Source organism: Pristis pectinata, chromosome 31 (assembly GCF_009764475.1).
Source record: "Pristis pectinata isolate sPriPec2 chromosome 31, sPriPec2.1.pri, whole genome shotgun sequence".
Classification (NCBI taxonomy): Eukaryota; Metazoa; Chordata; class Chondrichthyes; order Rhinopristiformes; family Pristidae; genus Pristis; species Pristis pectinata.
The window spans coordinates 1,943,126-2,015,214 of record NC_067435.1 but is presented as its reverse complement, the minus strand read 5'-3'; the positions used below and the strand labels follow the sequence as shown (position 1 = coordinate 2,015,214).

The following is a 72,089-nucleotide window of genomic DNA, read 5'->3' as shown; positions in this document are numbered from 1 at the left end:
GATATCCCTTCACAAGGTTCAGCATCAGATGCTGGTCCAGGGTAAAGTCACAATGTAAATGTAATCATTTGTGGATGTGTTGCCTCTTGGTCCCAACATGGAGAGGCTACTCAGCCTCTGGATCCCAATTCCTCACTCCACACGGTGCGTCCCAAGACAAGGGTTACAGGAGATACAGGAAATAAAGGAAATACCCTTTATTTCATGTTCTCCCCTTCTTGATCTGAAGGGGAGCTGTGAGCAGCCCAAACAAACCTTACCCTGGGGACCAGCCTTCATGTCTGCCTAAAGAGCAAGGGAAATTCAGGTGGTCTGAATGCAGCTGTTAATGCAGCTAACTCAACATGAGGTGTGATTGGAAGCAAAAACAGAAAATGCAACCTTTGCACCATCCTGCTGTTTTGTGCTCATCACTGTATTGATTGTCATATTCATTATTACCACATACACAATTTACTCTGTGAGCTTCACGCGAGAGAAGAATTTCATTGCATCCTGGTGCATATGACAATAAACTCAACTGAATCTGAAACTCATCAGGTCAGGCAGCATCTGTGGAGAGAGAAAAACAGTCAATATTCTAGTTCAAAGACCCTCTGTCAGAATAGAAGTTAGTCTAAGCGGCAGAGAAAGTGAGGGGTCAATGGGTGGAATAAGGGGGATGTCCGTGAAGTGAAGTGACGTAACCATTAAATGGATCTTTGTCTGTGTAATGTGTTACTGGATGTTGCATAGACTCACCTAGTGGGTGAGCTTGGCCCAGCCATCGGAATCAGTCTAGCCCTGGCTGGTGGGTTCAGTCATTACAGGGGGGGACCCCAACCTGACTAATCCAGTGCATTGCAAAGCAGACAATTAGAAGATGATGGGAAAATAGAATGTGGTGGAGATACTCAGCGGGTCAGGCAGCACCTGCAGAACAAGAAGCAGAGTCACCGTTTCGGGTCAAAGACCCTTCGGCAGAAGTTGGAATGGGAGGAAGCAAGATAACGAGAACACAACGCTGGAGGCGTGGATTCAGGAATGCCTCTTCTCCCCAGCCAGGATCAATGGATTAACCAGCCAATCAGATAGATCAAAATGAATAGAGGATGGCTGTCAACTTACTCTGCCTTATACTATCTGAATAACAGAATACTTATCTCCATTTGATCACCCAGTCTTCAGCAGATTCTGACAAGTAATTAGAAAGGCTACGTAGGTATTGGTATTGGTTTGTTATTGTCACATGTACTGAGATAGAGTGAAAAAGCTCTTGTTTGTGTGTCATCCAGACAGATCATGCCGTATGTAATTACATCGGGTAGTAAAAAGGAAAGCAGAATGCAGAATATGGTGTCACAGTTACAGAGAAGGTGCAGTGCAGGTAGACAATAAGGTGCAAGGGCCACAATGAGGCAGATTGGAGATCAAGAGTTCGAGACATCATCACCTGGAAGTGGATGACTGATGTTAGGAAGCCTTGCTACAACAGTATGGGGCTTTGGAAGGCCCAGGTGCTGCACAAGATCCTGGTTTCCACACTAAGGACATACTCACCCTGATATGGATTCCCTAGCTTGGAGCAGCACAATGATGCGGGTAGGACCCACAGCTCCAGCAACCCAATTTAGTCCTGACCACCAATGCTCCCTGTGTGGAGTTTGCATGCTCTTCCTTTGACTGCGTGGTTGGTCCCGTTTCCTCCATTGTTCCAAGGATGTGCAGATTAGTAGGTTAACTGGCCACTGTAAATTGCTCCTAGTGTGTAGGGGAGTTGTAGAATCTGGGGCAAATTGATGGGAATGTGGGGACAATAAAATGGGATTGGTGCAGGATTAGTGCTAATGGGTGGTTGGTGGTCAGTGCGGATTCAGTGGGCCGAAGGGCCTGTTTCTATGCTGTATGACGATAGATTGATTTGTCAGATGCAGGAGTTAAGAGTCATAGAGCAATACAGCACAGAAACAGGCCCTTCGGCCCAGCTTGTCCATGCTGACCGAGATGCCCGTCTAAGCCAGTCCCAATTGCCCGCATGAGGCTGTGAGGTATTGGATAGATTTGACTCCTGGTCACAGGAGTTTCAAAAAAATCAGTCCCTCCAGCGATGCAGAATTCCCTCAGTTCCGCATGGAACTGGCTTGGTCAGTCCCCAGGAGAGGATTGGGGTCAAAATCCTTTGTATTCAAGAGCAACAAGCAATCTGCTGGAGGAGCTCAGCGGGTCGAGCAGCATCTGTGGAGGGAAAGGAACTGTCGACGTTTTGGGTTGAGACCCTGGAGAAACGAGATGGTGAGTATGAAGGGGAGCAGGGAGGCAGTGAGAAAGGTGTGCTGAGTGGTCGCTTTCTCACCACTCCCCCTCTCCTCTTTATACTGTCCATCTTGCACCCCCACTCTCAGTCTGGATGCAGGGTTTTGACCCGAAATGTTGACAGTTCCTTTCCCCCCACAGATGCTGCCTGACCCGCTGAGTTCCTCCAGCAGTGTGTTTTTTGCTCCAGATTCCAGCATCTGCAGTCTCCTGTGTCTTCCTTTGTTACCGCTAACCCTAGGTCCCCTCGTTCTCCTCGAAGTGAGGAGTAGTCAGACATCCAGTCAGTCTGGAGATGTTAGTCCTGTGTTTGCAGTAAACACTCGGCAGTCAATTCCAGTATTTGGGAGAGGAAGCAATGGGAAAATAATGCTCCTTTGCTTTGTGTGAAGTGTGTGAATCAGCTGACTAATATCTTCCTGAACATGGTCCTCAGAACCAGATCGACCACCGGACGTGCAGGCTTTCCTCCCATTATTATATTTATTTTTTTATTATTATACAGGGAACAGAATCTTTGCGTGCAGCATCTGTGGTCAGCCATAAAAAATGCCGCCGTGTTTGTGATTCCGCTTAGCCTTCTAGGAGCAGGCGAGGCATTGAATTTCTAAGCCCACATTAACCCCTTCCAGCCCCACTAGGCTTCAGGTCATGAGGACACTGGTAAGTGGTCATGCCTGATTGCTGTGGTAGGAGTCTCAATAAGGACTGCTGTGACCATGGGATCCCTACCTCATGTTAAAGTTACAGCCAATAAGCAGGGCACTTAGCCCACGCATTACCCTCCTCGCACTGTACATTAGCCCATCTCGCAAACCAGCCTCCACTTGATGACCCCGACTACACTTCCCTCTGCCTCAGGAAAGCAGCCAACATAATCAAGGACCCCTCCCACCTTGTCATTCTCTCTTCTCCCCCCTTCCATCCAGCAGAAAATACAAAAGCTTGAGAACACATACCACCAGGCTTAAGAGCAGCTTCTATCCTGCTGTTATAAGGCCCTTGAACAGATCTCTTGTACAATAAAGATGAACTCTTGATCTCTCAATCTACCTTGTCATGGCCCTTGCACCTTATTGTCTGCCTGCACTGCACTTTCTCTGTAGCTGTAACACTATATTCTGCATTCTGTTTTCCTTTTTCACTACCTCAATATACTTATGTATGGAATGATCTGTCTGGATGGCACATAAACAAAGGCTTTTCACTGTATCTCAGTACATGTGATAATAATAAACCAATTAAACTTCCATTCTTTTCTCCCCCATGTACATATTTTCTCCAGCTGCTTCTTCATTCAGTGGAATGTAACACACCACCCTGGCTTGGAAATATATCACTATTCCTTCATCACTGGGTCTAAATGCTGGAAACTCCGGACCCAACAGCACTGTGGAGCACCTCCAACAGAAAATAACTGATCAATAGATATCAGATATTTAAATATTTACTTATTAGCCACATGTACATCGAAACAGAGGTAAGCTTTCTACACAGAGAGTGGTAGGTGCGTGGAACGCTCTGCCAGCAGAGGTTGTGGGGACAGATACGTTCGGGACATTTAAGAGACTCTTAGATAGCCACATGAATGATAGAGAAATGGGAGGGAAGGGTTAACATGTGGGAGGGAAGGGCTAGACATTAGAGCAGGATAAAATGTTGGCACAACACTGTGGGCCAAAGGGCTGGTACTGTGCTGTAGTATTCTATGTTCTATGAAACACACAGTGAAATGCATCTTTTTGCGTTACTGAGAAGGTGCTGGGGGCAGCCCGCAAGTGTCGCCACTCTTCCGGCGCCAACATTGCATGCCCACAACTTCCTAACCTGTACGTCATTGGAATGCAGGAGTAGTAGCCATTGAGCCCCTCATTACTGATCTGCCACTCAGTAGGATAATGGCTAATCTTATACCTCAGTGCCACATACCCCTTGATTTACTTACAACGTAAAAATTTCTCCAACTCTGCCTGAAATAAATTCAGTGACTTAGCCTACACATCCCTTTTGGATGGAAATCGTCTAAAGAGGGTTCCCTCTGGAAACTTCTTTATTCCAAGGAGAACAACCCCAGCTTCTCCAAGTTAACTCTGAAATCCCTCTTCTGGCAAACCACTCGAGGAAATCCTTTCCTGTACTCTCTCCAGGACCTTCACATCCTTCCTAAAGTGTAATGGTCAGGGTCAAACGACCTCACCAAAGTTTTATATAAACTCATCGTAACCTCCTGTTGTTGTGTGCACAGCGCCTGTTCATGAATCTGTGGGTCCATGTGCCCGACATCTGTTCAGGAGGACTCTTGACCTCACAATCTACCTCGTTATGACCTTGCACCTTATTGTCTACCTGCCCTGCACTTTCTATGTAGATGTGACACTTTGTACTACCTTTGTTTTACCCTCAATACACTGTGTAATGAATTGATCTGTACGAACGGTATGCAAGACAAGTTTTTTCACTCTACCTCAGTACAAGTGACAATAATAAACCAATTACAATTCCAAATCCCTCAGGCTGGAGGACAACTTGTTTCCTGTCTGGTTCTGAAGAATGAGTGTTGCATGAATACAGTGCATGAATTCTTTGAACATTGCACATCTAGCTACCACATCGGCTTGGAGGAGTAAACTCTTGGTCAAAAAGGAAGGAAGCCCAAAATGACTAAAGACCAAATTTGCTGCACAGTCTTACTGCGCACACAGGCACACGCACACGCGCGCACACACACACACACATACACACACTGACACACAGACACACACACACACAAGCACATGCACACACAAGCACACACACACACATGGACACACACACTCACACATACACACACACACGCAGACACACACTGACACACACTGACACACACAGACACACAAACACAGATACACACACACAAATACACACAGATACACAGACACACACACACAAACACACGCACAGACACACACACACACACATACAGACACACAAACACAGATACACACACACAAACACACACAGATACACAGACACACAAGCACACACACACACAAACACACGCACAGACACACGCACACACATAGACACAGAAACACACACACACACACACACACACACACACACACACAGGCACACACAAATACACAAACACAAACACAATCTTGTCCGCACCCTTTTCCTCAGTCTGTTTCCTTCCCACAATCCACCATCTTTCAATCCTCCCCCTGTCCCCCTTCCCCTCACGGCCTCCCTTGATCTCACCCCTCTTTCTCAGCCCACCCCCTCCATCACTCACATTCCCTCTTCCTCTCATCCTCGAACCCCCCAGTCTACACCCATCCCCACTCCAAACCCACCTTCCTCTCTCGAACTCACCACCTGCCAACTGTTCCGTGTCTCCAAGATTAAGGCCACTCAACTGTTCCTCCCCTCCACCCACCCTAGTCCACTCCAGCCCCAGCCATGAGCTGCAGCCAGCAGCCCAGCCCCGAACCTCCAGACCAACCCAGAAAACCCTGGGCAATCTTCAGCAAATTGTGCCCGTTAATTCCAGAAGAACGCAGAAGACCTAGCCCCAGGTTCATTGTTATTGTATATGATTGGAATTGGTTTATTATTGTCAGATGTACTGAAGTACAGTGAAAAACTTGTCTTGCATACTGTTTATACAGATCAATTCATTCCACAGTACATTGAGGTAGTACGAAGGAAAACAATAGAGAATGCAGAGTAAAATGTCACAGTTACAGAGAAAGTGCAGTGCAGGCAGACAATAAGGTGCAAGGTCATAACGAGGTAGATTGTGAGGTCAAGAGTCCATCTTATTGTACTAGGGAACGTCTTATAACAGCAGGATAGAAGCTGTCCTTGAGCCTGGTGGTACGTGCTTTCAGGTTTTTGTATCTTCTGCCCGATGGGAGAGGGGAGAAGAGAGAGTGTCCAGGGTGGGTGGGGTCTTTGATTATGTTGGCTGCTTTACCGAGGCAGTGGGAAGTGTAGACAGAGTCCATGGAGGGGACCCTGGTTTCCGTGAGCTGTGTCCACAATTCTCTGCCGTTTCTTTCAAACCATGATCCACCTCCACCAGGAACAGTGACACTGGGGATTAGGGAAGGAAGCTGTAGATAGAAGAGGAAAGGAGTCTTCACCTACCAGAAGGCAAACTAAAGAAAGTAAAAGAAAAAAATTATCTTGCCAACTCCCCAGCATTTTGGCTGCCATTTTGAAATTGGGTTACTAAGCAACTGGGACCTTCCATCATGTGTTTCATGCACTGACCTGTATTGTTAAAGAAAAGATAAATCATTGATTTGAAAGGTTGCTGAAATAAATGGCTCTTTTAAAGATAAAAGTACCAATTAATGTTCTGAGATATAAACATGGAATGTAAGAAACAGTAGCCGAAGGAGATCTTTCCACCCATTGTGTTTGCTTCTCCATTCAGTAATTGATCTTTTACCTTAATGCCATTGTCCTGCACTATCCCCATGAGAGTCAGGGGCTTTAAGTTCCTGGGTGTTAACATATCAGGTGACCTGTCCTGGACCCAGCACATAGATGCAAGCATAACAAAGACGCACTGGCATCCCTACTTTCTTAGAAGGTTAAGGAGGTTCGGCTTGTCACTGAACACTCTAACTTTTGAAAGGATCCCGACTGGTTGCATCGTGATCTGGTACAGCAATTTGAATGTGCAGGAACATAAGAAGCTGCAGAGAGTCATGGACTCAGCCCAATACATCACGGGCACATCCCTCCCCACCATCGGGAGTATCTACAGGAGGCACTGCCTCGAGAAGGCAACGTCCATCATCAAAGATCCCCACTATCCATCTTCTCACAGCTCCCATCGGGCAGGAGGTACAGAAGCCTGAAGTCCCACACCACCAGGTTCAAGAACAGCTACTTCCCTTCAACTGTTCGGTTCTTGAACCAACCGGCACAGCCCTAATCACTACAGTTTAGCAACACTATGACCACTTTGATCACTTTGCACTAAAATAGACTTCCTTTTTTTTGTTCTAATTATGTTCTTTCTTGTAAAAGTTGTGCATAATTTACATTTTCCTTGTGAATGCTGCTTATCTGATGCTATGCGCTTGTGATGCTGCTACAGGTAAGATTTTCATTGCACCTGTGCACACACGTAGTTGTGCATGTGACAATAAACCCGACTTTGACTTCATCTATCAATTCACAATATTTAAATGTAAGGAATTTTGTGTTGAATATACTGAGTGACTGAGCTCCAAAAGCCTCTTGGAAAAAGAATTCCAATCATTCACTATACTCGGGGTGAAGAACTCTCTTCTCATCTCAGTCCTGATTTACCAACTTCGTATTTCGGATTGTGAACTTCAGGTCGGGATCCCAGCCAGGGGATCTCTGCATCTATCCTGTCAATCTCTGTAAAAGCTTTTTCTGTTTCCATGAGGGTCTTAGGTTGTACTTAGCAGTTTTTAAATAGCAAGTATTTGATATAAAAGCACAGTCAGATTTAAAGCCTTTCAAGCCCCAGTTGAATTGACAGTGACGTAATTGAGATTTGAAACAAGCCTGTGAACAATGCCCTTGGTTATCAACACAGAACACAGTCAGTATTACTATATCACACCATTGGACAGTTTAAAAAAAAACATTAAAACATAAAATCACCATAAATAGATTTAAAGGTCAGGAAACATAATCTTTGAGGATTTTATTAATTCACTCACGGAATGTGCCATGACTGCAAATCCAGAATTTATAGCCTGTCTTTAACTGCCCTTCAGATGGTCGTGTTGGAAATCACCTTGTTGGATTGTGTACCTAGTTTTGTACCAGGATGCTGCCTAGATTAGAGGGCATGTGCTATGAGGAGAGGTTAGGTAAATTATGGTTGTTTTCTCTGGAGAAACAGAGGCTGAGGGGAGACCTGATAGAAGCTTATATGATTATGAAAGGCATAGGTAGAGTAGACAGCCTGTATCTTTTTCCCAGGGTCAAAATGTTTAATACTAATGGGCATATATTTAAGGTGAAAGGGGGTAAATTCAAAGGAGATGTGCGGGGCAGGTTTTTTTACACAGGGAGTGGTGGGTGCCTGGAATGCGCTGCCAGGGGTGGGGGTGGAGGCAGATATGACTGAGGTGCTTAAGAGGCTCTTAAACAGGCACATGGACTTTGTGTAGGCAGAAGGGATTAGGTTAATTAGGCATTTAATTACTAATTTAATTAGTTTAGCACAACATCATGGGCCGAAGGGCCTGTTTCTGTGTTGTGCTGTTCTAAATTCTATGTTTAAAAGCCAACCACATTGTTGTGGGACATGAAGTACATAAGCCAGGCCAGGTAACTGGTTTCATTTTCCAAAGGACATTAGCGAGCCAAAATACTTTTATAAGAACTTTGTCATCTCATGGTTACCATTTATGATTCTGATTTTCTGCCCTAATTAATTGTCTTTAAAATGCCTGGCAGTGGATTTGAACTCATGCCTCCAGATTACTAATCCAAAAGCAAAATACTTGAGAGGCTGGAAATCAGAAAAGAACCAGAAAATGTTGGGAATATTCAAGAGGTCAAGAAACATCCATAGTGAGGGAAAAGCATCAGGGCTGGGAAAAGTTAAAACGTGTCTTAAAACCCAGAGAAAGGAGAGAGGGGCAGAGAGATTGAAGGTCTGTGATATGATGGAGAGATTGAGTGATACTAGTGGTGGTGTTGCTGGCTGAGGGAGGATGGTCAAGGATGGGCCTGGGGCAGGTGTAAACAGAATGGTACCTGATTGCTGGAGTGTGGGACACAAGTATGGAACAACTTATTGTGTGAACCTGTTGAGCTCAAATCTGAAACTGTAATGTCCTGAAGGCTGCAATACATAGAGACAGAAGGAGAGTTTGGGCTTTATCAGAACAGTGTAAGTGACCAAAGGCAGAGAGGTCAGAGGGAGAGTGGGGGTGGAGAATTAAAGTCACAGGTCTGCAGACTGAATGGAGCTGTTTAGCAAAGAGTTGCCTGATCTTCATCTGGATTTTCCAGTGTCGAGCACTAAAGCCAGTAAAGTAAGTTGGGAGGAGAATTCATGAATCATTGCTTCACCCAGAAGGAATGTGTGGGTCCCTGCATGGCAGGAAGGAGCAGATGTTGCACTTGCTGCGGTTGTGTGGGAAGGTGGCATGAGAAGGGGAGTGGGGAGTGTGTCCAGGGAAGGCTAAGGAGGAGAAGTCAAATAAATTTGTGAAATAACCGGCAGAGAAGTAAGTTTGCAGGGGACATGAAAATTTGTGTCGTGGATAGTGAGGAGGGTAGTCTCGGGCTATCGAATGATGTTGATCAGCTGGTTTCGTTAGCCAGGGTATAGAGTATAAGTGCAGGGAAGTCTTGGTGCAACTTTATAAACTTTGATCAGCCGACAGCTGGAATATTGTGCGCAGTTCTAGTAGTGACACTGTAGGAGGGATGTGATTGCACTGGAGAGGGTACAGAGGAGATTCCCCAGGATGTTGCCTGGGATGGAGGGCTTCAGTTATGAGGAGAGACTTGAGAGGCTGAATTTGTTTTCATCGGAGCAGACGCGGCAGGGAGAGCTGATACAGGTATACAAAATTATGAGAGGCATAGATCGGCTAGATATTAGGAAATGTTTCCCCAAGACAGAGGTATCTAAGACCAGAGGGCATAGGTTTAAGGTGAGGAAAAAATAAATTTAGAGGGAATATGAGGAATAAGAAATTCACCCAGAGGGTGGTTGGAATCTGGAACTCACTACCTAAGAGGATGATTGAGGGAGAGACTTAAAACATTTAAGAAGCATCTGGATGAGCACTTGAATTGCGGGGCATGGTGAGATATGGACCAAGTGTTGGTCAGTGGGATGAGTGTCAATAGGTACTTGATGGTTGGCATAGACAAAGTGGGCGTAAGGGGCTGTTTCTGTGCTGGAGGAATCTACGACTATGACCATCCATTCAACGTCAGCAAGACCAAGGAATTGATTGCAGACTTCAGGAAGGGGAAGTCGGGAGAACACACACCAGTCCTCACTGAGAGGTCAGCGGTGGAAAGGGTGAGCAGCTTCAAGTTCCTGGGTGTCAACATCTCAAAGGATCTATCCTGGGCCCAATATATTGATGCAGTCATGAAGAAGGCACACCAGTGGTTCTACTTCATTAGGAGTCTGAGGAGATTTGGTATTTCACCAAAGACTCTTATAAATTTCTATGTACGGTGGAGAGCATTCTGACTGGTTGCATCACTGCCTGGTACAGAGGCTCCAATGCAAAGGATTGCAAGAGGCTGCAGAGGGTTGTAGACTCAGCCAGCTCCATCAGGGGCACACCATCGAGAATATCTTCAAGAGGCAGTGTCTCAAAAAGACAGTATCCATCACTAAGGACTCTCACCATCTGGGACAAGCCCTCTTTTCATTACTACCATCAAGGAGGAGGTACAGGAGCCTGAAGACCCACACTCAATGTTTCAGGAACAGCTTCTTTCCCTCCATCATCAGATTTCTGAACGGTCCATGAAGCCATGGACACTACCTCATTATTCCTTTTTTTTTGCAGTACTTATTTATTTTTGCAACTTATGGTCATTTTATGTCTTTGCACTGTGCTGCTGCCGCAAAACAACAAAGTCAGTGATAATAAGCCTGATTCTGATTCTGATTCTGATTCTGATTCTGATCCTGATTTGGAAATATACAGCCAGCCCTTCATTGTTGCTGGGTCTAAGTCCTGGAACTCTCTCCCCAGTGGCTCTGTGGGAGCACCTTCACCTTGTGGATGAACTGTTAGTGGTTCAAGAAGGTGAAGTCAGGATGGCAATAAATGCTGGCCTTGCCAATGACACCCGGATCCTGAAAAATGAATAAATAATAAGGAAACTATCGGTATCACCATTTTGCAGAGCTGTGAATCAAGTACTGACCTCAGTGGTCGGTGGTGGAAGGGAAGATACTTGAATGTTGGTGCCACATTCAACAAGTAATAAAGGACTGTGAAACTATAAGAACTGTGAGCAGTTTCTCCTTGCTTGTACATGGGTTCGTTCCTCACCAGTGGCCTTGGTTTCCGACCCAGCTGAGCTTTTCCATGGTGCACTGGTCATTCCTCATGAGGCCAAGACAAACCGTTTCCTTTAACCGGCTCCTTGCACACTCTCAGGAGCCTGCATCCATCTGTTGTACTGTGGACACAGCTGAACCCTTTTGAATGACAGATGCTTAACTGAAACACTGGTTACTGAAAGGGGAAGGTCCCAGCACTTGTACCATGGATACCCTGACTCACACCAGATCACTGGGCAGAGTGTAAATGATTCCTCTAGACTCAGCCTGTTGCTGAAGATTATACTGAATCAATCAAAATCAGAATCAGATTTATCATCACTGACATATATGACGTGAAATGTGTTATTTTGCAGAAGCAGTAGTGCAAAGGCATAAAATTACCATAAATTACAAAAAAATAAATAAATACTGCAAAAAAGAAAGAATAATGAGGTAGCGTTCATGGGTTCATGAACTGTTCAGAAATCTGATGGCGGAGGGGAAGAAGCTGTTCCTGAGTGTGGGTCTTAAGGCTCCTGTACCTCCTCCCCAATGGTAGTAACTTGAAGAGGGCATGTCCCGGATGGTGAGGGTCCTCAGTGATGGATGCTACCTTCTTGAGGCACCGCCTCTTGAAGATGTCCTCGTTAGTGGGGAGGGTTGTGCCCGTGATGGCGTTGGCGGAATGATACTGTTTCTGACTTTGTAACATATCCAAAAGCAAGCTCAAATCCGTATCGTACCATTGAAAATTTCAGAGACAGTTTTCATCAAATCCTTAAAACATAATCATGAAGTAGTCAGTTGGTGTAATAATGTGGTCATTGAATATACATTGCATTGGAATTGTTCTCACATAAAGGAGGACTTTCAGCCCATTGAATCAATCCCATTCTCCCCCTCCCTTTCCCCATATCTTTGTGAAATATTGTCTTCTCATTACTTCTTGCCCCCACTCCTTTGTCTTCCTTATTCCTGTGGCTCCCTTCCTCCACCTTGATGACCTGCCCATCTCCTCTCCTCCCCTCCCCCATCCTTTATTCCATGGTCCACTGCCCCCTCCCACCAGATTCCTTCTTCTTCAGCCCTTTGCCCCTTCTATCTATCATCTCTCAGCTTCTTACATCTTCCCCCCTCTCCCCACCCACCGACCCTCCCCCCTCACCTGAACTCACCTGTCCCCTGCCTGCGTGTGTTCCTCCCCCTCCCCCCACCTCCTTATTCTGGCTTCTGCCCTCTTCCTTTCCAGTCCAGATGAAGGGTCTTGGCCGAAACGTCAACTGTTTATTTCCCTCCATAGATGCTGCCTGACCTGCTGAGTTCCTCCAGCACTTTTGTGTATTGCTCCAGATTCCAGCATCTGCAGAATTTTTTTTGTGTCTCCATATTTGAATGTCACAGTTTCGACACTCCCCTCACCTACAGGCAATAAGTTATAGAGTCGTAGAGCAATACAGCACGGATACAGACCCTTTGGCCCAACCAGTCCATGCCGACCATGGTGCCCACCCAGCTAGTCCCAACTTCCTGTGTTCAGCTCATATCCCTCCAAGCCCCTCCCCGCTTATCCAAGTGCTTCTTAAATGATACCTGTCTCAACCACTTCCTCTGGCAGCTTGTTCCATATATTCACCACCCTCTGTGTGAAAAAGTTGTCCCTCAGGTCCCTTTTAAATCTTTCCCCTCTCACCCTAAACCTGTGCCCCCTAGTTTTGGACTCTCCTACCCTGGGGAAAAGACTGTTACCGTCCACCTGATCTATGGCCCTCATAGATAAATTTTAAATACTTCTGTAAGGTCGCCCCTCATTCTCCTATGTTCCAAGGAATAAAGACCTAGCCTGGTAAACCTCTCCCTATAACTCAGGCCCTCGAGTCCTGGCAACATCCTCGTAAATCTTTCCTGCGATCTTTCGAGTTTAAGCATGTCTTTCCTACAACAGTCTTTCCTATAAAGTTCCATAGCTTCACTGTGCAAGAGGGTTTTCCTTCACACCCTCTTATATTATTTGCCTAAAATTGGAAAACTGCTCTCCCCATCCTTGAACCATTCACGAATGGGAACAACTTTCCTCCATCTAAACCAATCATAATCTTGTTATGAACTAAGATTAGATGTCCACTTGTTAGAGTAGATAACTAGTATCTTTCTCCCAGGGTTGAAATGTCTAACACTGGAGGGCATGCATTTAAGATGAGAGGGTGTAAGTTCAAAGGAGATGTGCGGGGCAAGTTTTTTTACACAGAGAGTGGTGGGTGCCTGGAATGGGCTGCCAGGGGTGGTGGTGGAGGCAGATACAGTGAGGTGTTGGATAGGCACATGAGTGTGCAGAGAATGGAGGGATATGGACTCGTCTCAGCAGAAGGGACTAGTTTAGTTAGGTGTTTAATTACTAGTTTCATTAGTTCAGCACAACATTGTGGGTTGAAGGGCCTGTTCCTGTGTTCTGTTCCATGTAACCAATAAGCTGTGCTACTCCTTCATTCCTCTGGCGAATCTGTGATCCTTAAAAAGCGTGAATGCCTTGCCCTGTCTCAAATCCTAATCTTGTCCATTTCCCTCAGGTTTCCTCTCAAGTTTTACTCCAAGGAGAACAACCCCAATATCTCTAATCTAAGCTCTTAGCTGCTCCCCCATCCCTGGGATCCCCCCTCTCCAGGACCCTTATATCGGCCTAAGGAAAGGTGACCAGAATGGGGTGTAAATAGGATCAAGAGTGCTTTTTGTAGAGAAGACCCTTGATTCTTGCCTGGTCCAGGCTACATTTGACTCCACTCACTTCATGGGTCCTGTAAGACCCCTCACCTTGCTAGAAGCCACCTCTGATGGTTTCAGAAGACTTTCTAGAATGGCCCATTAAGTGACAGACCCACCTCTTTCTCCACAGAGATACAAGGAACTGCAGGTACTGGAATGCACACCAAGAAAACAAGCTGCTGGAGGAACTCAGCGTGTCAGGCAGCATCTGTGGAGGGAAACGGGACAGTCGACGTTTGAGTTGAGGCCCTTTATCTGGACTGAAAGATAGAGGGGAGATGGGACAGTATGAGGAGGTGAAGGGGTTGTCAGTTTCTTGCTCTACCCCTTCCCATCCACCTTGTTATACTACCTCTCCCTCTATCTTTCAGTACAAATGAAGGTCTCGACCTGAAACGTCGGACTGTCTATTTCCCCCATAGGCACTTCCTGACCTGCAAAATATTTCCAGAATTCCTTGTCCATATTTCATATCTCTAGTATACGCAGGTATGTTGCTTTCTAAGTATTTATCCAATTCTCTTCTGAAGTTTTGGTTTCAGGAGTTGAAGGGAAAGGAATTGTAGGCTTTCTGGGAGAAGGCAGGGGATGTGGGAATAGCTGCATCTCTGCTGCAGAGAGCTGGAAGGGATTCAAAGGGCTGAATGGTCTCCTGGTCTTCTGCTACCATCCTATGATTTCAAAGATAGCATATCCTAATCATAACAAGCTGCACAAAATTTTACTTCTCATCTCCTCTCTGGTTCCTTTGCCAATTACCTTAAATCTGTGCCCTTGGGACACTTGACCTTCCTGCCAGTGAAAAGGGTTTTCTCTTTATTTTACTTTGCTGAAACACTTCCTGATTTTAAACACCTTTTCAAATCCCTTTATAATCTCTGGAACTCAGCAAAGAATAAACTGAACCTTTCCTGGTCAGTGGACACTGGTTCCATTAGAAAGGTTTCAGGAGAATGATCCCGCATATTGGAGAAGGTTGTCCCACAAGGAAAGGTTAGACAGGTTGGGAATCAGCAATATAAAACTGCAGATGATGAAAATCTGAAATAAAAATGGAATACGCTGGAAACACTCATCAGATTAGGCAGCATCTGCAAAGAGAGAAACAGAGTTAATGTTTGAGAGAAAGAGAGAGAAAAGGAGACAGGCAGATAGACAACTCCATGAAAAATGTAGGGGGTCCATCAGTTCCTATACGTGACCATTTTTGACCTCATCAAAGCCTTTGACTCTATCAATCGAGAAGAACTCTGGAACAGCCTCCTGAAATTCAGCTGCATGCTGAAATTCATCGCCATCTTATGTTTGACATCCACTTGGCAAGTATTAAACAACAGGCCTACAGCAGAGCAATAGACAAAGCACTGAAGGAACTCAGCAGGTCAGGCAGCATCTATGGAGGGAAATAGACAGTCAATGTTTCGGGTCGAGGCCCTTCATGAGTTGCTCCAGATACTAGCATTTGCAGTCTCTTGTGCCTCCAACTCTACAACAGAAAACAAGCGAGCAAAATGTTGGTGAAAGTATTTTAAGTTTCTTACTGGGATAATCACGTCTGAATATTGCTGATATAGTCTGTTTGTACAAATTGTGCCAGACACTTTCTCACTGCTCCAGCATCGGCAGTCTCCTGTGTTACCGCTTTCTCACTGGTGCACTGCACAGCCCATACCTCTGCGTGAGGCTAGGGTACCACGAGATAACCTCCTCTCTCAGTCCTGCAATCTGAAGGCACTGCTGTTTGCAAATTAGAGACCGCGTTTGTTCTATTTTACCCTCAAGTTAAACTTATCTCAAAAACAGGAAGCTGTTTTTGCCCAATTTTAGCAGGCCAGCTGCTCCCGCAGTCCCAGATGGCATCGCCCTGTGAAGGATACCCAAGGGGCAAGATACCCTCCAAGCCTCGGCAGACTCAAACAAGGACAACTTGGGGTCACTTTTCCAACCAGCAGAGGCAGTTGAGGGGCTCTTCTACCAGAGCTGAGAGAAGCTTTTGTAATTATGGAAGGAGAAGTGGTGGGAGGTGGAGGGGGAAGGGAGGTAGGTGTTGATGTCGGTGGTGACAAAACTAGTCATCAAGAGATCTGAGAGGGGATTCAGGATAAATGCCTTTAAGGGTGAGAATGGTGAGCATTTGGAACTCATCCCCATAGCAAGCAGAGGTGGGGTTAAGAAGAAGCTGGACAGAGATAAGGAGGAGGGAGGAACAGAGGGAGTTGGTGATAACATTGGGTTAAGTATTTTTAAGTAGAAGATGGAGGAAAGACTGCAGGAATTCCGAAACCCAAGCAGAGAACGCTGGAAACACTCGGCAGGTCAAACAGCATCTGTGGAGAGAGGAGCCAGCTCAATGTTTCAGGTTAAGGACAAGGTCAGAAAGGTTGACTCTGTTTCTCTCCCCATGGATGGTACTGAGTGATTCCAGCAATTTCTGCTGTGGTTTAGGTGAAGTGTGGCTGGGAGGTTGGTTATAGAACATAGAACATAGAACACTACAGCACTGTGCAGGCTCTTCGGTCCACAATGTTATGCCGACATTTTATCCTGCTCTATCTAACCCTTCCCTCCCACATCTCCCCCAATTTCTCTATCATCCATACGTTATGTGGAGCATAGGGGCTGATGCAGTTCAGCAGGGATGAATATTCAGTTACTCTGCTGTAACTTCTATATGTATCTCTGTCAGCTTTTGTCTCCTTATCTGAAGGGGGGATTCACAGTTGTTGGGGAAAATTCAGAGAAGATTGGCTCGGTTGAATCCTGAGGTGAAGGATTGTACAATTCAACCCTTACCTGTTGGGGTTATAAATAAATGTCAGGTGCTCTTAAAGGAACAAGTAAACCTCAGAGCACTGGCTGGTACTCAGTGCACTTTATAGAACAGTACAGCACAGGAACAGGCCCTTCGGCCCTCGATGTTGTGCCAATCTAATTAAGCTAATGATGCCAAAATTAAACAAATCCCTTCTGCCTGCACAAGGTCCACATCCCTCCATTTTCTGCACATTCATGTGCCTATCTAAGAGCCCCTTAAACACCACTATTGTATCTGCCTCCACCACCACCCCAGGCAGTGCATTCCAGGTAAAAAGACATGGCCCCACACATCTCCTGTGAACTTTCCCCCCTCACCTTAAATGCATGCCTCTGGTATTAGACATTTCAACTCTGGGATAAAGATATCAGCTGTCTACTCTATCTATGCCTCCCATAATTTTATAAACATATCAGGTCTCCCCTCAGCCTCTGCCGCTCCAGTAAAACTCAATCCTAAATCTTCAGATGACATTAGGGGATGTGACTACAGCGCTAGACTGAAGTGACATGCAATGTGATTTTCTCATTAGTTAACCCCTTGTTTGGTTATGAATTGTCTTCAACTCCCCAGACAATACAATAACCGTTCAAACATCATAAATATCTGCAAAGTCATTCCAGACTGAATCCATTCATTTCCTGGAGCAGCTAATATCCTTTTAAACTTTGGCCCCAGAACCGGAATGTCATAACTTTAAACCTGCTGTTGGGTGCTAAGTTAATCAGTGAGGGGACTGCTCAAGGCCATTAATGTTTCCATGTTATTGTTTCAGATTTGAGACCAAGAACAGATCAAAAGAGAAAAATGAGCTGATGGGAGAGAAGAGGAATACTTGGAAGCTTTCAAAAGGAAATGGTCTCTTGTTGTACAGGAGCACATAAGCAATATCCTGATATCAGAGCCAGTCCTAACATGGCTGCTTTATATCTTCCTGCCTGATTCTGTCAGACCTGAGGAAATGAATCTCCTAGAGTGGTGCCAGGATTTGATTTGTAAAATATAGATTGGATATATTATGGAAACGCTCCAAATTATGGACCAATTGTGAGAACATCTATGCCTGTGTAAAAGGAAAGCTATTCAAATGATCTAACAATATCATTATAATTAATACAGAGAGTATTTTCCACTTATATTACTGCATAATACACACATCCAATACTTTATTTAATATACTAACTAATGAAAACATTACATTCACAAGCACATCCTGTTCTTTACTGAATGGGGTCACTGACTGTGAAGATAATTTATTAATTTAATATTTTTGAGGTTTTTAATCAATTACTCACACTAACATTTTTACAAATTAACAGTGTATTTGAAGAACTTTCAAATATCTCCATCAGAGACATTGAAAATATAGTTCAAAGGCCTTTGAGGGGTGAGCTGTCAAAGGCTGCCATGGTGTTCTGAGGGCAAGCCCTCAGGATGCGTCTCCTGAGGACAACTTGCTTCCGATGGGAGGACTCTTGGACACAGAGAGTCAGCTTGGCTGGCCACTGAACATTGTCCATGTAAACACATCTACAACAGTGGCTACCAGCCAAGGTCTCAAATATGGACACTTGACACTCCTCTCATAACCACGGCTTCCTCCCTGTTGAGGCGCTGAAGTGTTGTCACTGGTGGGAGGGTGGAGTGTTGCTTGACATTTACTGAAGGTTAAAAGTAGGATTAGAGAGTCACAGGCAATATAAATGAGCAAACATTGGATAGAATTTAAAATAACTACTGAACTACACAAGTATGGCTTCCTTGCCTTGCTCTGTCCAGGACCACAAGAAACTGCAGAGAGTTGTGGACACAGCCCAGCGCGTCACAGACACCAGTCTCCCCTCTTTGGACTCTGTCTTTACCTTTCGCTGCCTTGGTGAAGCAGCCAGCATAATTAAAGACCCCACCCACCCGGGTCATTCTCTCTTCTCTCCTCTTCCATCAGGTAGAAGATACAGGAGCCTGAGGGCACATACCACCAGGCTTAAGGACAGCTTCTATCCCACTGTGATAAGACTATTGAACAGTTCCCTTATACAATGAGATGGACTCTGACCTCACGATCTACCTTGTGACCTTGCACCTTATTGTCTACTTGCACTGCACTTTCTCTTTAGCTGTGACACTTTACTCTGTACTGTTATTGTTTTTACCTGTACTACCTCAATGCACTCTGTACTAACTCAGTGTAACTGCACTGTGTAATGAATTGACCTGTACAATCGGTATGCAAGACAAGTTTTTCACTGGACCTCAGTACAGTCATAAACCAATACCAATACCAATACCAATTCTTTTATATTGATATCAACTGTCCACGTCCAATGCTTTGAGAACAATAGAGCAGAGAAACAGGTACTCTATGTCCACACCAAGCATGAAGTACCCATCTAGACTAATCCCATTCACCATCATTTGGTTCATATCCTTCAATGCCCAGGCGATTCAGGTACTGGTTTAGATATCTCTTAAATGTTGTGAAAATATTTGCTGCCACCATCCCTTCAGGTGGTGTGTTTCAGATTCCAACCACCCTGTGCATGAACAAATTCTTCTTCAGATCCCCTCCAAACCTCTTACCCTTACTCTACACCTGTGCTCTCTGGTTTATATACCTCTGCTATGGGGAAAGGTTTCCTTTGATCAACCCATCCATGCCTTTCATAGCTTCATCAGGTTCCCCCTGCCCCTCAGTCTCCTCCTCTGCAAGAAAAACAAGCCCAGCCTATGCAGTCTCTGTTCACAACTGAACCACTCCACCCCAGGCAACATCCTGGAGATCAACCAATATTAAGTACCAAACACTTCTGTGATATGATGGATGTCAGGTGTGACTTGGGTTGGAAGCATCTTGAAGGAGTTGTGGGTTTGTGTCTAAGTGCAGACACCCTGGTTTAGTGCTGAGGCCGTGCCGCTCTTTCGGATCGTTGGATGAGAGGACAGGAGATTTTGGATGCGACATTAAGCAGAGGTCCCACCTGTTCTTTCAGGTGAATGTAAGAGATCCCATGACCCCATGTCGAAGAAGATTGTCCTGGTGTCCCGGCCACTGTTAATCCCTCAACTAACACCACAGATATTCAGATTATGTGGCCAGCATCATATTGCTGTTTGGGGGAGCTTGCAGTGTGAAAATCAACTACAACACTTCCAACAGTCCAGCAGCGGAGATACTGCATTGACCATTATGCATTTCAATCAAGAAAGGAACTATATAAATGAAAGCCCTTTCTGTGGTGCAAGCTACCTGGATTATTGCACATGTATTAACAATTTTAATGAATAAAAATGCTGTCAACAGCCATACAATACATTGGTTGCAACAAGCAATAAAGCCAGTGTAACCTAACATTAAGTGGATTCACTGCTTGTGCAATTGTTTTGCTCAATAAGGCTCCGCAACTACCAGGCCTGAAACCACCACTGCTTGAGTAATATGCAATTCAGCATGAAACCCCTTCCATCAATGGACCTGAGGTTTGGAAAAACGATGCCTACAACAATGCACGGGCTGCCAGACCCACTGAGTACCTCCAGTAGATTTTATTTGCCCCAGATTCCAGCATCATCAGTCTTTTATGTCTCCAGTGCCCCACAACCCCGTTGATACTCCCACACAATGAGTCAATCCTGTCTCAACAGTGGGAAAAACTGAAAACTCAATTACCTTACACCAGTTCTCCACTTGAAAGACTTAGAGAGAAATAACGTCTTAAGAATCAAGCTGAAAGTCTCTTAGATTTTGTGGTATGTCAAGGGTGGTGAAGAGAGACAGAGATCATTGGCCAACAGTCATTGGATGCTTCCTCCTCTTCGAAATATCTATGTTTGAGGATGTACATCAATCAGATGACTCATTGCCACTGTTAGCGCTCTGCACGAGTTCTCACCTTCCTCTGTCAGGATTTGCATAAAGTACTTAAAGGATGAACAATTGTTCACCGCTCTTGAAACCTAAAGCAATTTTTCATCAAATCTCTTGGTAAAGTTTCTATTTGAATCAAAGATACTCAAAAACAGTGCTCACCTCTGGTTTTCCATTTCAAACAAGATCCATTTGAACTACTGTCAAATGCAGTACAAGGAACATCTTTGACCCATCCCAATCCTGGCTCTTTCATTGTATTCCTAGAAAACTTCCTGAGAGTAATCCAAGCAAACTCCCAAAGTCCCTTCCCAGTTAAACTTCCCATTAGCTATAGCCTATGGCACCTTATCCTCAACGTATCCTTGTCTCCTGGTCCATCCCTGACCTCTCTTGCTCCATCTCCTTCACATTGGAGCCACTTATTACACAGCTTGGAAACACAGGAGATACTCAGCGGGTGAAGTCACATCTGTGGAGAGAGAAACTGCCTCATGATGTTCCACCAAACTCTGTCCGTCTTATTGAAGCTTCATCAGTAACATACTGTATTATTGAAATGCTCCATGCAACTTGTAACAACAAGTTTGTTTCTATATTTCAACTTTGCACATTAACTACATTTCAGAAAGGACAATTGGCTGTTTCAAGATTTATTTCAACATTAGTTCTCAAAGGGCAGTATAGAAATCCATCAGTGGGAGCTAGGCATAGGGCTGCCTTGTTCCTAACTAGAGAGGACCTCACCCAGGTGATACAATGGATGTAATCAGATCTCTGATTGCTTTCAAGATGATCCTCCAATGCTACAATTCTCACTCAACTTGCCATCCTTTAATTCTCTAACTCCACCATTCTATTCTCATCTTCAACCCCTCCAGTTACTGAACATGTTGGCAGAACCTTCAACTGCTCAACCCCTTTGTCTGCCTATCCACTCTTGTTGGATGTCTTGTTACAATGCACCCTTTTCAACTCAGACTTGGAAAATTCTTACTAAAACTCACTACTACAGCCTTTCCTCAGTACTGGTTCTGTGAGCCTGTCTCACTGCTCCTCCACTCTGGTTTCTATTGATCTCTGGCTCTTCGACCACATTCTTACCAAGACTCATTACTACAGCTTCAGTACTCTTTGGATTCCTGCCTCACCCCTCCCCTTCTCCTCTTTACACCGGCCATCTCCCCTCTCCACTCTCAATCCTGATGTAGGGTTTTGACCCAAAACGTCGACAATTCAATTCCTTTCACAGATGCTGCTCGACCAACTGAGTTCTTCCAGCAGATTGTTTGTTGCTCCAGATTTCAGCGTCTGCAGCCTCTTGAGTCCCCACTTGACTTGGAACCAATTCATTTACATTCCTCTCCATCTATGTGGTAACATTCTTGACATTAAATGTATATGGTGTAGGTGGAAGTGGTTCTGGTTTTCCTGATAACATTTCTTGGAGAAGTCCTTTAAATAAACACATTGATCTCCCTCAATAACTCACTATGCTTGTCCTGTGAATGAGCAACATCAACATGACAGGTCCTAATTCGAAGCTCAGCCGGTGCTAAAATGGTTGAAGTAACACAACCTGCAGTCTGTTTAAAGTGTGCTTTGAAGAGCATTATCAAGCAAGGTTTGGTTCCAATGCATTTCAAGAGCCACTAGCGCAGGTAACATTTCCTCTGTCAAAGGGACATGTTTTAAGGAGCTTGTTCAAGTAGGAGACAGAGAAAGAAAGGCAGGGAGGGGGTCCTGCAGAATAGGGCCCAGGTTGCTGAAGGCATGGCCAAGTCTGATGGAGCAGTATAAACTGAGGACACACAAGAGTCAGAACTGGTGGGGAATGGAGAGCTGCAAGAGTGTGGGTCTGGGGGAGATCACACCAAACAGGAGCAGCAGAACCATGGAAGGGGTTGGACACCAGGATGACAATTTCAAATTTGTGTTGTTGCCTGACTGGTGGACATGGTCATCAAATGGACAACATGGTCATCAAGTGGACAGCACGGTCATCAAATGGGCAACACAGTCATCAAATGGACAGCACGGTCATCAAATGGACAATATGGTCATTAAGTGGACAACACGGTCATCAAATGGGCAACACAGTCACAGTCATCAAATGGACAATATGGTCATCAAATGGACAACACGGTCATTAAAAGCAGTTGTTGAGTGTGAGTGGGCTGGATGCCGTATCAAGGCAGTGCTCTAACCCTTAACGTTCTTGGTTTGGGAGCGAGCTGCTTGTTGCTCACACTCCAATTTCATATCCAATTTCCCTGTTAGAAGCAAAGGAACATGGATGAAAGCCAGGACTTACTGCGATACCTCTCATGGTGGAATTGCAAGAATCAGAGGGTGATGAGGTTGTGGAGGCTAGCATGTGTTTCAGATTATTCAATTAATTGTGTTTTTTCTTAGTTCCACAGATCAGTCATCCAAGAATCTGGATTGCTAGTCCTGTAGATTAACCACCGTCCTTCTAAAGCCTTGTGTTTAAGATGAACAAGACTAAAATTATGACATATTTACATGGAACCTTTTACAATATCAGCAATGCATTTCAGCCAATGAGGACTCTAGAGTAATCACTGCAATTAATTGTCCCCTCCCCAATAGCTCAGCCTCCTCTCTGTCTGGAGAGGACAGAGAGTACCAAGGACAGAGAGCTAACATAGGAAGAAAGTAACAGAAGTATTTTCAGGGCATAGCAGGCATCAGACCAAGAGGGAGTTGAAAATGCCAGCTGTTCTGCAAATTGCAACTTCCCATTCTTGCTGTTCAACCAGGAGTGGTTCACCGCTGAGGTGCTTCCGACAGGCAAGTGGGGCTCAGCGTGGAATGATCAGGCCACTCGTGCAGATACAGGCCTTTACAAGGCAGGAGGGTCTTCCTTCCCTGCACATTAAGCAGTGCTCAGGTAACTTCCAGAGGCCAGTTATAGAGTGGGAAGAGAGCAGGTAGCCTTCTCCCAAACAAAGAGCGATCCAGTGGTGAGAGGACGGTGATAATGTGGCAGAACACAAGAGCTAAAGGACAGGAAGTGCGGGAGGGTTTGTAGAATTCAGGGGCTGCTCCAGAAAATTCTAATCTTTGCACTCCAGCTGCGTGGTATATATTTAGAAAACATTACATAACGTTTTAAACGGTGCTATAAAATTAAGTATTCTTAGAAAAAATTACTTCATCAACACAAGGGAACAGCTGAGTTTGTGAATTACACTGAAGCTGCAAAGAAAGTAGGAAGTCCACATTTCGGAGAAAGTTGGCCATGTCCTCTGCCTTCCGCTTTGTTGCTCATTTGCCAAACCCTCTGCCCTTTAGCTGAGACCATACCTGCCTCCTGCAGTTCACCTCACCCATCGTAAGATGCTTCTCCCCAATGTCCAGCACAGTACTTAACACCTGGTCACTGGAACAAATTATCTAGTCATAATTATATTGGTATTGGAGCGACCATGTTATACACACACCATCTTTCCTGCACTGTAACACTTTAGGAAGGATTTAATTAGCTGCAAAATGGGGTGTAGATAACGTGGACGGTGACAGTCTTTTTCCCAGGGTAGAGGAGTCTAAAACCAGAGGGCATAGATTTAAGGTGAGAGGGGAAAGATTTAAACAGAACCTGAGGGGCAACTTTTTCACACAGAGGGTGGTGGGTATATGGAACGAGCTGCCAGACGAAGCTGCAGAGGTGGGTACAATTACAATGTTTAAGACATTTGGACAGGTACAAGGATAGGAAAGGTTTAGAGGGACATGGGCCAAATGCAGGAAAATGGGACTAGCTTAGATAGACATCTTGGTCAGCATGGATGAGTTGGGCCGAAAGGCCTGTTTCTGCTGTATAACTCCCATGACTCTAAAATGGATTGAAAGGTTTTCCCCAAGTACAGATAAGTCTGAGAGCTGGTATTGAACCAGGTCTTCCTGCTCTTGATCCCCTTAGATCACACCAATGAAATGCTTTGCACACTGGACCATCAGAAGGGTTAAACCTTGCTGTGTCCAAGCAATGAAGTTAACATTCACTCTGTGTTAGAGGCAGAAGCTCAAACCTATCGGTAATGTTAATGAATTTGTCAACATCCTCTTTGGCTTCCTTTTTCATTTTGACATGACAAAGCTTTCATTGCGACAAATGTGCTGCTGTCAATGTTAAAATATTACGTAAGCAGAGACAGACAATAACTGCCGACAATAAAAACAAGAAAAGCTGGAAACGTCCAGTAAGTCTGTCTGCATCCATGGAAGGAGAAACAGAGTCAGTGTTTCAGGGCGTTAACCTTTCATCTGATGTCCTGATCAAAGCAACTCATCAGAATTTCCTGAAGAGTTCTGATGAAAAGTTATTGACCTGAAACATTATCTCTGTTTCCCTCTTCACAGATGCTGCCTGACCTGCTGAGTGTCACAATCTCAGCAACACCTCCAATGCTGTGTGTGGAGTCCGCACTGTGAACATGTGGGTTTCACCCGGGTGCTCCAGTTTCCTCCCAGTTGCCAGAGATATGCTGGTTGGTGGGTTAATTGGCTGCTGTAAATTGCCCCTAGTGTGTAGGTGAGGGGTAGAGTCTAGGGTTGATGGGAATGTGGGGGGAATAAAATGGGGTTACCACAGGGTTAGTATAAATGGGAGTCTGATGATTGGCACTGACTCAGTGGGCTGAAGGGCCTGTTCCCGTGCTGCAGGACACTTTGACTCACCATAAACACAGGAGATAGAACAGTACAGCACAATACAGGCCCTTCGGCCCACCATGAGATCATTCACAAAATCTGCACGTGGCCTCTGGATCAAGATCCCTAAGTCCGAATGTCCGGTGTATCCTTCTACATGATCACACACATCGTTATACACCAGCTCACTTCCACCATGCTTTCACGCCTCATGCCTTCTCCGCTGCCATCCATGCACTGACCCACATATCCCACAGACACATGGCATTGGTCAGTCACCCATGGACATGCTTTGAAAGGAATAGAAGCATCGTTGGCATTTATTGCCAGCGCAGAGATTTATTGGTGAAAAGAAACAAAAACATATTTCCCAGTGAGCCTTTAGGGATGTTTTTAGTTTATTTTTATCAGCTAAAATTGCCATTCCTATTCATAACTGTGTGCAGCAGAGACTGATAGCACAAGAAGTGCGATAACTTGAAATCCACGCACACAAGCTATTTTTACAATATTACAGATACATAACATAAAACCATCTGTCACAGTTCAAACATCAAAAGGAAGAGAAACATAGGGTTGCCATGTTGTGTTGCCTCACTCTGTGCTAGAACTAGAAATTTATAAATCTCTGCGTATCCTGCAAATTTCTGTCCACAATAGCAGCTCCTCTTAAAATCAGAATTCTCAAACAGAATTTCCAACAGCACTTAAAAGCAAAATCTACAACACTGGATTATTATCAGCAATTACACAAGAAGAAAACTAAATGGACCAACCACATAACTATCCAACCAGTAGAGTGGATCCAAGGCAGGGTTTTCCGCTGTGAGTGTCTCGGCTCTCGGAGTTTTTCCTACCATGTTCCAGGGAGTACAGGGATGGAATACTCTCCGAACACATGCAGCTCCAACAACTTGTACTAAACATTGGCGAGGCCACATTTGGAACATTGTGTTCAGTTTTGGTCACCCCCGTTATAGGAAAGATGCCATTAAGCTGGAAAGAGTGCAGAGAAGATTTACGAGGATGTTACTGGGACCATCAATAGTATCCACAGGAGGCACTGAATGGAGTTATGGAGAGAGGTTGAGCAGGTTGGCACTTTATTCATTGGTGTGTAGGAGAATGAGGGGTGACCTTATGGAGATGTATAAAACCATGAGGGGCACAGATAGGGTGAATGTGCACAGTCTTCTTCACAGGGTTGAGGAATCAAGAACTAGAGGGCATAGGTTTAAGGTGAGGGGGAGAGATTTAATAGGAACCTGAGGAACAACCTTTTCACCCAGAGCGTGGTCAGTATATGGAACGAGCTGTCTGAGGAAGTGGTCGAGGCAGGACATTAACAACAGTTAAAAGGCACTTGGTCCAAGTACATGGATTGGAAAGGTTTAGAGGGATATGGGCCAAACAGGGGAAAATGGGACTGGTTTAGATGGGCACCTTGGTCAGCATGGACCAGTTGGGCTGAGGGCCTGTTTGTGCTGTATGACTCCATGACTCTAATTCAAAAACCCAACACTAATGTTTGATTGTCCTCCTAGTCACCATCACTCCTTCTGTAACCTGTGTGTTGTTGCCACAACAACTGCCATCTACATCCTAGTTCGGTAAAGCCCCAACTCCCTTCTCATGTATATAGTCTACAGAGAGTGACAACGCTACTCTCTGTAGTTCATTCAGTTCACTTAAAAGAGAGATTGATAGATTTCCAGATGTTAAGGCACTCAAGGGATATGTGGATCGGGCAGAAAAATGGCTCTGAGGTGGAAGATCAACCATGTACCATTGAAAGTATCCTGACTGGTGTCATCGTGGTCTGGTACGGCAATCTGGACGCAGAGGAACATAAGAGGCTGCAGAGAGTAGTGGACTCAGCCCGATACATCACAGGCACGTCCCTCCCCACCATTGGGATTATCTACAGGAGGCGCTGCCTCAATAAGGCAACATCCACCATCAAAGATCCCCACCATCCGGGCCATGCCATCTTCTCACAGCTACCATCGGGCAGGAGGTACAGAAAGCCTGAAGTCCCACACCACCAGGTTCAGGAACAGCTACTTCCCTTCAACCATTTGGTTCTTGAACCAACCGGCACAACCCTAATCACTACCTCAGTACAGCAACACTATGACCACTTTGCACTACAATGGACTTTATTTTGTTCTAATTATGTTCTTTCTTGTATAATTTGTGTTTAATTTATGTTTTTCTTGTGAATGTTGTGTATCTGATGCTCTGTGCCCGTGATGCTGCTGCAAGTAAGATCTTCATTGCACCTGTGCACACACGTACTTGTGCATGTGATAATAAACTGAGTGGTGGATCAGCCTCGAAGGGCCAAATGGCCTGCCCTTGCTCCCATTTATTATATGTAACTAACGTCCACTCACTTCTGGAGAGCATATTCTGCTTTTATCAGCAGAACTTGCATTAGTTTCTGTCAAAACTTTGATTTCCTCCATTGCTTAACTCGCCTGTTTACTGAGTAACTTGACACAGAGTCATACAGCACAGAAACAGGCCCTTCGGCCCAACTGGTCCATGCCGATCAAGATCCCCATCTAAGCCAGTCCCATTTGCCTGCATTTGGTCCATATCCCTCAAAACCTTTCCTATCCATGTACCTTTTAAATGTTGTTAATGTACCTGCCTCACCACTTCCTCTGGCTGCTCATTCCATATATGCACAACCTCCTGGGTGAAAAAGTTGCCCTTCAGGTTCCTATTAAACCTCCCCCCTCTCACCTTAAACCTATGCCCTCCCATTGTTTGCTTGGAGTGTTCACTGTGGGCCCTGTACCTTCTATCACTGGCTGTTACAGTGCACTGTTAAATATAAAACGTCCCATGACACAAAGTTGCAAAAGGCCAGGGATGTTTCCCCATTGTGTAAATCATTAATCAAGACAATCTACTCATTTTCACACTGCTCTTTGTGGGACCTCGTTGTGTTCAACTTGGCTGCCATATTCCTATATTGCATGGGTAGCTCTACCTCAAGGAGAATACCTCATTGATATTCAGGCTGTTTAAAGAAAAAGGACAGCTTTATTTATCACCTTTCACTACCTCAGGATGTCTCTCACAGCTGACAAATAACTTCGATGTGTTTCATTTTGCATTTGGAGGAAATAAGATTCTTAAGTCATACAAAGTGCTATATAAATGCAGATACATTTTCTCAGTCTTTTACTGGATGTGTGCTAGTCTCAGGTCCTACAACAATTACTCTTTTTTACACTGTATGGTATAATTTTATGTATAACTGATGTTGTGTGTGCTGTCTGTACCTCCGAGCCTGTGATGCTGCTGCAAGCAAGTTTTTCATTGTATCTGTACCTTATCGTACAATAAACTCAAATTACTTTTCAGCAGAGTAATTTCTGACATAACATAAGGAAAAGTGGCAGAAAAATTGATGAACAGATAGGAACTCGGGATAGTATTGTAGAATTACAGGAGATATATGAAGGAGATTTTCAGCCCATTATGTCCATGCTGGTCACAAAAATGTTACCCGCCCTAATCCCACTGTGTCTGTGGTTCTGTAGCTCACAGCTCTCCAACCCCTGTTTAACTGCGATGTGTGTTTGTCCACTTCCACCCTTCAGGCAGTGAGTTCCAAACCCCCAATCATTCTCATGGTGAATTCCAGGGGCTTTTTTTTCTTCACCTTTCCTCCAATCCTTCCACTTTTTATCCATGTAGCCACCCCATCATATCTTGATTCCTCAGCAAGGGAAAATGAGTCATTGATACGTAACCGAGGGAGACAGGCCCTTCGGCCCGTCAAGGCGATACTGACCATCAAGTACCCACTTACACTAATACAATTTTATTCTCCCCACATTCCCATCAATTCTCCCAGATTCTACCAGTCACTCACACACTAGGGGCAATATACAATGGCCAATTACCCCACCAGTCTCCATGTCTTTGGAATATGGGAGGAAACTAGAGCAGCCGGGGGAAACCCACGCAGTAACAGGGAGAACATGTAAACTCCATACAGACAGCACCCGAGGTCAGGATTGAACTCCAATCTCTAGGGTCCACAAACCCTGCCTATTTACTCCACCTAGGCCCCTCAAACTTTAGGCACCTCAATTAACTCTGCCCTAAAACAAATATTTACTTAATGTATATTTGGAGCTCAATTTGCAAATAGCAAAGGCTGAATCTCTGTCTCTCTCTGAGACATTACTGTTGATTGTTAAAAATGCATGAGGCAAATACTTGTGTAAATAACTCTCTCAAAATTAATTCTAAACTCCTTCAGGCTGTGTTACTTCAGTGGGGGCACCTCTCACCTATAATTGTCCCACTTACTGTAAGCAACAGAGGAACAATGCAGTGATAGTTAATACAACAATTTTGATACAGCCTGTGTTGGCAAATTGAGCTCAGTCAAAAACCCCAATGCTTCAATAAATGATTAAGTAAAAAACTGCAGGTGCTGGTATCCTGAAATAAAAACAGAAAATGATGTTTGTGTTTCAGTAAAAGATACAACTTGAAGTTATCTCTATCTATTTCTTCTGTGACTATCGTGTTCCACCGACATAAAAATATTGCATTTGCTGAAGATGACATTTGGAGGTTAATCTAAAACGTGGAGGAATTCACGTTACAGAAATGGCCTTTCACTTTCTCACTTTCCATGTTGATTAAGATTCCTTTAGCAAAACAATAAAAATCTATAAATATTGGGACATGGAAACTTGGGCCAGAGAAAGCGACGATCTCATGGTCCAAATGGGCTTTCAGAGGGAGAGAGAGACAGAGAAAAGCTTTGGGCGGCAAAGCTATTCCTATGTAATCGTTTCCTCTAATGTTCAATAGAAGGCCAAATAGGCAGGGTTGGCTGGGACTAAGTTGTGGCTTCCTTATCAGGGTTTCGCAGGCTGCTTTGAGCGCTTATCCGGGGCTGCACCTTGCGACACTGCATCCTTCCCGACTTAAAAAGGAAATCTGTACCGACCAGGCACTCGGGAAAAAAAACTTTAAAAGCACAACGGCCACAAATGGAGGCTGAAGAAAATGGCTCCGTTCAGATCTTCCCAGCACACAGCGGGTAAGCGCAGAGTTACCTTTTATACCCGGCTGATAGGGCGGATGATAGGAATTCAAGCACACTTTCATAGAGCGTCCTTTGGCTAAATCAGGGGTTTGCTGCGACCGCGCTGGACTAGGAACCCACCAACCCGGGTTAAAATAAATATGACTTTAAAATAAAAGAAGATAGACCTAAAGGTGTATATATTCCACAGCAAAATTCTGTTCCAGGCGAGCAAAATTGGCTGAACGTATTACCCACACCTCGCACCTTTCCTGACTAACATGTTCCAGGATCTAACAGTAAAACAAGTTCGAGTAACGTATGTTTGTTGGATAATTTGTTTACGCATATTTTTGCAAATTACTGTTGGGAGTTTTGGGACGATATTCGAATATAATCTAGGCGCACTCTGTGTTGTGGACAGACGCGATTAGCCGCTTCGGACGGCTACACAGACAACACATATTTAAGGGATTTATTTTATTTACAATCCGTTCATTTTTTTTGAAAGAAATCAAAGCGATTGTTTTACTGGGTGATTTATGTCGGCCAGAACAGAACATAATGGCCTGTTATATTAAGGAAGATAAAATGTACAAACGCTGCTTAAATCAGAAATCAGAATCTCTGCCGGTTTATGCGGCTCGGAGGCTGTATTGTTTGAGATGAAATCCTATTAGGTTGTGTCTAAACCAAATTGGATCAATTTCTCAGGTTTGTCTGCAGAGTCGGCGGTAGTAATTTAGAAAATCCGCCAGCTGAACGATTCTACAGTACTTTACAATAGCATTTAAGAACGGAATTACAGAAATCATTGTTAGGAGGCAGCATAACAATTTTGCTTTCGGATTGATCATGTTTGCTCTGAGAACAAGTTTTATTTTAGAAAAAAGCGGTCAAACGATGGAACTCCCCCATAAATATTATTTTAAAGTTTCCAAAGTCTGGAGAGCCGCCTTAACTTTAATTGGTATTTTTAAATAGTAGTGGTAATAATATCAATAATATAAAGTGACGTGGTGCATCGAATGCCTGTTGCAAAAGAGGAATTGGAAGATGTTTGAACGGAATGAGAGATTTACTTGGAAAATGACTTAAGATAGTTTGGTTTCCAAATGAAATACAAATCTTGCGGCTTCTGCCCCGGGTGTAGAGGTACCGGTTACTGCACCTGTTTGTCAGGCATCAGACGTGAGGAACAGGGGGTCGCGGAGGTTGGACGTGCCGAGGGAATATTTTACAACTGAATTTTACCCAACAAATGATGAACCAGAATTTGCATAGCAACTTGTAGAGCTGATGATAACGGAAGCGCAAACTAAATGGAATAATTGTCGTATTCAGGCGGAATATTGTTTCATTAAAGATGTAATGTCGCTGGTTTTAAAATTTATAATTTTAATTTAGTCTCAAACACTCAGGAACTCACTCGGACGTCGCCATAATCTTGGCAGAGTAGTTGGCAAATAGAATAGTCTGCCGAGGAACTCAGCGGATCGAGCAGCATCTGTGCGGGAAAGGAATCGTCAACGTTTCAACCCGAAACGTTTTTTTTCGGGTCGAAATGTCGACAATTCCTTTCCCGCCACAGATGCTGCTCGATCCGCTGAGTTCCTCGGGCAGATTGTGTGTTGCTCCAGATTCCAGCGTCTGCAGTCTCCGGTGTCTCCATCTCTCCATGAAGTCTTATCCGCGGGTCACATCGGAGTCACGATTTTAGCAGCCGTCAGTTTCAGGATTGTCTGCTGGCTTCCCCCCGGTGTTTGGAGGGGGTGCGGGGACCTCGCTGGGATGTCCCCTTTATTAATTTAGCAGAAAATATGATCCGGAGGTTCAGGAGCATCAAGCACATCTGCAAAGCGGACACATGTTGGGCCGCGCGGATACAGACCGGGGCTGCCACATTCACAAAATAGTCACAGAAACTACTCAGAAGGAAAACTACTTCACAATTTATTGAAGGCTTTAAAAAAAGGGACTGTAGATGCTGGAAATCTGAAATAAAAACAGAAGCAGGTCATCTGTGAAACGAGAAACTGATGATGTTCCAGGTCTGAGATCCTTCATTCTGAGGACGTGCTTAGAAGTTCTCATAAAGGGACTTTGATATGAAATGTTAACTTTATTTTTCTTTCCACCATGCGACCTGACCTGCTGAGTGTTTCCTGCATTTTGTGTTTTAATTTTAACACGTATTTATGGTTTAAAAAACAGGTGTGTTTCATGAAATAATGATCACAATTTGCAGAGCTGAGCATTACTTACCAGGCATCGATTCACTAACATTGTGTTTAATGGTCAAGCCAGTCTAACCTCTGAGGCAAAAGAGTTCTCATTCAAGTGTCATGGCAGATAGTTGAGCACACAGTTCCAGGTGTGCGGTACTGTGGGAGTGCAGCACTGCCAGAGGAGCCATGTTTTGAATGAAGCCCTGTCTGCCCTATTCGGTAACAGTGAAAGATCCTGCAGTTTTCTTTCAGTCTTGGCCAGTACTTCTTATTATAGAACACAGGAACAGGCCCTTCGGCCCAGCATGTCGTGCCAAACTAATTAAACTAATAATTAAATGCCTAACTAAATCAATCCTCTCTGCCTACACAATGTCTATCCCTCCGTTCCCTGTACATTCATGTGTCTTTCTAAGAGCCTCCTAACTGCCTCTATCGTATTTACCTCCACTAACACCCTGGCAGTGCATTCCAGGCACCTACCACTCTGTGCAAAAGAAACGTTCCCCCTCTCACCTTAAATACATGCTCTCTAGTATTAGACATTTCAACCCTGGGAAAAAGAGACCAGCTGTCTACTATATCTATGGCATTATGATGCTCACTACCACAGTGCTATTTACGGGAGCTTGCTGTGTACAAATCAGTGACACATTTCCTGCACTACGACAAAGATATCTTGGCTCCAGGGACCCATGCAAGGATTCAAATTTGCCTGCTCTAAGAGAGGCACAACATGCACCTGTTAATAACAACTTTTTAAGATGGTCACTCTGAGGGTGTGTGGCGACTGGGTTCCCCTCCACCTTCACACACACTCTCAGTAGGTGTTGAAGTGATTTTAGGTGAAAGTCATCATGAAAATGCCGTCCTTCTTTTTCCTTGCATGTTCCAGGTTCAGATTTAGATTTATTATCACTGACAAACAACGTGAAATTTGTTTGTGGCAGCTGTACAAAGACATAAAATTACTATAAATTACAAAATAAATAAATGCTACAAAAGAAAGAATAACAAGGTAGTTCATGGGCCCTTCAGAAATCTGATGGCGGAGGGGAATAAGCTGTTCCTGAATCGTTGAGTGTGGGTCTTCAGGCTCCTGTACCTCCTCCCCGATGGTAGTAATGAGAAGAGGGCACGTCCCGGATGGTGAGGGTCCTTAGTGAGCGATGCCGCCTTCTTGAGGCACAGCCTCTCGAAGATGTCCTCGATGGTGGGGAGGGTTGTGCCCGTGACGGAGCTGGCTGAGTCTACAACCCATTCAATACTATATTCTGCATTCTGTTATCTTTTTACGACCTCGATGTAATTATGTATGGCATGATCTGTCTGGATGGCACGCAAATCAAAAGCTCCTCACTTTACCTTGGTACATGTGACAATAACAAACCAACACCAAGAACAATGTAATATCAAAGAGTGCAACTGCGAGGGGCCATGGGCACTGCTGCCATCCCTGGGTCTGTAAGTTGAGTCGGTAACTGTTGTTTGGCAGCTGGTCTAAATGTGCCTAAGCCTTTTGTTTTCTGTGAGGTACAGTGATGTGCAAAACAAAAACTGATTTCCTCCCCCTCGGAATTTTCCTTGTTGGTGACAGTTCCTCCCCTCTCACTGGCTGATGCTCTTGAATATAAAGAATAAAGCTAAAGATCTCAGGACCTTGACACTTTTTAAGGATACAATGAATGCTCACGTTGATTGTTATTACTGGGACTTGTACCAATCAACATTTTACCTGCTTCTTAGGCCACAGAAGGAGGTTAATCAGCCTGTCGATCCCATGCTGGGTCCCAGGAGAACAAACCCATTCCCAGACCAATCCCATTCCCCCTCTCCTTATTTTCCAGTACTCCTGTAACTTATTTTTTCTCACACATGTCCATCAACAGCCTTTGGTACTTTATGTCATTTATCTGCACTAAGGGGTGATTTACAGCAGCTAGTTAATCGATCTGGGCACTTACTAGTGTTTATCCATGGACACTGGGTAAAATGCTTGCACTTGCTAATTAATCCCCCAGTGTGCACATTGTCAGCAATCAAGCTGCAATGTTCGAAGAAGGGGGCTACTCACTGCCTTCCCAAGGGCAACTTTGGTCTGTAAATACTGTCTGTTGGTTTCATTCTGGAGGCACCTGTCTGTTTCTCATCTCACAGGTTAAGTAGTCTTGGATGGGAGTGTTTCTGGTAACGCCAGGGGCTGTTGTCTTGACATGGAGAGGGGGTGACAGGGAGACAATATCCAGGCCTGGGCTGATGGATGGCAAGTAACATTCATGCCAGGCAGTGATGATATTCAACAAGGCAAAATCCAGCTATCACCCCCTGACATTCTATGGCATTACCATCACTGAATCCTCCACTATCAACACGCTGGGGTTCCCATTGACCAGAAACTGAACTGGAGTAGCCAGATACACAGTGTGGCTACAAGAGCAGGTCAGAGGCTGGGAATCCTGTGGTGAGTAACTCGCTCCCTAACTCCTCACAGCCTGTTCCCCATCTACACAACTAAAATCAGGAGTGTGAGGGAACACTCTCCACTGGCCTGGGTGAGTGCAGCTTCAACAACACTCAGGAAGCTCGACACTATTCAGGACACAGCAGCCCACTTGATAGGCACCCCATCCACACCGACCCACTCACTCCACCACCGACACACAGTAGCAGCAGTGTGTACCATCTACTGGATGCACTGCAGCAACTCACCAAGATTCCCTAGACAGCACCTTCCAAACCCACCACCTCTACCAGCTAGAAGGACCAGGGCAGCAAAAGCACGGGGAACACCACCCCCTGGGAGTTGCCGTCCAAGCCACACACTGCCCTGACTGGGAAATATATCGTCATTCCTTCACCATCACTGGGTCAAATCCTGGAACTCCCTCCCTAACAACATTGCACTTCAAGGACTGTGAGTGGTTCAAGAAGGCAGCTCACCACCACCTTCTCAAGGACAATGAGGGATGGGCAATTACATGCTGGCTCAGCCTGTGAAGCCCTCATCCCTTGAATGAATGTAAAAATACAGTGGAAGCCACCAGAATGTTCTGCTCAAGAGTCACCTCCAATGCAAAGCATCTGGAGCGCTCCAACTGCCTCAGCACTGACTTTGACTTTTGAAGAAACATTTGTCTTCTCTGCGATACTTACATCCTGAGAATAAAAAATTACGTTTGACCACAACCCTGAGACACAACTTGGACAATCAGTTAGTTGCAACATAATGTGGTTAGGATAAAAGTTAACCTTATTTGGGGGCACCTCTTACCTATAATTTTCCAATAAAGGACAATTGTCCAATATAATTGTCCAATTTGCTGCATAATTCATACAGCAAAACAACAAACTGCTGGAGGAACTCAGCAGGTCGAGCAGCATCTGTGGAGGCAGAGGAATGGTTGAGGTTTCGGGCTGTGCCCAAAACACCAACCAATTCTTTCCCTCCACAAATGCTGCTAGACCTGCTGAGTTCCTACAGCAGTTTGTTATTTTTACTCCAGATTCCAGCATCTGCAGTCCTTTATGTCTCTGAAATTGGTGACTTGATATTTTCTCTTAACCATGGGGTGCCTGGTTAAACCTTATACTTGGGCCTTCACCAGATGATCACCAAAGATCCTGGCCAGTCAAAACTCCAGCAGTTTCCTCTTCTTTTATTTTGAATGCTCTTAGTGATCCTTCTCCCAGATGTTGGACACTGGTGTTTAATTCCTGGGCTAAGCAGGAGGATCGGGAACCATGGAGAAACAAAAACTGCAGATGCTGCACATCTGCATCCAGAACAGAAACTGGTCAGCAGGTCAAGCAGCATCCAGGGAGAGAGATACAGAGTTAACATTTCAGTTCAGTGCCCCGATTACCTGACAAGAGTTCAGCAAGCTGAAATGTCAACTCCACAGATGCTGCCTGACCTGTTGAGTGTTTCCAGCAGTTTCTGGTTTTCTTTTGAATGGGGAACCCAGTTGAGGTGAAGAATCAAATCCCATACTTTCTAGTCACCTGCTGCTATCTAAAATCACAACTTACTCACTGTGTTTCCAGGACATAGGTAAGCTAACCAATCCTCCTTCATGTGGCCAAGACTTCCTAAAGTGCAGTATTACTGTCTGATGTGTACCTCAATGTACTTTGAATAGCATCAGGGTTAAGATATTAGTCCCAGTATCAGAGAGAAGTCTTTACTCTGCAATGGTGGTTTTGCAGTGTTGTGGTGAAAAGCCACAAAGGTGTCAACCACACTATCATTTGAAAGACAATTAATAGCACCAGCACGCACGTCACCTTCTTGCATGCAGCTAACATTTTTAAGGAAGAACCTTGCGAATATTTGCAGAAAATAACAAGAGGCCATTGGGGCTAGGTATGATTCCACACCTTCTGGAACACAGCATCCCTCTGTAGACATTTTTTTTTCCACTCTTGTCACAGTCACAGGAAGGGGCCATTTGCCACATCGTGCCTTTGGACCTGGTCATCAACTCTGCCGCCATGGACATGGTGTCCTCTTATTTTATCAAATCCCTTCCTGATTTTGAGTCCAAGGTCAGGCTCAGGGAGTGGGGAATTGCAGTCTGGATAACTCCCGCCTAATCAGTCATGTTGCTGACAGTGTTATCAAGGAACACTTATTCACTAATAACATGCTCACTGATGCCCAGTTTGGGTTTCAGCAGGGCTACACAACTCCAGACCTCATCACCACCTTGGTCCAAACATGGACCAAGGGGTTGAATGTGAGAGGTGATGTGAGAGTAACTGCCCTCGAGGTCAATGAGCATTCAACTGAGTGAGACAGAAAGGGGCTCTGATTAAATTGAAGTCAACAGGCAGCAAGGAGTAAACTGCAGCGGTTGGAACCATACCTTGCATGGAAGAAGGTGGCTGTGTTGTTGGAGGTTAAACATCCGATCCCTAGGAATTTCTCAGGGTGGTGTCCAAGGCTCAACCATGTTCAGAAGGACTCAGCCGGCCAGGCAGCAACTGTGGAGAGAGAAAGAAAGATAACATTCGAGGTCTTTAGAACTGGGAATGAGAAAACAAGTTAAAGTTCCAGGGAGGGTGGGGGTTGGGGGGCAATGGATAGGACAAAGGGAATGCGTCTGAAAGGGTGAGCACAGGATTGCCATGGAGATAAGTTGTGGTTGGAATCACCCAGTTCATAGGTTGAGGAGGGCAGTTAGACAGCAAGAACACAGATGAAGGAAAGTAAAAGCTATGAAACGCAGAGTTGTAGGAAATGCAAGTGAGGAAAGAAAACCAATATCACAACTAGATGACCTACAACAGAAATGGCCAATTCAACTACAACCAAAGAAAGCAAGTTACTCATGGTTATAGGATTTGATATTGAGTCCAGAAAGCTGTGGTATGCTCAGATGGTACATCACCATAGCAGTGCAGGAGGGCCAACCTTTCTGTCAACCACTAGACACATCTTCCACTCCCTTCCCCTTTCAACATTCTATAAACACACTGCTCCTTTCACTAGTCCTTGGTCTGTCCTTCCATCCCCACCAACCGCTCGCTTTTCTTGTGGCGCTTTGGAAGGTGACAAGGTAATCTCTTTAACTGATTCTTAGAGCCGTCAATTCACAGCTGGAGGCCCCTTAAGGGATGTACTGAGTGAACTGGCAAGGCTGGGGACCAGGCATATGTTTACGTGGGGGGGTGGGGGGTGGATCTCAGGGAAAGTCCTGTGGTCTAGCATTTTGTGGTCTGGTACTGGGTAAGCTGGACGAGAGAACATCAACCTGTAGTTCAAAACTGTCCGAAATAAAAGCAGTAGAAGGTGAGGAAATGCTCAACAAGTCAGTCGGCCTTTATGAGGAGGGAAACAGTTAAGATTTCAGGTTGATGACCTTCCGTCAGAATTGAAAAATGTTAACGTGTTTTAAGATGCAGAGAAATAATTTAAGCTATCTTTATTAGTCACATGTACATCAAAACACAGTGAAATGCGTCTTTTGCGTAGAGTGTTCTGGGGCAGCCCATAAGTGTCACCACACTTCCGGCACCAACATAGATGACCACAACTTCCTAACCCATGCGTCATTAGAACGTGGGAGGAAACCGGAGCACCTGGAGGAAACCCACGCAGACACAAGGAGAACATACAAACTCCTTACAGACAGTGGCCGGAATTGAACCCGGGTCATTGTCCATCTCCTCCTTGTAATGTTTTTAAAATTATTTTTTTAATCTCTATTTTCTTAATGACCTTGAACTTCCTTCTGAACCATCTCCACTCCAACACCACACCCATCCACCTCCATTTTGTTGCTTCAGTATTACTGTCAATCACTGAGGAGATAGGGAGGGTGAAAGCCAAGGTGCAGGGTACATTGGTAGAGTCTGTGTGGTGTAAGGGGTGATGGTGTTGGAATGGGTGAGAGGGCGGGTCAAGATAATAATGAGGCAGGCAAGTAGCACAGGTTTGGGCACCTGACAGAGGTGTAAGTACAGGAAGCAGGAACATTCAAACTGCCAGAGAAAATTGTGGGAACTTTGAAATAAACTGCTGGAAATTCTAATTATCTGAAATTGTTGACATCAGTGTGTAGTCTGAAAGGTTGTAAAGTAGTTTAAAGTTATTGTAAAGGGCTTTGGGATGTTCTGCAGGCACAATAGATACTGAATAAATGCAAGTTGCAAAGATAAATCTTAATTATTTACCTGGAATGAAGTCAGGAAGCTTTTTATGGAATTGGCATTCCTTTTAGTGTCACATGTACTCAGATACAGTGGAAAAGTTAATCTTGGATGCCATCCATACAGATCATTTCAAAACAAGTACATTGAGGTAGTACAAGGTAAAAGCAATAACAGAATGCAGAATATAGGGTTACAGCCCCAGAGAAAGTGCAGTGCAGGCAATAATGTGCACACCAGCATTAAAATCTAAAGTTGAGTTTATCGTCAGATGCACAAGTCCATGTGTGCACAGGTGAAATGAAAAACTTACTTGCAGCAGCATCACAGGCACAGAGCATCAGATAAGCAGCATTTACAAGAAAAACATGAATTAAACATAAAGTATACATAGTTTTTACAAGAAATAACACAATTAGAACAAAAAAGTCCATTTTAGTGCAAAGTGATCAAAGTGGTCACAGTGCTGCTAAACTGTAGTGATTAAGGTTTTGCAGGTTGATTCAAGATCCGAGTGGTTGAAGGGAAGTAGCTGTTCCTGAACCTGGTGGTGTGGAACTTCAGGCTTCTGTGCCTCCTGACCAATGGTAGCTGTGAGGAGATGGCACGGCCCGGATGGTGGGGATCTTTGATGGATGTTGCTTTCTTGAGGCAGCATCTCCTGTAGGTACTCCTGATGGTGGGGAGGAATGTGCCTGTGATATATTGGGCAGAGTCCACCACTCTCTGCAGCTTCTTGCATTCCTGCACATTTGTATCACCTTACCAGACCGTGATACAACCAGTGAGGATACTTTCACATAAGTAATGAAAGAAACCAGAAATTCTCACCCCCTCAAAATTATTTGAGGCTTGGAAACCAATTGGAAGTGTCAAAGTGGCCAGCACTTTGTTGGGTTAATCAAAGGATGGAGTTCAGGATGGAAATGGAGTTGAGAAGTAGGTGAACCCTGATTTAATAGAACAGGTTAGAGGGGCTGAATAGCCATCTCCTGTTCCATTAATCTGTCATGCTGTATGCCTCATCTCTACCGATGAAATGAATACAGTTTTCAAATAGTTAAAAATTTTACCTTGAGCTGTCTTTCCCCCCCACAATATTGTTTACCTGTCTCTCTTTACTGCAGATAAGCCACAGTGGATTTTCAGAGCATTAGACTGCCCGTGTTGTACACTTCAGATCGATGAAAGGTATCCAGGCTAACAGCGGAAAATGATGGAGAAAGTCGAGAATCCTTCTCCCCCCGGCACTGGAGATGCTCACAGCCCTGTGAAGACTGAGCCAGGGCAAATTAGTGAGTCCCCCACTAACGAGGGAGACGGAGTAGATATCACGACCCCAGCGCTAGGATCTACCCCCAGAGATGCCACTCAGTCAAGCAAGCAAGATGCATCTGAACTGGTTTCCATAGAAACCCCTCTGAGCTCTTCAGAAAGCCTCCGTTTGGAAGTGCCAGTGATCAGCCTGGGACACAGCAAGCTCCATCCAGTGAACGACAGCCACCAGATCAACGGAGGGGTCAGGACCATACAGACCACTGAGCTGACAGCTTTGCACCCCATTCCATCTCTCATTCCAGGCTCGGACAGCAGGATGGTGCATCTTTCACACCACTCAGTATCAACACTCCCAATGCAGAGTCCACTCATTGGCTCGCAGTATCGCTCACACCCCTTAATCAGCAGGTCTGTTGTTTGCTTTTGTTCTATTTGTGTGCGCGCTAGGGTCTTTTTAGCCCTGCTGTGCTTTCTAAACTGGTGCCATCTCCAGACAGCACCTCTGCTCTGAAGACACCTTTAAGTAATAACTCCAGGGTATCAGGGGTCTGAGATTAAAACAGAAAGTGTCTAAAACACTGAGCAGGTCAGACAGCATCTGTGCAAAGGGAAACAAGAGTTTGCAGTTCAGGTCTGAGACCCTTCATCACAACTTGGAAAATAAAGAGAAGTTTAAAAATGCAGAGGGGTGAAGGGGCAATGGGAATATCTCCAATAGGGTGAGACCAGGGGTGCTATAGGGGTAAGTTGTTGATGAAGCTATCTAATTGATGGGAGAGACAGCGAGACCATAAGACATAGGAGCAGAATTAGGCCATTTGGCCCATTGAGTCTGCTGCGCCATTCGATCATGGCTGATTTATTTTTCCCCTCTTAAGCCCATTCTCCTGCCTTCTCATCGTAACCTTTGATGCCCTAACTAATCAAGAAACTATCAACCACCGCCCTCCGCATTAAACATACCCAATGACTTGGCCGCCACAGCCGTCTGTGGCAATTAATTCCACAGATTCACCACCCTCTGGCTAAAGAAACTCCTCCTCATCTCTATTCTAAAGGGACATCCTTCTATTCTGAGGCTGTGCCCTCAGATCCTAGACTCTCCCACTACTGGAAACACCCTCTCCACGTCCACTCTATCCAGACCTTTCAATATTCTATATCCCCTCATCCTTCTAAACTCCAGTGAGTACAGGCCCAGAACAATCAAATGCTCCTCATACATTAACCCTTTCATTCCCTGGATCATTCTTGTAAACCTCCTCTGGATCCTTTTTAATGCCAGCAGATCCTTCCTTAGATATGGGGCCTAAAACTGCTCACAATACTCCAAATGTGGTCTGACCAATACCTTATAAAGCCTCAGCATTACATCCTTGCTTTTATATTCTAGTCCTCTTGAAATGAATGCTAACATTGCATTTGCCTTCCTTACTACCGACTCAACCTGTAAGATAACCTTTAGGGAATCCTGCACTAGGACTCCCAGGTCCCTTTGCACCTCCGATTTCTGAATTCTCTCCCCGTTTAGAAAATAGTCTACGCCTTTATTCCTTCTACCAAAGTGCATGACCGTACACTTCCCTACGCTGTATTCCACCTGCCACTTTGCTCATTCTCCCAACCTGTCCAAGTCCTTCTGCAGACTCCCTGCTTCCTCAACACTACTTGCCCCTATCTTTGTACTGCCCACAAAGTCCTCAATTTGGTCATCCAGGTCATTAATATATAACGTGAAAAGTAGCGAACCCAACACTGACCGCTGCGGAACACCACTAGTCACCGGTAGCCAACCAGAAAAGGCCCCCTTTATTCCCACTCTGCCTCTGCCAGTCAGCCAATCTTCTATCCATGCTAGTACCTTTCCTTTAATACCATGGGCTCCTATCATGTGCAGCACCTTGCCAAAGACCTTCTGAAAATTCAAGTAAACAACATCCACTGAATCTCCTTTGTCTATCCTGCCTGTTACTTCCTCAAAGAATTCCAACAGATTTGTCAGGCAAGATCTCCCCTTAAGGAAACCCTGCTGATTTCAGCCTATTTTATCATGAGCTTCCAAGTGCCCCGAAACCTCATCCATAAGAATGGACTAACATCTTCCCAACCACTGAAGTCAGCTTAACCAGCCTTTGATTTCCTGTCTTTTGCCTCCCTCCCTTCTTAAAGAGTGAGTGACATTTGTGATTTCCCAGTCCGCTGGAACCATTCCTGACTCTAGTGATTCTTGAAAGATCACCACTAATGCCTCTACAATCTCTTCAGCTACCTCTTTCAGAACCCTGGGGTGTAGTCCATCCAGTCCAGGTGACTTATCCACCTTCAGACCTTTCAGCTTCCCAAGCACCTTCTCCTCAGTAACAGCGACTCCACTTACTTCTGGCCCTGAATTTTGGTATCCTCTTATATTATTGGCTCGCTTATCTTCATATTTCATCTTTCCTCCCCTTCTTGATTTTTTAGTTGACTTCTGTTGGTTTTTAAAAGCTTCCCAATCCTCCAGCTTCCCACTAATTTTTGCAATACTGTAGGCCCTCTCTTTTGTTTTTATGTTCTTTGACTTCCCTTTTCAGCCACGGTTGCCTCATCCTCCCTTTAGAACGCTGCTTCTTCTTTGAGATGTCTTCCGAATTACTCCCAGAAACCCTGCCATTACTGGACTGCCATCATCCCTGCTCGGGCCCCCTTCCAATCAAGTTTGGCCAGCTCTTCTCTCATGCCTACGCAGTAACCTTTTCTCAACTGTAATAGAGATACATCTGATCTTAGTTTCTCCCTATCAAACTGCAGGGTGAGTTTTATCATATTATGATCACTGCCTCCTAAGGGTTACTTTACCATAAGCTCCCTAATCAACTTTGGTTCATTGCACAACACCAAATCCAGAATTGCCTTTTCCCTAGTGGGCTTGACCACAAGCTGCTCTAAAAAGCCATCTCATAGGCATTCTACAAATTCCTTCTCTTGGAATACAGAACCAACCTGATTTTCCCAATCTACCTGCATATTGAAATCCCCATGACCACTGTAACATTGCCCTTTTTACATGCCTTTTCTACCTCCTGTTGTAATTTGTACCCCACATCCTGGCTACTATTTGGAGGCCTGTATATAATTCCCATCAGGGTCTTTTTACCCTTGCAGTTTCTTAACTCTACCCACAAGGATTCTACATCTTCTGATGCTATGTCACTTCTTGTTAAGGATTTGATTTCATTTTTTACCAACAGAGCCACCCCACCCCCTCTGCCCACCTGCCGGTCTTTTCGATGGGATGTGTATATCCTTGGATGTTTAGCTCCCAGCCGTGATCTTTCAACCACGACTGATGCCCACAACATCGTACCTGCCAATTTCTAACTGCGCTATGAGCTCATCTACCTTGTTTTGTATTCTGTGTGCATTCAAATATAACACCTTCAGTCCTGTATTCACCACCCTTCTCAAATTTGTCTCCACATTGTCTGAAGTTAAATTTTTTTTTAATTTTTAAAATTTTATTTACAGCGTGGTAACGGGCCCTTCCAGCCCAACGAGTGCACGCAGCCCATTTTAAACCCAATTAACCTACCCTTACGTCTTTGCAATGTGGGAGGAAACCGGAGCACCCGGAGGAAACCCACGCAGACACGGGAGAACATACGAACTCCTTACCTTTCTGAACTTCTGTCTCATTCTTTATTCTGGAGACTTCAGTAACCTCTCCTGCACTCTCCTTCCCTTTTACTTTATCCATACTTTTCCAATCTGTTGAACCCACCCCCCATACTATTTAGTTTAAAGCCCTATCTACAGCCCTAGTTTTGCAATTCGCCCGGACCCTGGTCCCAGCATGGTTCAGGTGGAGCCCGTCCCATCAGAACAGCTCTCTCCTTCCCCAATACTGGTGCAAATATCCTATAAATTCAAACCCACTTCTCCCACACCAATCTTTGAACTGCACATTTACTTTCTCTGATCTTATTGACCCTCTGCCAATTTGCACGTGGCTCAGATAGCAATCCAGAGATTATTACCTTTTTGGTCTTGCTTTTTAATTTAGTCCTGAGCTGCTCAAACTCCCTCGGTAGAACCTCTTTCCTTGTTCTACCTACGTCGTTGGTACCACATGGACCACGACAACTGGATCTTTCCCCTCCCATTCCAAATTCCTCTGCAGGTCAGATGAGATGTCCCAAACCCAGGCACCAGGCAGGCAACACAGCCTTCAGGTCTCTTGATCCTTGTGACAGAGAATTGTGTCTATTCCCCTGACTATACTGTCCCCAATCACAACTACATTTTCCCCCTCTGCCCCCTCTTGACTGGCTCCCTGAGCCACAGTTCAGTTGCTTATCCTTCCTACAGCCCCCAGTCTCATCTGCACAGGGAGCTAGAATTTACCTGTTGGACAAGCTCAAGGGCCAAGGCTCCTCCAGCACTACCTCTTGGATCTCCTTACCTGCCTCACTTGCAGTCACACCCTCCTGTCCCTGACCACAGACTGAATTTGAACTAGTTAATCTAATGGGTGTGACTGCCTCCTGAGACAGTGTCCAGGTAACTCTTCCCCCTCCCTGATGTGTCGCAGTGTTTGAAGCTCAGGTTCCAGCTCATCAACATTGAGCCTGAGTTCCTCGAGCAACCAACACTTGCTGCAGATGTGGTCACCAGGGACCACAAAGGGGTCCACCAGCTCCCATATCATGCAGATACATCACCTGATCCTGTATCCCTATTTTATTTAATTAGTTTTAATTTGATGTCTTTTTATTTAACTACTATAAAAAAAACTTTACCTGTTCTTATCTGCTACACACCTGTGCCTCCTTGCCGAAGCTTATTGAGCCGAAGCCTCAGAAATCCCACTCCTAGACTGGCCCACTCTCACAATGGCCACTCCATTTTACCCTTGCTTTCCTTTTATTGGCTGAGTTGCCACACACTTAGCCAATCACACAACATTAAAAAAAACTAACTCCTCCTCTCTGCTAATCTGGCTGCTGCAAATGGAGAGAGGGAATGAGAGAGAGAATGAGAGAGAGAAAACAAACAAAGGAATGTAGCAGCCGTGAGATGAGGTTTCTCCCACCACAGATGCTGCCTGTGTTCAGCATTTCCCGTTTTCCCTCAGATCTCCAACATCTGCTGTTTTTGTGATTTTCATGTGCCAGGGACCTGGAAATGTCCTCAAATCAGGAAGCTGATCTGGAGGCAAAGGGATGAGATCAAATTTGCAATAAGTCCCTTTCCTCCTCTCCTGAGGATTCCAGCTCAGAGATGCAGTTCTGTTGTTGAAGACACTGCAGTTGTTGCTCACCCTCGAGAAGGAAGTTGAGACTGAGTTTTATAACCAGCTTGTTAAAGGACGTTAGAAGTCCATCACACAGTGCAGCAACTGACAATGCAGGGAGCTGTGGTATCAGCTGGATTTTTAAGACTTGGCACCAGGCCACAAAACCTATTGACTTCAGTTTCACCACCAGTCATGGGGCTTACTTATTACCACAGAGGAGGAAGACATTCGGCCCATCAGGTCCATGCCAGCTGCAAGTGGAGCACACCATCAGTCCCATTCCCACTCTCGTTCCTTCCCTGTTCCCCTGCAACTTATTCTCTCACAAACACCCATCAACGTATATTTGATGCTTTTGTCACTTACCTACACTAACAGCAGCCATTCAACCCACCGGCATGTCTTTGGGACATGGGGGAAAACCAGAGCAACTGGGCAAGGTGGGGGGGGGGGGGGGGAGCCCAAGTGGTCACAGGAAGATGTGCAAACTCCACACATGTTGCATGCTGCACCAGAGACCAGGATTGAACCTGGCTCACTGGAGCTGTGAGGCAGCGCCACTCACTCCTGGTGCTGCCATGGAGATCAGAAAACAGATGGGATAAGAGAGGGCTGTTCAACCCACTGAACCTGTTCCACCATTCACTAACTGATCTATGCCTCAGCTCCACCCATCTCCCGGTTCTGTAACCTCTGCTACCCTTATAAGTATGAATTTGTTTTTGGGATCAGATGGAACATATTTGCAGAGTGATCATATTGTAAAACAAATAAGATCCTGGGATTTGGGTTGAATCCTGTCTGCTGGTGCTGTCTGTGTGGAGTCCGGACGTTCTCACTGTGTGGGATTCCCACAGGTGCTCCGGTTTCCTCCCACATCCCGAAGATATGCCGGTAGGTTTACTGACAGCTGTAAGTTACCCCTTTGTGTAGTGAAGAATGAAAAGAGAATGCGTGCAGGGGGTTGACGGGCATGTAAAAGAGCAGGTCGCAGGATAACGAGGGAAATAAGGGCAAGGGCGGAATGGGAACCAGCAAGGACCCATTTGGCCGGATAGTCTCCTTCTCTGTTGTAATAAGTAAGGAAGGAGATGCAGCTGCTCTGAACTGTGTTAGTATTAACACTGCAAGCTATTTGTTGTGCTGGAGGTTCAGAATGCAGGAAATCTCTGGAGTCATAATGAGTTGGTGCATCTGGTCGCTTCATTACATGAAGGGTGTGGAGGCTTTGGAGGGGGTGCAGAAGAGCTTCACCAGGATGCTGCCTGGATTAGATGGTGTGTGCTATAAGGAAGAGTCAGTTTCAACAGGGATCTGATCCCCTCACTCACTCCCTGCCCTAATCTGCTCCACCCCAGCAAGGTACCTTCATTCCCCATCTCAAAATGGGATCTCTACAGGACAATTTCTTCGGCTGTCACTGGAAAGTCACTAATTTGCATTTGGAAAGTCCCATTCCAAATTATTTGCTGCCTCCTTATAACACAGGTCAAGTCTAGTCGAGTTTACTGTCATGTGCACAAGTATGGGGAGGTACAGGTACAATGAAAATCTTGCTTGCAGCAGCATCACAGGTACAACATAACAGGTACAGACGACACCACATAAATTATACAAAAATTGCATGTAAATTATACAAGACAGTAAAGAAAAAGACTGTGCAAAACAAGATATTGGTGCAAAAACACAATTAGAATCAGACAGGCGTGGGCTTTCAGTGAGTCGAGGTTGACTGGAGTTGGACCATAAACTGGTTGCTCGAAGGTACTACAGAGATTGATACAAAAGAAGATTCAAAAGGGGGTGACCGTAGGCTGCGAGTATTTGAACGGAAGGTGTGACAGCACGTCTGGTGTAGCTTTCTGCTTTGATGTGCAGCCCAGATGTGACAACAGGATGGTCCACACTTGCAGTTGTGCATCTCTCTCCTGGTTAGCTGGTGCTTGTCCATAAATTGCCACCAGTGGTTTAGGTCCATGGGGTGAAGGACTCCTCCCTATGTTGACTTAGCTTTGGAGAATAGGAATGTGGTTTCAAGCACAAGACACATCTCTTGGGATTTTCCCTTGGTAGCTATAAGTATCAAGGGGAATGTTGATTAAGGGAGGGCTCCCTCGCTGTGTTTGGAGGGAGACTGATGTCCAGTGTAAGTGAAGCCTGTGGCATTTCTGTACGCCTGCAGGATCATTCTCCCTGTCCTGAACCACAAGGAAACAATTATGCTTTAAATCTTCCTGCCTGTCCCACAGATGTGCCTCCTGACATCATAGATTAAATGTGGAGTTACTGTTTTGGGTTGATGACTTTTCATCAAAACTAGGTAAACTAGGAATCTTTCCCAGTTTTGATGAATGGTCTTCAACCTGACCCACTGGCCTGATTTCCATCTCCACAGATGCTACCTCTTAGATAGCCACATGAATGATAGAAAACTGGAGGGCTATGTGGGAGGGAAGGGTTAGGTAGATATTAGAGCAGGATAAAATGTTGGCACAACATCATGGGCCGAAGGGCCTATACTGTGCTGTAATGTTCTACGTCCTACCTGACCTGCTGAGTATTTCCAGCATTTTCTCTCCTTATTTCAGTTAAGACTATAAGACCATAAAAAATGAGTAGGCCGTTCAGCCCCTAGGGTCTATTCCACCATTCAATGGGACCGTGGCTAATCAGACATTCCTCAACTTGACTTTCCTGCCCTTCCCCCATTACTCTCAATTCTCTTCTGATTAGAAATCTATTTCAGCCTTAATGTACCCATGGGTTCTGACCCCACTCCCAGTTCAAGGACTCACAACCTTCTGAGTGAAGAAATAGTTCCTCATCTCCATCTTAAATAAGTGCCCCTTATTCTGAAACCATGCCTTATATCCCTGGACTCTCCCATGTAAGGAAACATCCTCTCAACATGTACTCTGTGAACCTTGTATGTTTCAATAAGGTCCTCTTTTACTCATAAACGCCAATGATTCCCAACTTGTTTACTCCTTTCTTGTGGGACAATCCCTCCATTCCCATGATCTTTCTAGTGAACCTTCCCTGAGCCGCCTCCAATGAAATAATATCTTTCTCTAATTAGGAGGAACAAAAATATTTACCTTGTGGTCTCATCAGTGCCTCGTGCAGTTGTAGTAAGACTTTCCTCCCCATATACTCCAATCACTTTGAACCAAGGGCCAAAGTGGCATTAGCCTTCCTTACTATCTGCTGCATTTGTGTAGCAGCTTTCTGGGTTTGCGCACAGACTCCCAATACACTTGTACACCGAGGTCCCTCTGTTCCTCCATATCCCCTTGGACCCTACCATTCATGGTGTATGCCCTAACCTCATTAGTACTCCCAAAATGCATCACCTCACATTTATCAGGATTAAACTCCATCTGCCACTTCTCAGCCCATTTCATCAACAAATCAACATCACCCTGTAGCCTCCACACTGTCAACACTTCTTCGATGCTGTCAGTGACTCCGCTTCCACTGCTCTCTGGCAGTGCGTTCCAGGTACTCACTGCTCTCTGGCAGTGCGTTCCAGGTACTCACTGCTCTCTGGGTGAACAAGGTCACCCTCAGATCCCCTCTAAATCTCTTACCCCAAATCTATGTTTTATCTCCCTCTGATATGGGGAAAAGGTTATCGTCTCTATACCCCTCATAATTTTATATACCTCAGTTATGTCCTGTCTTAACCTCCTCTGCTTCGGAGGAAACAGACCTCGCCTCTCCTCATAACTGAAACATTCCATCCCAGGCAACATCCCAGTGAGTCCCATTCCCATCCCCTTTCCCTGTAGCTCTATAAATCATCGTCTTTCCTGCACCTGTCCAGTTCCCTTCCGAAGGCCTTGATCGATTCTGTTTCCAGCTCCCGACAAGGCACGTCACAAGTTCAGTGCCATGACCACTCTCTGCAGGAAAAGCTTTTCCTTGCCCCCCCACCCCCCCCACCCCCACCTGTGTCTTTGGTCCACAGTGTTAAATCTGTGTCCTTGATCCTTGAACCATTGGGGGCAGTTTCCTCCTAATTACTCATGGTCTCATAAGCTTTAACACGAGTCGTCATCTTGCAAAGATTTAGCACCAGTTGTTAGTCACAGGGCACCTGCAAACAGATTACAGTCTGTCAGCAAAGTTGGGACATGTCCTGTGAAGTTACACACAGTCTGGGACACAGATTGGTTGAATAGCCACGAGAATCTCATCGTTATGCATCAGTTCAGGGTTACTTGCCTTTTCTAAAAGTTTCTAGAAGCATTGACTTCCTTCAGTGATCATGCATTACACATGGTGAGGTTATGTCTAATTTAGACTTGAGGGGAAGTGGTTTCCCTGTAAAGTTCATAACTTTATCTAAACGGTGACAAATGGTGGCCTTTCCACCAATTGGAGGCCATTCAGCCCATCATCTCCATGACCGTCAAAAGAACTACCCAGCCTCCTCCCTCATTACAGTACTGGATCCATAACCCTGCAGGTCACATCAAGTTCACATCCATGTGCTTCTCATGTGGATTTCTCTCTCACCTGTCTTCCAACCCACCTCTGGGTAAAGGCATTGTTCCCTCGTCTCCCCTCTAATCTATCAGTTACTTTAAATCTCTGCACCCTGGTTTTTGGTCCCTAAAAGTAATTGGTAGAACATAGAATATTAAAGCACAGAGCAGGCCCTTCAGCCCACCATGCTGTGCCGACCTATATAAGCACCTACTCCATGATCAATCTAACCTTTCCTTCATATATAGCCCATAACCCTCCATTTTTCTTACAACCATGTGCCTATCTAAGAGTCCTTTAAATGTCCCTATTGTATCAGCCTCTACCACCACCCCCGACAGTGTGATCCAGGCACCCACCACTCTCTGTGTAACAAAAAAAAGCCCTACCTCTGACATCTTCCCTAAACTTTCCTCCTCTGACCTTAAACTGATGTCCTCTGGTATTGACAAGATTAAATCTCTGATAGGGAAGATTAAATCTCTGCATCTTGGTCCAAGCTGTCCGTGGTGTCGATGCTACATTGAGGAAAGGCGAATTACAACAGCAAGGCAGGCAGATGTGCAGTTTAAATTGGCATTGTGGTCAGCACAGACATTGTGGGCTGAAGGGCCTGTTCCTGTGCTGTACTGAGCTATGTTCCATCAGCACAGATAGGTTGAAGGAATGGAAGAGAGAGAAAACGTGTGCTTGAAGTTATGCCCATGTTTTGGGACTTGTGCTGAGTTCCTCCAGTTATATCACTGCACAACAATAGTCTACAGGAGAAGGAAGGGAGGGAGGGTCACTCCAGGCTACACTTGCCCAAGTCATTGCTGCCTCCTGGTTACTCGGAAGCACAAAGGAGTTCGTCGCTCGGTCCTTGTGACCTGCTCTGCCACTCAATGGCCAACCCGTATCTCAGCTCAGTCTTGCTGCACCTGCTCCCTTGCGACTCTTGGCAACAACACACACCAGTCGACTGCTTTGCACAGCCTCCAGCGTAAATCTTCCAGTAAGAACTATTTAGAAGCATGGATATTGAGCCAACTAATGCAGGGATGTTTGTCACAACCAATTCAAAAGTTTCCTTTGGATCTGGGAATCTTCTGAGTTGTTGGGAACCCTTTCATTCTTCAACAGAACACATGCCAGTAAACATTGAAATAAGTGGATATGCACCCCACTGTCTCAGCCAACTGGTGAAAGTGGAGTGGAACTCCCAAGAAGCAAGCATTTATTTGTAAAAGATCTCCCAAACTACAGCGAACAGGACCCACGAACAAAACTACAACAACGCCTCCCATTAAAAGCAGGATTAAGAACACAGAACAGCAGAACATAGAACAGTACAGCACAGGGACAGGCTCTTCACCCCACAATGTCTGCACCGGACACGATGCCGAATTAAACTGATCAATTATTTTCCAACAATCTGCAGCAGGTGGAGGATTGTTATAAGTACAATGGATAACTTACCTGTGCCGTATCAAGGGGGTGCAACACTACAGGTGCTGTCTTTTGATGAAATGTTAAACCCAGGTCCCATCTGCAAGCGGATGCTGTAGATCCCAGGAACTATCTCAAAAAAGATTGGGGAACTTCTCACTGTTGTGCAGCCCAATCCCCGTCCCTCACCAACACCAAAAAAATCATCTCTTCACTATTATGTGGTTGTTTGTGGGATCTAGCTGTGTGTAAGTTTGCTGCATGTTTCCAACATTGCAACAGTGACTACACTAAAAATATTTTGTTGGCTCTAAAGGTGCCCTGCAATAGAGAAAGGTGCTATAGAAATGCAGGTCTTTCTTTAACACAGATTAAGTCCAGCAGGATGATTGGCAGATGTGAGTGATTTGTAGGAAAATGTAGTTGTTACTGGACTGATATGCATGGGTCTGAAATATGATCCAAAGACATGAGTTCAAGTCCCACTAAGGAAGCTGGGAGTTCAAGTAATTAAATAAATCTGGAATAAAATGTTAGTCTCAGAAAAGGTGACCATGGAACTGCAGGGTTGTTGTGAAACTCCACCAGGTCCAGTGAAGAAAGGAGTCTGTTGTCCTTGCTTCTCCCTGTGTCAATAGACCCACCAATGTGGTTGACTCTTCACTGATCTCTATTCAGCAGGTCACCTGAGTCACGAAGGGACAATAAATGTCAGTCTTGCCAGAAACAAATCAATAAAATTATCCCCAAAGTCAGTGTGACTTGTGGCTCTCTCTAAGGGGCTGACGAATGAATAGTGTAGGTGACCAAAATAAGGGATGGACAACCAGGATGAGTGCATTGTGACTGAGGAAGATGTGACATGGCAATCCCTCCTACATGGGGCCCACCTGACAGTGTAGAAATGACCAAAGGTTGCAAGGAGATTGCTCAAAAGGAGATTCTGCTCATCATAAAAATGTTTGAGGAGAAACATTTAAGTTGTTTGATGGAACAATTAGAAGGGAGATGAGAAAAGATTATTTCACTCCATGCATGCTGGGGTCTGCTCGGAATCCACTGTCCGATGGTGCGGTAGATGCAAAAGCCCTCCCCACTTTTAAACAGCTCCTGGACGTGCAGCTAGAGAGCTGTGACCCACAGGGCCACAGACCAGCTACTGGGAAGTGGCTTCAGTATTAACATCTATTTTTAGCCACCAGAGACACGGTGGCTTTCTTCTGGCCTATCAACCTCCCCGACCCCATTACTCATCAACATCAGTCCTGAACGGATGGAGGTGCACAGTCACCATAGCTACGCCAACCACCATTCACAAAGATCCTCACTGTGGGACTTTGCTCAACCCTGATGCCAACACCCGCTTTAAGTGGTTGGCTGTCTCGGACTCTCCTCCCGTGATGTGGACAGCCTGTTGTAGTTGCAACAGAAGTATAGAAAGCATACTTTTCAGGCAATTATACAGGCTTCACATTGAGGCATGCAGATGGCAGTGAAACTGGAGGCAACTGCAAGTGAGCAGAAGGCATGGAGGAAACCCGATCAGTGTGCAGAATGTAGCCGCGGAAGAGCTTTACATCTGAATATCTCTACAAGGAAAGGTTTACATAAGGCCAAGTGAGGAGTGTGATGGAACACTCTCCACTTGACTGGATCAGTGCAGCTCCCAGAACTCTATAGAAGTTTGATACCATCCAAGGTAAAGCAGCCCACTAGATTGGTAGTCCATTCACCAGCTAAAGACTGTGTGTGTGTGTCTGTGTCTGTGTCTGTGTGTCAGTGTCTGTGTGTGTCTCTCTCTCTCTCTCTCTCTCTCTCTCTCTCTCTCTGTGTCTGTGTGTGTGTATGTGTCTGTGTTTGTGTCAGTGTGCGCGTGTGTATTTCTGTGTCAGTGTCTGTGTGTCTCTGTCTCTCTGTGTGTGTCTCTCTCTCCGTGTGTGTGTGTGTGTGTGTGTGTGTGTGTGTGTGTGTATACAAAATACACTGCAGTTACTTGCTACCTCCACAACCCGTCACTTCTACCATCAAGGAGGACTTCAGGTGTGGGGGGACACCACTATCTGCTGGTTCCCCCCCACCCCCCAAACGACACACCAGCCCAAGTTGGACATATCGCCATTCCTTCATCTTCGCTGCAACTCCCTGCCCAAAGGCACCGAGGAGCAACTTCACCTGAAGAACTTGGCAGATCAAGGTGGCAGCTCACCATCAAGGGCAGGTAGGAATGAGCAACAAGTGCTGCCCTTGCCCCTAACACCCAGATTCCAAAAATTAGGAAGAGAAAGAAATGACTCATCCAGAAAAATGAATGAAACATAAGTACATTGTGGGCAGGGCATTGGTGGTCACTGTGAGAGGTCACTGGGCCTGTGCAGGTATTTGCGTTCTGTCCACGGAGTAAGCAAGCTGCTGGAGCGACCGCCAGTTATGAAGGGGAAGCAGGCCCAGTTGTTTCCTCTCCGAGGATGGCAGGAGTTTGCTGATGGAACCGGATCTGTTGGGACGGCAATGGAAGATGCCAGGCTGCATGTGTATGCGTGTGTGTATGTGCATGCTTTAATACTGCTGTTCAGCTGTGTGTGTTGGCAAGTTCAGCGTGTGGCTGTGAAGGGGAAATGGTAGACGGGGAAACTTGGGCTGAGGTGGAAGTAGTGATGGCAGCAGAATGGAAGAGGGAACTGGCAGTTGGTGAGGGGGTGAACACGAGCAGTGGTAGACCATCTGGTCCCTCAAGCCTGCTCATCGAGATCATGGCTGATCCTCTACCTTGCTGCCATTCCCTGCACTATCCCCATATCTTTATTATCCAGAATTCTATCGATTTTAAACTGAATCAGTGACCCAGCCAACACAGCCCTTCGGGGAGAGACGTCCAAAGGTTCACTCCCACCCGAGTGAAACGAATCCTCCTCATCTCTGTCATGGTTGGCCAACCCATTATTCTGAGATCACAAACCCCAGTTCTGGACTGCTCAGCTTAGGAAACATCCCTCCTGCTCCCATCCTGTAACAGTTTAGTAAGATTCAATAAGTTCTCCTCTCATTCTTCTAAACTCTGGAGAATACAGCCCCAGTCTGCTTAATTGCCCCACCATCCCTGGAAGCAGTTGTGGGTCTTTGCCACACTCCCTCTTTGGCAAGTACATCCTCTTAAAGTCAGAAGACCAAAACTGTTGGCTCACCAAGGCCACATTGCTCCATGAGGCAGTGCCTTCCTGGTCGTAAGGGAGAGGTGGGGTTGGAGGTGGGTGTGGGGGTGTCAGTAAGAATGGATGAAAGGGAGAAATGGGAGGTTGAGAGGAGACGAGGAAATACGTATGAGGAAGTGAGAGGGAGAAGTGAAGGCTAACAGATGGGGGAGAAAGGATTGAGGGGAGAGGTCCACAATGGAGAAGAGCAAAGGTAGGAGGACTGGAGGGGCAGGCTGAGGAAAGGGAGTTTGAAAGAAAAAATGAAAGAGGGAGGAGGAATAAATTGCAAACAGACAGAAAAAGGAACAAAATGGAGAAAAAAAAGCTGTAAAAGCAAAGGAAAAATACAACATAAAATAAGAAATATTACTGTTGAACGTCATGCCCCAGCTTAAACTCAGAAGAATTATACCATGTCTTTTTCTGTCAGGGTAATGGATGTCATTTTAATTTGAATTATACGTGGTATTAGGAGGACTGAGGAGATTTTATTTGTGATGGTATTAATTGTTTCAAATATATGCTGTGGCATGGACTGTTTTATTAACAGCAGGGGTTCAAACAAATTGAATTTAATGTCAATCCAGTCTTGGGGAATCTGAGCACTATCTTTTCACAGAACGGGCTGCACACACAACTTGGAGAAAGAACACTGAGCCAGATACCACAGCCAGTTCTGGGGATTTTCCCCACATTTCTCCAGAAGGAATTAACTCAGTGCAGGGAAGTGTTTCTGGATGTCTATGTGCTCCAGGTACCTCATCCAATTGGCAAGCTATTTGACTGTGGGGGCATTTGTATCAATCCATTTGAACCCAGCAGAAGAAGAAAGGTGGGGAGGGTGGGGGTTTATCTTTTTGAAGTGTCGAGTTGCTCGGACTAGGAATGGGCCAGCTGAAGAGGTGGTGGGACTAGAATGAATGGTGGCTTTCAAAAGGGAACTAGATAAACATTCGCAAACGTGGAGATCAGGGGTGGGGCCTAAAGATAGTGGAGTGCGACCAATCAGATGGCTCTTTCAGAGTTAGAAGAAGCCTGATGGGCTGAATGGCCTCTGCTGTACAATTCTATAACAGCTGCATGCATCAGTTTCAGTGAGGAGCATGGTTAGAAACCCCATATAATGTTTTTCACCCCCACACCCTCTGGTCAAGAGGAATTGAGGCTCCCCTAAATTTTCTAGTGGATATTTCCACAAATATTTGACATTTTTTGGCCCTTGTACTGGTCCCCCATGTATGTTTGTTTTTAAGTTCATTCTAGGGCATGTGGGCAAGGACAGCATTTATTGCCCATCCTATTTCCCTTGAAAAGTTGGTGGTAAGCCACCTTCTTGAATCAGTCTTTTAGGTGAAGATAAATATCATCTCAACATTAAGACAATAAAAATGTTAGATGGATGAATGTCTAACAGCTTTTCTAGAGAGACGACCTGTGCAGTCTTCGATAGTCTCTCGGTTCTGGTATAATCCTTGCTGGTCTGTTTTGCACCTTCCTCTCTGCTTTGACATCTTTCACTTAATGTGAAGGCCAGAACTATTTGCTTATGCCAAGTGTGGGCCAACCGAGGGTTGATGCAAGTTTAATGTAACTTCTGCTTTTCAGTTTGTGTACCAAAAAGAAACCCAATGGTTGTTTTTTTACTAAAATAAAACGGTATTAAATAGCTGCACGTGTTGTTTGCAGCTGAGTCATACTTTGCAACTCTCTACCCTGTTTGCCACAATTTCCAAGAAGAAAAAAAATTAAATTTTGACCATACTTGATTGAACTGAACAAATCTACACAAATTAACCAGCTGCAGTGAAAAAACACATTCCTCTGTCAGACTAATGCACTGAGATCACATAATGTGTCCAATGGGTGAAAAATAGTCCATCGATGACACCCCCACTTCCACAGTGAAACTTTGGTTTTATTTACAATTCCCTTGTAGCCATAGAGTGATTGAGTAATACAGCATGGACACAGGCCCTTCGGCCCAACCAGTCCATGCTGACTACGGTGCCCACCCAGCTAGACCCAATCTCCTGTGCTTGGCCTGTATCCCTCCAAGCCCTGCCCCTCACAAGTGCTATCCAAGTGCTTCTTAAATGATGCTATTGTGCCTGCCTCAACCACTTCCTCTGGCAGCTCGATCCATACACTCACCACCTTCTGTGTGAAAATGTTGTTCCCTTTTAAATCTTTCCCCTCTCACCCTAAACCTATTCCCAAAGTTTTGGACTCCCCTACCCTGGGGAAAAGACTGTTACCGTCCACCTTATCTATGCCTCTCATAATTTTAAACACTTCTATAAGGTTGCCCCTCATTCTCCTACGTTCCAAGGAATAAAGACCCAGCCTGGCTGACCTCTCCCTATAACTCAGGCCTTTGAGTCCTGGCAACATCCTCATAAATCTTCTCTGTGCTCTTTCCAGTTTAATCACATCTTTCCTATAACAGGGTGACCAAACTGTACACAGTACTCCAAGTACGACCTCACCAGCGACTTATACAACTGCAACATAATGTCCCAATACTTAGTGCCCTGCATGCTAAATGCCTATTTCACCACCCTGTCTACCTGTGATGTCGCTTTCAGTGAACTCGGCACTTCTACTCCTAGGTCCTTCTGCTCTATTACACTCCCGAGTGCTCTACCACAAGCCAGACTGATTCAGCTTCGGGATGTCACAAACAGCAGTTCAGATTTGGTTTGCCAAGCTCTGCCCTCAGACACTTGCTGTCGTAATCTGCCTTTGTCAGTACTCTGGTCCAGAAAGGGAAAATTAACAGTGTTCAACCAGTATTTGTCAGTTTGTGGGTGTTCACCATTATTAAGGTGCACGTTATCCAATGGTGAGCAGTGTTGAAGAAAGATGTGCTGGTAGATATGCTGCAGAGAGCAGTGGATTCAGCCCCATACATCACTGGCACATCCCTCCCCACCATCGGGAGTATCTACATGAGGAGCTGCCTCAAGAAGGCAACATCCATCATCAAAGATCCCCACCATCCGGGCCATGCCATCTTCTCACAGCTACCAGCGGGCAGGAGGTACAGAATCCTGAAGTCCCACACCACCAGGTTCAGGAACAGCTACTTCCCTTCAACCATTCAGTCTTGAACCAACCGGCACAACCCTAATCACCACCTCAGTATAGCAACACTGGGACCACTTTGCACGACAATGGACTTTTTTTTTGTTCTAATTGTGTTCTTTTTTGTTATGAATTTGTATGATTTATGTTGTTCATGTGTTTTTTTGGGTGAATGTTGTCTCTGATGCCCTGTGCCTGTGATATTGCTACAAGCAAGTTTTTCACTGCACCTGTGCACACATGGACTTGTGCATATGACAATAAACCTGACTTTGATTAATTGGTTAATGTAAAGTACCTCTTAGGGTAGATAGGTGGCAAAAGAATCAAAGGGAAATTGATGGGTGTCTGAGAGAATAAGTTTCAGGGCTACAAGGAAAGGGAAACAGGATTAATGGGATTGCTCTGCTGGGAGCTAGCATCGACCCCTTGGGTTGAATGGCCTCCTTATGGTGCGAGGTTGGAACTCATGAGCATTTGCTGGAGGATGGTTTGACTTGCTTCTGCCATGAGCCTCAAAACAAACAGCAACAATCTTGACTTTGGTGAATCTGTGCTCGTTGCATGAATTAAACTCGGGCGAGTCCAGATGTTGAGTTACTGCCTCGGGCTATGGGGCAGGTTCTGAAGCCATCTGTACTTCCCTTGGTCTTTGATGTTCCTTCATTTCAAACATTCTTTTGGATTATTTTGCATTGAAAAGTCACATGATCCTCAGCCATAAATCACATGGTCAGACAAAACATTTCTTTAGGGTTAAGAGAGCGAGATATGGACTAGGAGTGCCTCTGAGACAGAAAGTTGCTGGCTTATGCCCCATTCCTGTCCTTGAGCACCGAGTTAAGAGATCTGGTGGAGGGAGTTCTGCACTGGGAGAGTACCATGTGATGGATGAAATTTCAACCCAAGTCAGGTGAATGTTAAAGATTTAATGAACATAGTTCAAGGAAGGGTGAAAAGGCATCATGGTGCCAGTTCTGAAAGGTCTTTGACCTGAAATGTTGCCTCTGCTTCTCTCTCCACAGTTGCTGCCTGACTTGCTGAGTATATCCATCATTGGTTTTTCTGGTGCTCTGGCAGACTCTGACCACCAATCTGATACAGAGCATGCACCTGAGGAATGTGCCCATTTTACACTCTAGCAGTCTTTTAGGTTGGCATGGCAGTGCAGCGATGACTTCCCTGGGCTTGCATCCCATAGATCAGGCTTAACAATCAACACAGCAGCTCTGGAAGTTAAATTCAATTAAATAAATTGGTTCTGGAAATTAAAGTTAGACTGAGTAGCAGTATAGATAGAAAGATATCTTTATCAGTCACGTGTACGTCAAAACACACGGTGAAATGCATCTTTTGCGTAGAGTGATCTGGGGACAGCCTGCAAGTGTCACCACGCTTCCGGCACCAACGTAGCGTGCCCACAACTTCCTAACTCATATGTCTTTGGACCCATGAAACTACTGGATTTTTGTAAAAACTCCTCTGGTTTATTAATGTCCTTCAGGGAAGAAAATCTGCCATCATTGCCCAGTCTGGCCAATATGTGACTCCAGACCCATTACTGGTAAATCACTAATGTAGTGGTATTACTGGTGTCCTTTGGTTGGAATCCATCAATAAATCACAAGAGATTACTGATGGAGCAGATTTGGAAGTGGTCTACTTTTCCTTTGATCGTCACTGCTCCTTCGTGTCCCTTTTAAACACCCTTCTAGATTAGACAACTCGGTCAGCATAGACAAGTTGGGTCAAAGGGCCCGTTTCCATGCTGTATAACTCTATGACTTTATTATTGATTAACCCTTAACTGCCCTCTAGTGGCCCAGCAAATTTGGTGGTAAAGATGGAAATTAACTGTTGACACAGCCAGGATTGCCTTCATTCCAGAGATAAATACAAACAAAGAGGTTTGACTAGTTTATAGGTCTATTGTTTTGTGATCAGCAAACACAGTTAACCTGTTCTGCTCCCATCCTAGTGCCTACATTGGATCCACAAGCACGTTCAGTATGTTTCCAAACAACCGGATCAAAAGGAGATCATCAAGTCATTACGAAGTGGAGATGCATGAAGGTGGGTGGATCTTGTCCCAGGTATTGGTCTGACGTCCAGTGTGTGTACATTTGTAATCAACACCTCTCCCACTATGTTTTTCCCTCCTTTCAGGATCTTCCCAATGGGAATAAAAGGAGGAAAATGTTGGAAACACACAGCGGTTCAGATGGAATCTGTGGGCAGGTTCATTTCAGGTCAATGACCTTTCATCAGAAAAGTCCAGCTGTGAACATACCTTAGGATGCAGAGACGGAGGGGATGGGAAATTTGGTGTATGGTGGTGGAGGCAGGATGGAATAAATGATGAGGCACGTGGTAGAAGGGGAGATGTTTTCAATCTTAACTCCCTCTACCCCATCACATACCTCCCTCCCCACTTTCTCTGCAACTTGGTTGACCTTCATTGTACCCTCGTTTGGTGACAGTTCATCAAGCTGAAACATTAGCTCCAATTCTCTTGCCCCAGAGCCTACCTGACCTTCTGATCATTTCCAACAGTTTGGGGTTTTATTTCGGATTTCTGGTGATGTGTTGCACCCAGATTAGTGAATTATATTACAGGCATGTCCCTGGCACCCAAAAACCCCAGTGAAGCAAGCACATACAGGCAGTTCCCAGGTTAGGACAGGGTTCCATTCCCGAGAACCATTCATAACCCAAACTGTCCGTAAGTCAGAAATGAACAACACTATGTTGGAATCAGAATTATTGTCACTGACTTGTAGGATGTGAAATGTGTTGTTTTGTGGCAGCAGTACAGTGCAGAGACAAAATTACTATAAATTACAAAAATAAATAAATAGTGCAAAAGAAAAAGGAACAATGAGGTGGTGTTCATGGGTTCATGGACCATTCAGAAATCTGATGGCGGAGGGGAAGAAGCTGTTCCTGAATCGTTGAGTGTGGATCTTCAGGCTCCTGTACCTCCTCCCTGATGGTAGTAATGAGAGGGGGTCATGTCCCAGATGGTGAGGGTCCTGAATGATGGATGTCACCTTCTTGAGGCACCGCCTCTTGAGGATGTCCTCGATGTTGGGGAGGATGTGGGAGAGGGTCACAGAAACAGCAGTGACAGGAGAGTGAGCAGGCGTGGGGAGCAGCTGCCAGCCGGCCTCACTGACTCAGTGAGTGAGCAAGTCTGCTCAGCTCTCCTGGCTCTGCTTGGCTCCACCCAGCCCCTGACTGTTGCGGCTTGGGGTTGGGGAGAGAGGTCAAGCCTGCGTCCAATCTGTCAAGCCCCGTAGACATTTTGTATCTGTCAGAGAGATTCTCTCTCATTCTTCCAACCTCAAGAGTACACATCCAGTCTGCCCTATCTCTCCTCAGATGACAACCTCTCCTCTCCATCCAATCCCTGGAATCAATCTGCTGATCCTAGCTGCACTCCTTTTATCAAAAATATGTTCTCCCTTAACGACAGAGATGCCTTGGACCCAATAGTCCAGACACAGCTTCACCAAGGTCCAAATAAATGGAGTAGGTTGACTTTTCTACTCAAACCGTCTCACAATAAAGGTCAAGATACCATTTGCCCTTCCCAATTGTTTGCTGTACTGGTGTTAACTTTCAGTGATCTGTGCACTAGGAAGCTTTGAACACCAACACCTATAAACCGTTCATCATTTAAAAATATCTTTGCTTTTCTCATTTTCCCCCAAAGTGTTTGATTTCACATTTTCCACATTATATTCCGTTCATTTAGCCTGCTTGTATCCTACTGAAGTGTCTTTACATCCTCCATGCAACCCACACTGCCACCCAACTTCATGTCATCAGCAAACTTAGATATATTACACTTGGTTCTTAATTCAAATCATTGATCCAGTTAGAGTCATAGAGCTATACAGTATGGAAACAGGCCCTTCAGCCCAACTCATCCATGCTGTCACCAAGACGTCTATCCTAGTTCAATATAATAAGATAAGATGAGATCTTTATTAGTCACATGTACATTGAAACACACAGTGAAATACATTTTTTGCGTAGTGATTTTGGGAGGCAGCCCACAAGTGTCGCCATGCTTCCGGCGCCAACATAGCATACCCATAACTTCCTAACCTGTACGTCTTTGGAATGTGGGAGAAAATCGGAGCGCCCAGAAGAAACCCACACAGACACGGGGAGATCGTACAAACTCCTTACAGACAGTGGCCGGATTTGCCCGTGTTGACCCATATCCCTCTAAATCTTTCCTATCCACATACCTGTCCAAATGTCTTTTAACCATTGCAAATGCACCCACCTCTACCAACTCCTATGGCAGTTCATTCCACATACCCACCATCTTCCAAGTGAGAAAGTTCCCATTTAAATCTTTCCCCTTTCATTTTAAACCTATCCCCTCTAGTTTTGGATCCATCTACCCTGGGGAAAAGAATGTGATCATCCACTTTTTCTATTCCCCTAATACTTTTATAAACCTCTGTAAGGTCATCCCTCGTCCTCCTATGCTCCGGGGTAAAAAAAAGTCCAAGCCTATCCAGCCTCTCCTTGTATCCCAAATTCTCCAGTCCTGGTAACATCCTCATAAATCTTTTTTGCACTCTTTCCAGTTGAGTGACATCCTTCCTGTAGCTGGGTGACCAGAACTGCACCAATTCTCCAAGTGTGGTCTCACCATTGACTTGTCCAGCTGTAGTTTGGGACCATCGGTCTCCTCCTGGGCCTTCCTGTGTACAGTTGGGTATCTGGCAGTGCTGTGACAAGGGCTTTGTCTGCCTTTATCTTCAGGTCCTCCTCAGAAGGTCGTACGGCGAATGTTCACCAACAGCCGGGAGCGATGGAGACAGCAAAACGTTAACGGGGCTTTCTCGGATCTTCGCAAACTCATCCCTACTCACCCTCCAGACAAGAAGCTCAGCAAGAACGAGATCCTGCGCCTGGCCATGAAGTACATCAACTTCCTGGTGAAGCTGCTCAATGACCAGACTGTGCAGCAGGAACCAGACGACAAAGGTTGGCCAGGGGTCAAGAGAAATGGGGTGTGTGGTCCTGCGGCCAGTGGAGCAGTGGTGGTGGACACCACATCTCAGAACACAGGGGTGGCGCCGGCTCCTGAGTCCTTACCTGCTCCACAGAAGAAGCTGGGCTTGGTGGATATGGCAGCAATAGCAGTGCGAAGACAACTGTCGTCCATCACCAATGCAACGTCACCAGCGGCCAGTTGCTATGGCAACTGTGGGAGCCCCAATACTGAGGAGGAGGACTACCAGGAGCGCTTGATAAAAACAGAGCCAGAGTCGGGCAAAGCAAACCTAGTCTCGGCTGTGGCTCAAAGATGATAAAGGGCAGACGCAGACAAGGGGAGAGGCAGCCCGTATAAACTTCCAAGCTCAGGACGTGGCCATTCCTATTTGTACTGGGATCAAAGAGCATTCAGAATGATGTCAAGAGGACAAACTCAAGGATGGATTTAACTCCTGCCCTTCTGGAGCAGTTGACTTGTCTGTGTGCCTGGAGCCATTCCAGGGCCTATTACTACACAGTGGAAGGAGTGATTTTGTACTGATCACCGCACCTGTTACACAGACGTGTGAGGTTTCAAAGTGACCGATGAACAATAAGCTGCATGTTTTTTGACAATTGTTAAGTCGGTTTATTGAGGGTGACTCAAAGGGTAAGTCGGCTGAGCTCCCACCAACCTGTTACTAACTTTCATTGACCAACACAAGTCTGACAAGCGACAGTGGGTTCAGAAGCTGTGCTTAAACACTTGCCGGTGGAGAACTTGTAGATTGACTTTGGCCCAATCCTCTCCCCTCCCCACTGTCTTACCATCATGAGCTGGGGTGGAATTATTCTGGAATTAGGCACTTGCTCTGTGCATTGTGCACTGAGGAACCCCTCCCCACAGCTAATCACCTCCTCCAGCTGGCCACGTGTGGGTAAGGGGAGCTAAGAGGCTGGTTGACTGAGAGAGCCGCTGCTATCTCAGCTGGTGTTAGTGGATATACCCACATATACACATTCCAAGAAGAATCTGCTTTCAAGCAGGAGTGAGACCAGGACTGATTTTTGCTTTCTTAATCCAGGAAGAATGAGCTCCTCCAGAAAGTGTGGATTGTAGCTAGTAGATCCCAAGAAGGTGATTAGTCTCCGGTGTTGTAGGTGGTGATCTGCCCCCCAGCCAGAACCAGGTCGCAGTCTCACTTGCAGGAATTTAATGAATTGGACTTGTCAACAGTGGGGTCCCCTTCACTCACACCTCAAACTGGGTTTGAAGTTTCCTCTTTTCACCAATAATAAAAGGGTCACAATTTTTTCAATCCAACAAAACTCTATTGCAACAAACAGTCTGCTGGAGGAACTCAGTGGGTCGAGCAGCATCTGTGGGGGGAAAGTAATTGTCAATGTTTCAGGTCGAAACAGTCCTGATGCAAGGTTTTGACCCAAAATGCCGATGATTCCTTCCTTCCCGACAGATGCTGCTCGACCCACTGAGTTCCTCCAGCAGATTGTGTGTTGCTCCAGATTCCAGCATCTGCAGTCTCATGTCTTGGTATCACAATACATTTTGTAATATCAACCAGGCCTTTTCCACTAAGCGTACATCTTGAAATGCGGACATTGTGCATAGATTGTGGTTAGGTGTGGATGTATAATTGAATGCACAGTCCTGTGGTGTGGGGGGTGAGGGGAGGGCAAGAAGATGGTGGAGAAAAACTGATGAGTAAAAACTTTGGCCACAATGGATAACTTGGAATGTGTTCCCAATATGCAATTCATTATAGAAATCAAAAGTGGATGCATTTGATGAAAGTTTTATTTTAATTAAAAAAAAGATAAAAACACCTCAAAATGAATCTAAAATAAGAACTGTAAAAGTCAAGCCCTTTTTTATAAAAGATTCAAACATCTGAATCATGAACATCTTCATACCAATGTCATGTTGGGCAAACTGCTATATATATGGCTTTGCAGAATAATAACAATTTACAGTGCACATTCAACCCCTTGAATCCATGCTAGCCACTTCTCAGCCCTGCGGGTTACAGCTCTTTTGGGATGGGAACACTGCAGTGGTTCAGGAGATGCTGGTGGACACCACCTCTTAATGCAATCGGTTAAACACCCTCATGGAATTCCAGTATCGGCACCAAGTCAGGCTGAGTGAAATAAAAGACAGCAGGATATTCTCTGTCTGCATGGATCAGGTGATGCATCTGGGGGAGGACATCTCACAGCCCCAAACCTTGAGATGAAACAGTATCCAGAATGATGATGTTTCATCCCAATTCCTGCTCAGCGGTACCCAAAAGCCTGCATTGTCCATCATCTCTTCAAGAGCATGTATGCAGAAACAGAACAGGCACACTGGTGAGAATGCAACAGTGGGAGGGCAAACCCTGATCGAGCTGCTTTTTATACAGAGTGGCTGGTAACAATACAGAGCATCTCAAATGGAAAGGGGTTCTGTTGCCTAATGAAAGCCATCCTTCACCTTTGACAAACCATTATTTTCAAAACAGAAAACATTAACTCTGTTCCTCTGTCCACAGATGCTGCCTGGCCTGCTGAGAGTTTCTGGCACTTTGTTTTTATTTCAGATTTCTAGCATCTGCAGTTTTGTTTTTTTATTTTCATTCGACCACATTTATTTCTTGGTTTAACTGTGCCACACACACATTGGCATCTGTTTGAAGATCCATCGTGAAGTTGTTATAGAGTCATAGAGCAATACAGCACAGACACTGGCCCTTTGACCCAACAAGTCCATGCTGACCACATTGTCCACCAATCTAATCCCAACTTCCTGCATTCGGCCCATATCCCTCGAAGCCCCACCCCTCCATGTACCTATCCCAGTGCTTCTTAAATGATCCTGTTGTACCTGCTTCACCCACTTCCTCTGGCAGTGCTACCTGTTGCTTATTCACTTTTAACCTCCAATTGAAAAGCAAAAAGATTGAAGATGCCAGTAAACCAAAATAAAAAGAATGAATGCTTCAAACACTCAGCAGAGCAAGCTGCAGCAGAGGAGAGAGAGACAAACAGAATCAACTTCAGGTCAATGACTTTTCATCAGAACTCAGTCCATCGACCTGAAACATCATCTCTGCTTCTCTCTCCACAGATGCTGTCTGACCTGCTGAGTGTTTCCAGCATTTTTTGTTATTTCACTTTTAATCTCTTTCTACTTTTAGTTTCTCCAGATGTTTTCACTTGCCTCCAAAAGATACCGTCTCAACTGTTCTCCCTCCTTCATTTCATTACTATACAGAAATGAAGAGCGATTCACTGTCCCCTATTCCACCACATTCTTTATTTTATTCATTTCCCTTATCCTCTATGCATTGCTCAATTACCTGTAATATCTTGATTCACACCATCCTGTGTTCAAATTTAAGAGCATGTGAAGCCACAGGAGTAGGTCACATTGCCCCAAGGTCAGGTAGTACCTTAAGTCAGTTCTGATGGATAATTGCAGGGATATTATTTGGGGATTATCCCCAACATCACTAAAAGATTCACTGAGTTTCCACAGTATTTAAGGGCTCATGGAGTGCAGCCTTTAGCTGGTACCAGTGAATTGACAGAGACAAGATTTGCACAGTTTGTGTACAAGGTTTGACCAGGATAACTCACGAATGAGCATACATGTAATGGACGTGACCACAAATGGGCCATAAATCACGCCCTGTGAGGTCTTTGTAAAAAGTGTTCGGTTTCCAGCACTTGTTAAACTACATCCCAGCGGCGATCCACCAAGGTGAAAGCCCAAAGTCAGAGTGAAAGATGTGAGCAAAGTTGACAAGAACAAGCAGTTAAAAATAAATCAGGGGAGGAGAGGGACAACAGCTGGTTAGTTTGATATTCTACACTTCATGGAGGCTTAGGGGAAATCAGCAGACCTGGGTGTTCCTGTGAAGTTTGTTTCAATCATTGTACAAGTCCCAATCGGTTAAGTTCTGTGATACAGAGAAAGAATATTGTACGTAACAGTGGCCTTATGTACTGTTTCCTACTGTGTCCAGTCTTGTACCTGTCAACCAAGTGAAACTCAGCAGCTCCCCCCTCTGTGGATGTATATAATATTGTAATCAATATCACACTTGTCAGCACCTACTGTTCTATTTATTACATGTGTGAAGAGTTTTAAAAATAATTAAAAAAAAACAAGCAATTTGTAGTCTTGGTGAAAGCCAGTGCTTTGAAATTGTAATAATCAGTCAGTGGTGTGGTATCAGATGCATGGTTGCTAATCCCATGTATAGTGTAGAAGTCTAACAAAACAAGGAATCTGACAGGCATCTTCAACCAATGTCCTTCTGCACCAAAAAGATTTTAAAAAAGACACTTAGATTTCTGTGGCAGCTTTCACAATGTTTCAAAGCACCTCACAGCCAAAGTATTTTTGAAACGTTGTCACCGTTAAGATAGTTTTATAAAAGTTTGGTTGGGCCACATCTGGAGTATTGCATTCATTCCAGGTCAATCCATTACAGGAAGGATGCGGAGACTTTGGAGAGGGTGCAGAAGAGGTTTACCAGGATGCTGCCTGGATTAGAGGGCATGAGCTGTAAGGAGAGGTTGGACAAACTTCTGTTGTTTTCTCTGGAGTGGCCGAGGCTGAGGGGAGACCTGATAGGAGTTTATAAGATAACAAGAGGCATAGATAGAGTAGGCAGCTTGTATCTCCCCCTTCTCCCCCACAGCCAAAATGTCTAATACTGGAGGGCAGGCATTTAAGTTGAGAGGGAGCAAGTTCAAAAGAGATGTGCGGGAAAGTATTTATAAAAAAAGCATAATGGTGGGTGCCTGGAATAAGCTGCCAGGGCTGGTGGTGGAGGCAAATACAATAGATGCATTTAAGAGTTTCTTAGATAGGCACATGGATGTGCAGAGAATGGAGGGATGTGGACATTGGGTAGGCAGAAGGGATTAGTTCAGTTAGGTGTTTAATTAGTTTGGCACAACATCATGGGCTGAAGGGCCTGTTCCTGCACTGTACTATGTTCTATAGTTAACTTGCAAACTCCCACAATGTGAAGTGATCAGATAATCTGCGTTGTTTTGTGGGATATGCATTGTTCATGGAACGAGAGAGAACTAGACTGTATTCTTTCTCTAGGGTAGTGCCAAAGGATCTGTTCAGAGAACGAAGTCTTCATTTCAAGTCTTATCTGAGCAACAGCATCTCTGACAGGGCAGTGCTTCCCGGGGAGCTGCTCTACAAGTTACAGAGTGGGTGGGAACTATGAGTTGGAGTGAAAGCCACAGAACAGAGGGCCACCAGCCTCAGCTATACCCTTTGACAAAGCCACCAGTTGGAAGTTGGGATCTTGCTTCACCCACCAGAAGGAGCAGAATGGGGTGGGGGGGGGGGGGGTTGGAACTGTCCAATTGAGGAACTTTCTGTACCTCCCAGATTATTGGTGGGGCAGATGGGGTAGGTGGAGGAAGAGAAGTGATCTGCACCAAATAACTTCCCCACCCACCCTTCCCTCGCCCCACCCCACCCTCCTGAAATGTCCTGAAAGGTCTTGAGACAAGACAAAGCCTTCATTTCATGGATCACCAGAGCAACAGGAGCCCTGACACTGCAGCATTCCCTCGGTACTGCGCTGGATTGTCAGCCTGGAGTGGGGTTTGAACCCATAACCTTCTGCCTCAGAGAATGAGATCATTATCTGCCAAGCAATAACAAGCAGCCTGTCCTTTGTCCAAGCGTTGGGATGTGTGTGCTCATTGCTCATGTGGCTCAGTGCCACAAACCTCAACCCTACACTGTGAGAAGCCCTGCCCACATCCACCCACCCACTCCCAAAGGAAGGTGCAGACCCCGAGCCTTCTATCCACTCCCACACTACTTCCCTTCCAACCCTCACCAACAATCCTCAGCACAGGCACTGATCAGGCCAGGGCTGCCAACCATCCCCAAACCCCGATTCCAAGCGGATGGATTTTAGCTGGAGGTAACATGCAGTGCCCACTGCATCCCTTGGATCTGAGCTTGTAGACAGAGCGAGACTGAACTGGTGAGCAGTGACTGTGTGGCTGCACTAGAACCTCTAGTCCCATAAGCTTCCCGGCACGCTCCGAAACAATAAAATACATTGCACTCATTTGGGAAACAGTAAAGATGAATATGATGCACGCTACATTTCTGAAGGGAGTTTTCATCATTGGGTGTAGTGTAGGAGTAGTGCTCCAAGTCAGAAAGCAAGGGTTAAAGTGTCGCTCCAGAGCCTCGAGCTCTCAAGTCCAACCTTGTGCCATTGGAAGTCACAGACACAATCACACAGCACGGAAACAGGCCCTTCAGCCCACCAATTCCATGCTGGCCATCAAGCATCCATCCTACACCAGCCCATTTCATTCTCCACGCATTCCCATCAACTCCCCCAGCCAGTTAACCTACTACCCCCCTTGGCACTTATCCCTGCAACCGCACCAAGTGTTACACCTGTCCCCACACATCCTCCCTCACCACCATTCAGGGTCCCAGGCAGTCCTTCCAGGTGAGGCAGCGCTTCACCTGCAAGTCTGAGGGTGTCATTTATTGCATCCGGTGCGGCCTCCTGTACACAAGTGAGACCCGACACAGATTGGGTGACCGCTTCGTCGAGCGCCTTTGCTCCAGCCACCGCAACAGCCAGGACCTCCCGATGGCCACTGACTTCAATTCCACATCCCACTCCCACACTGACATGTCTATCCACGGCCTCCTCTACTGCCACGTTGAGGCCAGATGCAGGCTGAAGGAACAACACCTCATATTCCGCCTTGGGAGTCTCCAACCTGACGGCCTCAACATCGATTTCTCCAACTTCCGGTATCCCCACCCCTTCTCTTTCTATTCCCCTCCCACTCCTTCGTCTTCCCTTATTCCCATGGCTCCCTTCCCCCTCCTTGACGACCTGCCCATCTACTCCCCTCCCCTCCCCCATCCTTTATTCCATGGTCCACTGCCCTCTCCTACCTGATTTCTTCCTCAACCATTGACCTCTTCTACCTATCACCTTTCAGCTTATTACATCTTCTCCCCCTCCCATTTCCTTCCCCTCTCACCTGGACTCACCTATCATCTGGACTCACCTATCCCCTGCCTGCGTGTGCTCCTCCCACTCCCCCCACCTTCTTATTCTGGCTTCTGCCCTCTTCCTTTCCAGTCCTGATGAAGGGTCTCAGCCCAAAACGTCGACTGTTTATTTCCCTCCATGGATGCTGCCTGACCTGCTGAGTTCCTCCAGCACTTTTTGTGTATTGGAACCTACCACCCCACATACCACATATCAGAGCAGCCAGGGGAAACCTGCAGGGTCATAGGGAGAACATGAAGGTATGACCCTTCACAACCAAAGCCCTGTATTGTCCCTCAGATGGATGCAGAAAATCCACTGCATTAATTTGAAGAAGAGTACTGTTGTTATTCTCAGTGTCTTTGAAACCGGTCATTCCCCCCTTCGACATCCTCTACTTGCTGTGCCAAAATTGGCTGCTACACCAGACTGCCTACACTTCAGAAGTACTCCCCTGGCTGTAAAGCACACTGGAACCTCGCAAAGGGTCTTATGTAAATGAAAAGTCTTTCTTTTAATTCACAAGGAAATAATACAAGGAGATGTGGTCATCTGACTGGTCACCACAAACCTCTTAGTGTAAACTTTATTTTGTGATTATTCTCACTATTGAGGTCTTTAGCGCGATCTCAAAGATCGAACATCCTGAGGTTCAGAGACGTTTATCAGATGTTGAGACTCAGTCACTACATCAAAACAGGGCCACCGAGTGAGCCCATAGTTCACTCTCCATCATGGGCACTCTTGATCAATCTTGAAGCCAGGGACTAATCTGGTGCAGTACCAAGGCTGGAGCTAACTGTTCTTGGATGAGATGTTAAACGTGCTCTAGCTGACTGTTGGCGTGGTGTGGGTGGTTACTGAAGTCCAACAACATTTAGTCAAGAGTAGGCTGCTCTCCCCTTGTCCTGGACAACATTTATCTGGTAGATAGCACCAGAGAAACACCATTGTGTTCTTGTCAGGAGCATGCACCAGAATTTAAAGTTCCCAACTTTTGGGGAGGTGCGCACATACAATTCCAAATCGTAACAGAAACATTTACGCACACATTGTATTGAACATTCCTTTTAAAAATAATTGTTGGCTTGGTGGCTGTGGGGGTGGTGGGGGGTGGAGGGGTGAAAAAGGGTGCGGGAAAGGCTCTTGGTTGCTTTAACCCATCTTTCTCCTTGTTCAGAACACACTCAGTCACCATGGGTGAAAATGAACCATGTACAAGTGTTGACCTCTACGTGAAGAGGATTAAAAAGTGCACAAAACGTCAGCTGTGCAAGCTGCCAAAAGCATTGGGAAGCTACAGCAAGCTGTTACACTGGGCTCCTGTTGATTTGACCATGTAGAACCGTTAACCCTGTACAACAGGAGTGTAACCAGAGACCATTTCAAAAGGAGGGGACATTGAAGGATCTGTGGACGTGCACGCCACCCCACTCACTACCTGCCATTTATTCCCATGCCTCGTTGCACCTCCTCGTGAGTTCTCCCAACTCTTCTCGCCCAATTGACCAGATCATCTCCACCTTCTTAGTATAGAACTTTCCTCCTCACTGGCAACCACACAACTAGTTTAGTTTCATCTACAAACCTCTATCATATACGACGTCAAAATCCAAGTTTAAAATCATTATTACAAAATAATATAAACAAATATGAAAGCTAGGGACCAAGTACTGGGATCCAATGGAAATATCCTTCAAGTCCCAACAACACCCTTCAACCACTATCCTTTCCTTCCTGCCATTGACTCAGTTTCTCTTGATTTAATTTCCATTGACCTAATTTCCCACTCTCCCTTACCTTTTTTTTGACATACTTTCCAAGTGAGAACTTGTCAAGAGCCTTGCTAAACCATGCAGATTATTACATTGAATGCATTGCCCTCAAGCTTCCTTGTTAACT

At 45.3% G+C, this 72,089-nt stretch overlaps 1 protein-coding gene across 1 annotated transcript; it reads left to right on the top strand.

Annotated features, from left to right (window-relative positions):
- Positions 1-30,371: 30,371 nt before the first annotated feature.
- Positions 30,372-67,274, top strand: LOC127585071 (protein lyl-1-like). Its single transcript, XM_052042226.1, has 4 exons — positions 30,372-30,499; positions 40,491-41,049; positions 60,089-60,183; positions 62,896-67,274. The coding sequence occupies exons 2-4, from the start codon at positions 40,577-40,579 to the stop codon at positions 63,444-63,446; spliced, it is 1,119 nt and encodes a 372-aa protein (XP_051898186.1). The 5' UTR covers positions 30,372-30,499; positions 40,491-40,576; the 3' UTR covers positions 63,447-67,274.
- Positions 67,275-72,089: the final 4,815 nt, after the last annotated feature.

Coding starts and splice junctions, on each gene's coding strand:
- LOC127585071 (XM_052042226.1), top strand. CDS start 40,577: ATGATGGAGAAAGTCGAGAATCCTTCTCCCCCCGGCACTGGAGATGCT. Junction 41,050..60,088: donor TCACACCCCTTAATCAGCAG/GTCTGTTGTTTG, acceptor CTCCCATCCTAG/TGCCTACATTGGATCCACAA. Junction 60,184..62,895: donor CGAAGTGGAGATGCATGAAG/GTGGGTGGATCT, acceptor CTTTATCTTCAG/GTCCTCCTCAGAAGGTCGTA.